Source organism: Pseudopipra pipra, chromosome 4 (genome assembly GCF_036250125.1).
Source record: "Pseudopipra pipra isolate bDixPip1 chromosome 4, bDixPip1.hap1, whole genome shotgun sequence".
NCBI lineage: Eukaryota > Metazoa > Chordata > Aves > Passeriformes > Pipridae > Pseudopipra > Pseudopipra pipra.
Window position 1 is genome coordinate 39,023,763 of NC_087552.1, and position 55,549 is coordinate 39,079,311.

General features: G+C 36.7%; 2 protein-coding genes and 1 long non-coding RNA gene across 11 annotated transcripts; 2 read left to right on the forward strand and 1 right to left on the reverse strand.

Moving 5' to 3' along the window:
* Positions 1-12,180: 12,180 nt before the first annotated feature.
* Positions 12,181-23,431, forward strand: LOC135413192 (uncharacterized). The gene is made up of 2 exons (XR_010430124.1): positions 12,181-13,209; positions 15,672-23,431. It is a non-coding gene; the product is annotated as an uncharacterized LOC135413192 (long non-coding RNA).
* Positions 23,432-25,601: 2,170 nt separating this feature from the next.
* On the reverse strand, positions 25,602-40,477 carry FBXO8 (F-box protein 8). 3 transcript variants are annotated; one of them, XM_064652510.1, is made up of 6 exons: positions 40,307-40,477; positions 38,219-38,552; positions 35,933-36,059; positions 28,636-28,754; positions 27,030-27,226; positions 25,602-26,232 (listed from the first exon to the last, which is right to left on the reverse strand). In XM_064652510.1, exons 2-6 carry the CDS (start codon positions 38,542-38,544, stop codon positions 26,045-26,047), a joined length of 957 nt encoding a protein of 318 aa, XP_064508580.1. In that variant the 5' UTR covers positions 38,545-38,552; positions 40,307-40,477; the 3' UTR covers positions 25,602-26,044. The 3 variants fall into 3 exon arrangements, with proteins under 3 accessions (XP_064508580.1, XP_064508582.1, XP_064508581.1); XM_064652512.1 differs by having other exon boundaries at positions 38,219-38,555; positions 40,307-40,458; XM_064652511.1 differs by lacking the exon at positions 40,307-40,477 and adding an exon at positions 39,874-40,080.
* A 54-nt stretch (positions 40,478-40,531) lies between these two features.
* On the forward strand, positions 40,532-55,176 carry CEP44 (centrosomal protein 44). Of its 7 annotated transcripts, none has more exons than XM_064652503.1 (12): positions 40,533-40,675; positions 41,540-41,641; positions 43,644-43,787; positions 44,391-44,538; positions 45,536-45,682; positions 46,566-46,673; positions 48,123-48,254; positions 48,642-48,851; positions 51,723-51,792; positions 53,752-53,879; positions 54,138-54,175; positions 54,974-55,176. In XM_064652503.1, the coding sequence occupies exons 3-12, from the start codon at positions 43,699-43,701 to the stop codon at positions 55,080-55,082; spliced, it is 1,179 nt and encodes a 392-aa protein (XP_064508573.1). In that variant the 5' UTR covers positions 40,533-40,675; positions 41,540-41,641; positions 43,644-43,698; the 3' UTR covers positions 55,083-55,176. The 7 variants fall into 7 exon arrangements, with proteins under 7 accessions (XP_064508576.1, XP_064508573.1, XP_064508574.1 ...); XM_064652504.1 differs by having other exon boundaries at positions 41,543-41,641; XM_064652509.1 differs by lacking the exon at positions 41,540-41,641.
* The last annotated feature ends 373 nt before the right edge of the window (positions 55,177-55,549 follow it).

Genomic DNA, 55,549 nt, shown 5'->3' on the forward strand with positions numbered 1-55,549 from the left:
TTCTGGACAGATGTATTAACCAGGCTTCGAGCTGGAGCCACTGGATATTATTTTAGTCATAAGACTAGAGGAACTGAATCATTTTCAAAGAGTTGGCTGGCTGACACTGCTTTAGTGATGCCTGTTCCAATGATTCTTTGGCAACAACTTCCAATGCTGCACTTATGACACAGTAAACAAAAACTACATTAAAGGTTTGTTTTTTAATCATAGAGAAGCTGAACATTTCCACTGAGCTTTTTTTGCTATTTATCAAGAAGCACTGAAGGTTATTGTAAAGCTCCCATCCTTGTTTCTCTTACCAAAGAAGGGGAGCCATTTAGCAAAACCGTTTTAGATTTGGTGATAGTAAGAATACTTCAAAACGCAAGGTTTTTATCAATTAGTTGTCTTCTTATCTCTAAACCTGCTGTGTCATGTTCGTTAAATCACTGACTTTGTGAGGTGAGTAACAATGGGGTTTCTTTTATTGGACTGATGGGAGTAGGATGAGGGAGGCTTTCATTGTCAGCCTCAAGTTAAGAGATGGTGAGATTTCTCCTGTTCTGGTAAGTAATAACATTATTTTGCAAGATCCTGGAGTATTATATTGATAGATGAAGAAAGAAATTGGAAGGAAAAGAAATCTGTTCTAAATGCAGTCTTTGATGAGAAAAAAAAAGTAACTGACAAATAAAAAAAGGCATAATATGTGCATATATCAATATTTAATATGTTCTAAATGTGATTTGAGACACTTCAGCCAGATTTGTCACCTGATAATCAAGTATTAAAAGGCCTTTGAGTATTGGAGAAAAATTGTTTTATCAATTTTTAAGCCACTTGATTTTTGCATTTTGCAAATGCGCATTGCCAAGATGCAACTAATTTGCAAATGCACATTGTCAAGGGGTTTTCTGGAGGCGGGGGTGTTCTGTGTTTTTCGTAGTTCTAAACTGACTTCATTACTGCTTCTTTCCCAAGGACACAACATAGAACAAGAGCAACTCTTCATAATGAAGCGGGAAAGAGTCTGTTGTTTTGATTTCCCCGTGCAGTGATGGATTATGAATGTAAACTGTTATGTAAGGTCATTTTGAACATTGCCCTGAAGGCAGTATGTCAAAGAAAGCACAGCAAACAAGTCAAAGATTCTCTTTCTTGGAATTGCAATGGATTTAAATGAAGAAGGCTCTTTTCTGCCCTCAGATTCTAAGGGCACAATATGTGACTGGGAAAACACAGATCTATACCTAGAGCCCGAGAAGCTGCCTTAAGAAGAAGTTTTATTTTTAGGTCTCCTACTTGCTCCTTTGACTGCAGTAAATGGCAGACTCTCTGTGTTTTCAGGTTCACCTTTTGTAAAGCACAGGTGATAAATGACAGCTAGCATAGTACTAAATGTGTGAGGCTTGTGCTTTGTTTGGTTTGGGGCTGCTATGAATAAATGAATAGTAAAAAAACATGACAGAAAGTGTGTGCTATGGCAAAATGTAAAAGAGAGATCAAAACTCTCCCTTCAGATTTGTGCAGGGGTAAATTAACCCTGTCCCTGGTGATTCATGGTGTCTTTTAGTGGTGTGTGCATGCTGGAGTGCCTTATAATTTGTATACCCTGACAATTACTAAGGATCAAGTTGGCCTGCATGTTTGTCTTACTCCCAACTCCTGTTGGCTAAAGAGAGGCTTGTCTGCAAACTTCCTTCCCATATACCTCAGCTGCCAACACTCCAGAGTCAGCTTGCTAAGCTGACTGAAAACGTATTTGTTCTCTTTCTTCATCAGAGCAGTACAATGTTTCAGAAAAGCATAATGTTTCTCCCTGAAAAAATACAAAAGAGGGAAAGATACAGTAACTAGGCTCCTGTACAAATGTATGTTTTATAGTTGCTTTGTTTTCTTAATATTTTAATAAGCCATAACTTGTTGCTAGTGCAACATCAAATATTGCAAATTTCTATGGATTTTCTAGCTTGATAGAAACTTAACAGCAGACAAACAGATGCTTCTTTAACATGTAACCACTGAAGGAAGACTCGAGGGATACCTACATACTTCCATTTCATTGTCAGTTCAGTCATGAATTCGGTCATTGCTCTGATTTGGGTCTCTGAAGAATCTTTTTTGTCCTGAGACTTGAAAGAAAGCAAATATTTTTTTCCTTTTCAGGGTCATAAAAGGTAATCAGAAAAGCATACACTTAATTTTCTAAGTAAGTCTTCATGCTCTACATCTTTGTGTATGTATGTGCATCTGTCTAGGTGTGTGCATAAATGATTCAGATGATAATCTGAAAGCCATTCAGTGGAAGACTAACAGAAAAAAATTAAAGCCTTAAGTGGCACTTAAACTTTGTTCAAAATTCCCAATGTGTCTGGATCTGCCTGAGACAAAGTCTGAAAAGGTCTTCAAGACCTGTTTTTTTCAATAAGCCAAACCCAAAACACCTTAAGCCAATAGGAGACTCTCCCTTTGCTTTTGTCTGATTTGGAATGGGCCCAATGGATCCAGCAGGTTGATGTAATGAGAAGCTAAGTGATTGTATATGCAATAAATAAAATCATACTGTCTTACATGTCTAAATTATGCTAATTTAAATCCCCAGAATGCATCTGAGTGTTCAACAGTTATTAATTCCTTTTCTACCATAATGAGCTTAAATTGTGAGCTGAGGTCCCTGGAAGATTTATGCAAGTTTCTTCTTTTCCTTAATTGGAAGAATTTGGCTTTTTTTTTTTTTTAAGAGTAAAAATAAAACAAATCTTTCTGATTTAGTCATGATTTGCTTTCTTGTAGTTACATCCAAGATGTTAACACTAAAGTGTACAGCCTAGACACTGAAGTCTCATGAGGCAAATATGGTAATGGTTTATAGATTACAATAGTTATTACCCCATTTACTCTGGGAACAAGCTATGAGATCCAAAAAATGAACAGCATAATGAATAAATATACTGTAACCTAGACCAAAAGTTGTTTTCTAAAGATGAAAAGTGGAAGGTCACGGGACTTCAGGCTGGCACTATTTTAATAATTCATGATGACAATTGTGTCAGTTTGCTATAATCCTTAGACTATACTATGCATAATCGTACAAATTGCTGTAAATGGAAATAAACAATGGTGCTCAGGGGGACTGGCTCACGCAGAGTGAAATAACCCACTGACACTGCAAGAGAAGATCATAACTTTTTTTCCTTCAGTTAAATGCTTTAAAGTGTGTGTATACTACTAAGTCTATGAAAAAAAAATTGAAATGTATTCTCCATTGGATATATGGGTGCACACACAGAAATGGGATGGATAAATGCCTTCAAGCATTAGGACCAGAAATACATGATTGTTGTGATTTTGAATGGTAAATGGTCCACTGGCATAATTCTAGGAGCTGAGAACCAACAGCATATTTAGAGAGTGTTTACCAAGAAGTGACATTTCACTGCTTCTTTGATATTTGGAAGTCAGCAGAAGGGAGAAAATGCTACCTTGAGAGAAATTAAATCCTGCTTATCTGCAAGTTGGTGACATCTTTATTCCTTCAATCACAGCAACTTTTGAATCCTGGTTGGCTTATGATTTTAGTTTAAAAAATGTAATAAATACAACATTCAATACCACCCTTAAAAACCAAAGCATTTTCATCCTGTGCACAACACGCAGCTGAAGCCAAGTGTCACCTCTGCTCGCCCCGCTGTGTGCTCTAGCTGTAACACACGTTAGTCTGGCTCTGGGCTGCTGCGTTGCTTTTGAGGGATTAGACTAAGTGTGTGATTTAGAGGCTGATTTGCTTTGCCCTGCTATCTTACAAACTAAAACACTTTTTTTGGTGTACTGGCAAAACTCCTGATACAGGTATGTTGTGGATACAAAGGAAAGCAGACTGTGAATGAAGATGTTTTGTTTTCAAAACAAAGAAAAAATATGAATCTTGGTGCTAGTGGTTTAGGGATGAGGATGTTTACAGGGTAATTTGAGTGGGGACTAAAACAAAAGGAATGTTTTTATCTTTTTTGATTAATAGATGTTTGTACAGCACCATGAAGATGAGAGGCATGTTAAGTGTTATTAATTAATATTATTTCAATATATTTATAAAATATTTATAATATTTATGTATTTATGACAACAAAAACATTTCAATATCAAAGTGAATTATCCCAGAAAAAATGCCAAGCTTTTGATCTACTTATACATAAGGTCACTGCAAACCTTTTCCTTTCAACCTAGAGTTACATTCAAAAGCAGAAAGATATACAGCTGATGTTTCAAACTGAACGACACTACGATAAACTAGGGTTTCTCTAGAAGATAAAATACATCATAAATCGGCGTAACACTTACCTCATTTTAAATATTACTGTCTCCTTTTATCAGGTAACACTATATAACCTCCCTTTACCTCCTTTCTTCCCGTATTTTATTTGGTATATTAATTCTGAACAATGATCACAACCAGAATTTTTTTTTAATTAAAATCAAATATATGGCTTTGGAGGCTTAGGTTATCTGATAAAAATATTTTAATTAAAAAGATACCAATTCTTTTGGCTCCCTGATGAATTGATAATAATTGAAATGTACAGTGTTAATTTTAATCTGCAGCCAGTTGTTCAAAGAAATAATTCTTACCCTTCTTCAAAGTCAAAAATAAATAAGTGAAAAGAAATCCTTTAAGGGGAAGAGGAAACTCTTGGTCTTTTTATTACAGATTGTCAAAAAATTACCAATCATTGGATAGAGCTTATTACATTTACTTATAAAGTTATTTTATTTTATTTAGTTATTTAGTTATTTATTTTATTTTTCTAAGGGTAAAGACATAGTTATCTGACTACAGTTACCGAGTTGTTTCCACTTTCATTGCACTCTACCTCTAGAGGAGCTTCATATGTCTTGCAAATATACTTTCTTTACAAAATGATGATTCCATCATGATCAACTGGGAAAGATACTTCACTGAAGTGAAGATTCACCCCTGAGCCTTGCCCCAAGGAGTATGCATGTAGCAAGGACAAACTTCAAACTGAGAAAACTATCTGTATGTCAGGAACGCGGGTATTGTGTAGCAGCTCTGCAATATCCGATTAGAGAAATGTGGTTTGACGATAGGAAATAGCATTCCAACACTTAAAGAAAAAATCAAGGTCATATAAAAACCAAGACAGAGAAAGGAAATGTCGATTTTAAAATATTTTTATTTATTTATTTATACTGTAAACTGCTATCAGAACAACTTTTTTCAGGTATTTTTGGGAACTTCTGGGTCAAAATTCTATATGAAAATTGATTCTGGTACAAGCTTTTTAAGGTGGATCAGAAGTTTAGAAGTGGTTAATTACTATTTTAAGTGGACATACAGTGCAACACGAATCCGAAAGTTGGGACTTAAGCAAAAATATAGATCTTGATTGGCAGCTACTATATAAGAGTTTCTATATAAGAAAAGTTGGAAAGGACGGATAAATGTGCATAAGTAACTAAAGTTTTTTCTTTCCTTTTGAGATTGTTGAACTTAATTAGATACTAATTCCGGGTGGGATGTTTCCTGGAATTCTTTCATTTACAATGATTGATTTTTAAGATCTAATCCATTTTTATAAATCACTGTATGAGCATGACTCCATTCAGAACAGTGATTTAATTCTGTTGTGACTGTTCTGACCTTAGATATTAAGCTAATATGGGATAGTCAGTAAAAGCTATTATGGAATGTTCTTTTAAATAAACAAATCAATTTAAATTTTTACGGAAATTTCAAGTGTCTTTATTTTCTAAGGCTGCTGCTGATTACTCAAAATCAACTAACCACAATCAAAGTCAACTGAATCCAAATAAGCTATCATGTTTAGTTTAGGTTTCTAATGTATCAACTTAGGTTGATCTACACATTAAAATGAAACAATAATAATAAAAGCATTGGAAACAGAGAGAATCTGTGTATGCCACTGAATACCACAGAAGAATGAAAACTGTTATGGGGCTACCCACAGAAATAATAGCATCAACTATTCACAGTAGCAGACCAAGTACACTGAAAGTGTGTGTGCAAGTATCAGGATATGTGGGGTTACTTTCTCCATTTATTGTGCCTTCTGCCTAATCAAGCACCTTATTTAGGCAGTTTAATAAGTATTGCAATTTTCAGAAGTGCGGGACACTTTCCACTAATATTAGTGGGAGTTGTTGACCAGACTTCATTAGGGGGGCTAAATAAGATCCTGAGGGTCCAATCGTGGGCATATATCTCTAACGATTTTGTTCTGCAGCTTTAACTTTTAAAATTTAGTCATCTCTGTGTAGTTGATTACTGTCATTCTTTCCAGGTCTTGCAAATATCCCTGGAATCAAGCTTATTCATGTGAGTTCAGTAGATAGCAGTTAAATATTTTCTCATGTATCAGTTTTCACTTTGCACATGTTTTGCCGTGATCCTGTAGTAGGGAAAGGAGGAAGATTTTTTTTATGCATTCTATGGCTTATTTATATGGTATTTCTGCAAAAGTTTCATATGTTTTAATAAGATTTGTAATTTTTTAATATTTACTGAACATGTAAGACTAGTGTATGAGAGAGGATGAAACTCGAGTTGATAAATCAATGAAATCAGAAAAGAGAATTTTAAAAACAGGTAACTAACTGATTTTAATTCCTTGACATTAAACTAAAAACTCTAGGTTTCTGAAGTGGTTGTGTTGTTTTCTCATCATTTAATGTTACAGCTTGACACTTTTGCCTTCCTTACATATACCTAATTACCATTAGGTAACCATAATAATGGAATTAAGGAGGCATTCTGCATAGATCTTTTAAATCAACACTAATCCTTGGTGAATGGTATTCTTTCTTTGGGGTAAAATGCATTTGCTATCAGCTCTTCAAAAAGCATATTCAGTTGGTGCTTTTTAGTCCTTTTTAGCTCTGTAGTAGGAACAAATAAATGCAAATCAGTGTAGAAAGCTTGCCTCCGCTAGGTCAAAAGCATGATTTAGAAACAGGTTTGTGGCAACCAGATATCAAATGGCTTTTACTTGTTTTTTATCTCATGTCTATACTGTTTGCTCCATAAGACAACAGTAACAGACAATATGAAGAAATTTGGGCAGCTTAAATATTATGTCAGCCTGTGCTTTTCTTGAGTAGCTTAAAACAACACATTTTTTCTCTCCTCTGTTTGGTTTTTTTTTTTTTTTTTCCTTTTTAAAGAATCAATCTTTTATTATCTTCCTTCACAGAAGGGTAACATTTGTTTCTTTATTTTTGTATATGAATTTACTACAACAGATAACAGGATATTGCAGTCTTTGTGATGATTTAGAAGCAAGGGGGGGTTCTTTCTTTTTCCTTTTTTTTATGTGCTGTTTCTTTACCTCCTTTGCTTTTGGTTTTGCTCATGTTGGATTGACCTGCACATGTGCCGTAGACAGTCTTCTGGCTTGCATGCATGCACGCACATGTGGTGCATATACCAATAGGACCCACCATGAGAGTCTGCATGTATTCCTGCAATTATAACTGCTCTCTTTTGAAAAGAGGGCTTATTGACACGTGTCACTACAAACAAACAAAAAAACCACCAACCTCAAATTCAGCATATCCTGAGAGAGGAATGCTCAAAAGCAATGCTAATATCTGGGAGAGAGGTCTGGTTTTGTGACTGCTTTTCACTTCCTGTTTCTCTACAGGAGAAATCCTAGTACTGTGTGGGATAGTCTTTCAGCTTTGAAAAACACAGTGATCGCACCCTGAATACGTGCTTACTGCATATTTTGATGATGAATCAATGCGTGTTGTTAAGACCTTTTTTGGTTTTCTGATATAGAAGCAGAAATAATCATATGGATCAGAGAAAAACAGTATTTATAAAAATTTACATATTCACCAGTTAAAATGGCAGTGGAATAGTCTGCTAAATGTGTACATTGGACTGTTTATTCTTAATTTCTGTACATCCTTTTATTGTATTGGAAAAATGTCTTAAAAAATTTCAGAGGAAAATCATACAAATTCTTTCGAGATAACATTGATCTTATGTAGGTTATATGTAGAAAAAAATGAAAACTCATTAAGTTATGCCTGAGTAAATATTTTGTTCAGAAATTAGTTGAACTAATGAAATAGTCTTTTTCTTAAGCAGGAAAAAAAAGAAGAACTCTTAAATACTACAAATACTACAAATATAGAAAGCTTTGCATTCTATAAGTCTCTATCTTTCTTTATATAATTTTACTCCCTCATCAAAAAACAAAAAAAAAGATCCACTTCTACTGTGCTTTACTCCTAAAGGTAAGAATTTTTTTTAAAAAAGAAGTATAGCATCAATTTACTGTTAAATGTATTACAGAAGCAAAATGTTGAAATGGTGCAATGGTATGTTGGAAACATTTAATTTTGATAGGCATGATGTATAGCTAGGGAAGTAAATGTACTCAAATAATTATGTTGTCTTTGAAAGACTAGGTAATTTAAAAGTAGATTATCCAATGAGACTGAAGTAGCAGTTTTCAAATTTTCAGGAAGTAATTAAACAAGCAGAGGGTCTCTCTTTTTTACTGGCCGTTTCTGGATTACATAGGGATTATGAAGAGAGACAAGAAAAATGACAGAGCAGGCTAAATAGCACATCAAACTTCCCTTGAAGAAAGCTTTTTTTTTTCCCCCCTTTGTGGCTTTCTGATTCACAAATAAGCTAGGTAATGTTTTGTGATATTTTTGGTGCAGGTATCTGAGAAAACATGCCCTTTAGAAAAGCAGGAGACACCATAGGCAACTTATTTTTTTAATACCTCTCAATGAAATACGTATTACCTCAAAAGACTACTTCCCTGTTTAGAGTTTAGGATTTTTTTTTCCCCTTTTTGTTGTTGTTGTTGGTGGTGGTTTGATTTGGTTTACTATAAGGTTTTTGTTTAGACCTCAGCTCCTCTGGTTGGCTGCCACCTGGCACTCTGCCTTTTCTTTCCAAAAGTAGGGCCATGATTGCTTCTCCAGGTGCTATTGATGCTGCCTGAGACTTCAGACAGCTCCACACCCCTCGCAGAGCACCTCAGTCTTTGTCTAATGAGCCCCACTTCATAATGCTCTGGTTTTTTCAATTTGCACACTGCAACATGAAATAGCTACCTCTGGGTTTCTCAGCAATAATATGTCAGGTAATGAGCTTCGGTCTCAGTTTCCCTGGTTAAGATATTTCAGTGTCTGCCCTTTGGAGCAGAAAGAAAGAGTCTGGAGTGGGGATGCAGTTAGATGACCAAAAAACACCCACGGGACAGTGGAAACAGGGAGGGCAGGGCTGTGTCTTTTTGTTTTGTAAATTCTTATGTAGCCATCTTAGGAATCAGCCCTCTAGTATCTAGGTAATAAGTGCTGTATCAAATCAAGAGGTTTTCTGACTTCAGGAAGATGAGAAAAATGAGTGTCCAGCCATTAAAATGGCTTTCATGCTTATTCTCAAATTTTCGTCTGTCTTTCTCTATGTATTTCAGTAGAACAAATGCAAGAGGAGAAATCACAACAGTAGCATCCCAGAAGGTGAGAAAGTAGATCATATCACTGCAGCAGGTTTCTTGGAGAAATAAGCAGTAAACACCGCTCCTGACCTTGCATGAGACTTTGGGAAACCTCCCGTAGTGCCCTGTGTCCAGATTCACCAACACAAAGCAGTAAGGGACCACCTGGGACCACTTGAGGCCAATCTGACTGGCTCTCAGAAAAATGGGAGAGAAATCTAAGTATTTTGCATAGCCAAACTGACACTACAATTGCCTACAAGTAGTCACTTCTCTCTTGACTTTTTCCTGAGGCATGAAATTTCTCCTGTGAGCATTCTGCTGACCTTGCCCTTTTCAGTTGCCTAAAGAGTTAATTCTCACCCACACCAATCAGTGTTTCAGCCACTGTTTCCCCTAGTGCTAGGGCTAGTGTGGAAACTTTCCATATTGACAACAGAGTCATAATGCAAGATTTCTCTCTAAGACATAAGGATTTATATGTGTTTACCTTCCCCGTTCACTGCTTTAAACTGCAGGATGTAGACTCCTGATTAATGTTGCATTACTGAACAACTGCTGCTGTGCTCCCTTAGGAGGACTGAAAGTCACTGTTGGGATCTCTCAGAGTCTACAGTTGCCTGTGCAGCAAATAATCTGATAACATTTCCATAACTAAACTTTATAAGTTAACTGTAAATTAAATTTACACTTTCATTTTAAAAGTGAGAATTTGAGAAATTGAGTAAGAATAATATTTTTTCAATTTTTTTTAACAGTCACCTTAAATATTTTTGGCTCCACACCTCATGAATCATTACATTTTTATTTAAATTACCTTTTTTATTATTATTTTATCAGCTTTGTATTTCTACGTGAAAACCGCATTTTCAGAACACTGTATCTGGAGCTGGAAAATGGAGATAGTAGGAAATTATGACAGTAGATGAATGTGATAGTTATTTTCCTTAAGACTCTACAGTCACAGATGCAATGGCCTGGAGTAATCTGAGAGGCCATTGCTTTTCTGCAGTTGCTCTGTCTGATTAGCAGGGTATGCATGACACTAAATAGTGTTGATGACACTAAACAGGGCCTTTTCAATCTCTCCATTCCTGGTAAAACCAGATATGCACCTGCACATCAAGAATATTGCACACCAGTTTTAAGACACTTCTGACTGCATCCATAATGTACAGGACAGGTATTAGAAAAAGTACTGGTATTTGTTAGATATGTGCATATATGTGCACATTAATTGAGTTTTAGGACAGATCTGTTATAACAGACTGCTTTCTTTTCTTAACTGAAACAGTTGAATGGAAATGATTGTACTCTCTTTGGAGCTATCAGACAGATGGTTTTTGGGGAAATGATGCCGAAATCAGTGTCCAGTGAGAGGCTGACTTGTGGAGAGGCTGAATTGTTGCAAATGAGTTTGGGACCAGTGGGGAAAGTATCCTCTTGATATCCTGGAGAGGGGTACCTGAAAGGTCACATTTTAAAAAAGAATTGGTTGGGGGTTGTTCTGCATATAGTAGTAACACTGAAAACTGCATACTGTAGATCATCAGTACACTTTCATGTGGAGAGCACTATAAGACATTAAATTGAAGTTGTTAATCGCAGTTGTTATTAATTACTGTGGGTGAACAAAGAATAAGGTTGATTTGCAGTCTGAAAGCGTGTGTCCAGAGTGTCCTTCGGTACTATGCACCTTCTCAAGTAAAAAAGACCTAAATTCTTCAAACAAGTGCAGTGTAAGTTTACAGTTCCAAGATGCATTATCCTCTACATCTGAGGAATTATTGGGCACGATTATAAATGTAGGGAGAAAAGCTTGTGGGCATATATGAGACACCAAAAAGCCTTCTCTTGAGATTCATTTTCAGTTCATTCTCATATTAGGTCAGAATCACAAAGTATCAGATTTGTCCCCAAATAATTAAATATAACTTATTTTGGAGACCCCATTTGATCCTTTGGCTTCTAGGCACAGAAACGTGTACGAATACCCTTGCAAAGTCACTTAGTTTAAAAAAAAAAATCCAAAACGCAAAACCCCCTCAAACCATTTTTTTAGCCCGCTAAAAAGCTGTGTTCCTTCGTTAGTCCCGTTGCATTCCTGGAGCAGCACAGACTATTTGCAGATGGGAGGGGGCGTCGAAAAGTGTTATTTCTTTTAATTGTGTTTTATTTACACCTTTCCAGCCTTGTTGCCCGTTTGCCACTGGTGCTGCAGGAGCGGCCCGCTCCCAAGCCTCCTCACCGCCAGAGGTAATCCCTAACTTCACTCCCCGCAGCGGGGGCAGCTCTCCGTGCCGCTCAGCCTGTCGCCCCTGTTACTGGGCTTCTTTTTTTTTTTTTTTTTTCCCCAGAGGAGACGGCCGGGTAAAGGTAAATCTCCCGTCGCCAGCAGGGGCAAGAGGAGCCCCTGAGCTCCCCCCGTGTTCTGGCTTTCCTCTCCGTGAAGCCCTGTGTACACAAAGGGCTCGCTTCTGCCTTTCAATTAGGTAACCGAGATTTATTTACTTTTACTCTTTCTCCCATCCCTACATGTATTTAGTGTCTGTAACTCCTGTCAGCTTCAGGATTGGGTGTTCTTTTAAATTTTTTCCCCTCCTCCCGATTAAGTTATTTATTTGCATTTCCCCGGAGGCAGATTTAAATCAAACGTCCGTGTGAGGGAGGACTCCATCCAGCCTGAAACCTACAACCAGGAGACAGACGGGGCCGGCCGCAGTGTGCGGGCGACGGGCAGCTGAGCACTCCGGCTGAGCGCCTCATCTCGCCTCACTGGGCTGGGGCTCCCGCGGCTCTGGAGGTTCCCAAGGAGCCCCAGCTGGGTGGGAGGCTTCTTCTCAGCGTGTCTGAGGGGGTCGCTGAGATCAACCTCAATGCATACCCTCAGGGAAAAAAACAACAACCAAAAAACCCCAACACCACAGAACACAAAAAACCCACTAGGGTGTTGCTGGAGAAGGAGGGTTTCCCCGTGCTTAAGGACTAAACTGGCAGGGACAGCGCTTGGCACTGGCGGGTCCTGCGGAGCTTTCCCGAGGCGCCTTATATGGCGGGGGAGGGGGACGCCCCGGGCACGGCTGCGAGCGCCGATCCCAAACCCAGGGGAGCGTGTGCGTGGGGGGTCGCTTTGTGTTACACACGCTTGTGTCATTCTAGGGAACAGAGGGAGAGGCCGCCGGAGGAGACGGGGGATCTCCCAGGATAGACAGTCCCGCCAGAAGGAAGAGCGATAGCATCCTTTCCGGCCACAACAGGTAAATCGTATTTGGCCACTACAGGTTGAAGTTGTGTTGTTGTTGTTGGTTTGAGTTTTTGTTTGGATTTATGGTTTGGTTTGGGGTGGGTTTTTTTGTGTCTTTGTGGGAGGTTTTAGTACAATTTTTTTTTCATTCTCCCTCTTTTTCCCTCCTCTCGGCGTTTTCTGAATGGCATGGACCTGACCAAGGGGAGGCGGCTATTGGCAGCTCGGGGAGCGCCGCCGCCCTGTCCCCAAGCCAGCTGTCTGTCCCACAACGGGGGGACGGAGATAACCCGGAGACGCGGAGTGCGCGTCCCGCCCGCTGCCCCTCCCTCGTCCCTCGCGCAGCTCTGCCGCAGCCCCGCGGAACTCTGCGGGCCCTTCGCTGCCGGCCACCGCGGGAAATGCCACGGGAGAAGACACTTCCCCTCTGAAGATCTGTGCGCGACTTCCATGAAGAAATGGAAGGGAGTAAAGCCGAGGGTTTGTCTATTTGGCATTAAAAAACGGGGGGGGGAAAAAACCCGCGCGGTTCGGTCACCTGCTCCGCGCCCGGACCGCATGAGAGCTGAGCCCGGCCCGTCCCTGGGGCGCGGTGGCGCGGCCCCGAGCGAGGCCTGCGGGAGCTTTTATTGCTCATAAAGGGTACTGGGGGAACGGCCAGTAATGCGATCAGGAAGGGAGGTATTAGGCAGAACAGCGCTCAGGCACTAAAAGCGCCCAAAAGCGTGCTCTCAAAGGACACTTCGGGCCGAGCAGCAGTAAAGGTTTTATTGGTAACTGAGAAGCGCCTCGCAGCCGCAGGTTTGCCATTAATGACCGCTTCGGTGGGTAAGAATTACACTGCCGGGCTGATGGCGAGACCCAGCGGGTAAAGGGCACTACGCGGTAATAGCAAGTATTTACTAAAGGAGTTACTGCCAAATGAATGCCGGGATTCAGGCTTCGACTTGCCGGATAAACTTTTTAGTAACTATGAAAGGAGGCCAATAACATTTATAGAGGAAAGAAAAATATTTGAAGTCAGAAACTTCTCTAGTAGCTGAAAATTAACTTCCGACAACAAGCTGGATTCCCCTCCTCGTTAAATCTAAGAAACTCTGTCCTTAAATTTCACCCTAAAAGATCTACTATTTTAAAAATAACAGCACCCCGCAAGGCAATTTTCCAGCTGTAGAAGAACCTTTAAAACCAAACCAAGTGCTGCCTGTGGGCAGACGTGTATGCTTAGAGCAGTGAGAGCCGAGCATCCACAATATTTTTGTTAGGATTTTCAGGTATGCAGGGAGCACACAAATGTTATATTTTCTTTTTGATCTGCTTGTTGTCAAGTAATTAGTAAAAGGAATTACCCGCTCTGGCGCTGTGCCTTCGGGTAGCAAAGGCATCAGAACTTTAAACTTCGCATTTTCTGAAAGTCTCGGGCTAGACTGCCTCCTCCCTCAGCACCAGTCCTTTCAGGGGGGGTTAAAATTTTAATTCAGTTCGTTGTGATTATGAAGGAGTGGGTTATGTCGCTGTCTCTGCCCATTTGAAGTTAATAGACTGATTCCAGTGACTTTGCTTCTCCGGGCAAAGGCGGGGGGGAACTTTGTGGAGAAGAGTCTGCTCTGTCCCCCCCGCTGCCTCCCGGCCAGCTCTGCGGCAAGGCTAGCACGCATCGTGACACAGGTAGATAAATCAGATGGGGCGATAATCAGCGCAGCCTCCACTGTCTTTGGGAAGGCTCTCTCCTTTTGTCTTCGAAAATCTGCCACGCGAATTTCCCCAGTGGACTCCTGTATTTTAATACGCTATGTAATGTTAACTCTACCTTAAAAAAAAAAACAAACAACGAAAACAAAAAAACAAACCCAAAACAAACAAACAAAAACAACAAAAACCAAAGGGAGAGAAGACGGCAAAGGCACTTGCAATTAACTAATCCTTTTACCTTTTCTCAAACACGGATTTAAGCTCTAAATTTTATCCGTGCAAACGAAAACAGTAAATATTGAGGTACAGGTTCATAAAGATACCTAAATGAACACATAGCTTTAGTGTGTGCATATGTATATAAGCAGTTTTGTCATTTGTTCAGTGCACTTTCATTGAAAAAGAAGAGAGGCTGATGAAATGATTATCCTTTCATCAGATTAAAGTCCGTCTGTTATTTTTAAATCTTTAAATCCTTTCGTCAGGACTATGGCTTTATTCGAAATGATGAAATAGAGGATTTTTGCTTGTAATAGGAAAAAAAAACAAATAAAGAAACAAACTACCCCATCCCCAAAAGATTTTCTCCACCTTCCCACCTCCAAAACAACAACAAAACACCAGAGCATCCGAGAATTTTTTAGTTTTATTTTGCTTGTATATTCAACGCAGAGACTTAACAATTACAGGCTAGAAAACCCATTTGAAAACAGTAGGGCCACGTTACGACAAAGGTCTGGCCAGCATTAATTTAGTGTTTGGAAAACAGCTGACAGCTGGGAAGGTTTCCCCCTTTCCTTCCTTTCCTTTAAAAATAAACCCCTTCAAATCCCAGACCCCATCTCGGTTTCTCTGGGTAGAGTCCCTTCTCTCTCTTTCCAGTTGCATGAAGGGGTGAATTGAAAAATCATTTAATTATTTTCATTCTAATCGCCTTAATCCCCCTTATACTAGGAGCAAATGATGATAATGGGATCCATATGGAAAAGACCCCCGGGAGAGGGGGATTAGGGCAGAATATTCTCCCGGCCCTGCACCCCGGCAGGTGGAGACCGGCGGGGCGGGGCTCGCCTCGGCACGGCACGGCACGGCACGGCACGGCACAGCTCGGCTCGGCTCGGCTCGGCTCGGCTCGGCTCGGCTCGGCTCGACTCCGGCGGGGTTGGGGGTTTTAACATGCAAAAAAATATTGGAGTAAGCCTTCTCAATCTGTGGGTAGCTTGTTTTTTATTATTTCATTTTTGCTCCAGGTGACACAGCTGTAAAGTGACTCGGTTTTCACCCTGGGGAGACAGGGAACTCTCCTGAAACAGGGGAAGAAAAAACAAGACACCGCTCCTGCCCCCCTCCCGCGATCCCCCCGCCTCTTCGGAGCCTGAGCAACGACAAACTGATTAATCTTCCCAGGTCGCCCTCGCAATCCCCGAGGGCCGCCATCCGCTTAGCCGCCATCCGCGGTCCGCGAACGTGCAAATCCCCCGACTGCGGGGGCTCCGCTGCAGCCCAGGGAGGAGGAGGAAGGGCAGGTCGCCGGCGGCACTATTTAGAACCACCGCCGCAACACTACTCCCATTTGAGGCTGCAGGAACAGAGCCAAGAGGGAGATCACCGGGCGCTTGGTTTTCTTTGGGTGTTTTCAGATCTGTACAAACACTGGGCCTGCCGGTTTTTATAAACAACTTTTGGGACGCAGTCAATCAATCATACTGGCAAGCAAACAGACCAGGAGCCTAGGATATATACAAGGCATAAACACATACATATAAACTTTGTCTTCTTTGGAGTAGTTAGTTTTTTTTTTTCTATAAGCCTTTCTAAGAGAAACCCTTTCTATAAAGATTCTGACAAAGTCAGGAAATCACAGTGAAAAAGTAGGAGGTATTGTTAGGCAGTTATGTTACATTGTATGCTTTAATACCAGCAAGGAAAATATTGGAAAAGAGAAAGAAAAAAGCATCTAACCAACTTGAAAACTTAAAAAAAATATTATGCTTACAGTCAGAGAGACAATTTCAAGAGTACGTGGCCAAAAAACATGAAACGTGGTAATTTTAAAATACAATGCAATAGATACATCTGGAAAAGACATGAGTTTACCAGATTTGCTAGTCAGCAAAGTATTCTTTATGTTGCAGTCATTTCTAGCCTTACTTTTTAATTTGAAACATATTTGTATCCAGGGATAGGTTCTTGGGAATGCACTGTGTTGTTTTGGTTTGGTTTTTTAAATGATCTTTTGATAATAAGAGCCCTGCCCAGCATGGAGTTTGTGCCCTCTCTTTCTGAGTCTTTCGCTTGCAAAAGGATACGAGCGAACGAGGAGTCCATAGCACAAAGAATGCAATAGATCTGAACATCCCAGTAATGCAGAAAGAACAGTTAGGGTAGGAAAAGCTGATCAAGTGTCAGGACTTAGAAGATCTTATTCTGTGCTGGTGTAAATTAGGAGACTAACAGATATAGAAGACTAGTTGGTGCTGCAGAAACAGTGTGTTGTTCTTAATCTCCCCTGCCATGATCTGAAACTGTGGCCCTTTCTGGATAGTGAGATTGAGGAAAGCCTAGGGAATGATGCTCAGAGAGGAGAAGCTGTGCTCTGGCAGAGAGCATCAAGAGAAGCTTTTCCCAACTGGTGAAACCTTCCAAACAAGCTTTTATAATTGAGGACCAGTGTTGGATTTGCTTAGGAAAGACTTTGTGACTGCATCGCTTCTATGGAACCATCAAAAAGAATAATTTTCTCTTTTTGAACTTATTGCATTTGTTGTGCAAGTTTTCCTACCAAGAATAAACTTGGTATTTGGTAATTTCACTCCATGTTTGTCATCTGTTAAAACAAATCCTATAAGGAGCCTAAGCCAAATACTACTCATGTCAGGAAAGTGGGTTTTGGTGCTGTCCTTCCAAGCTGACTGGGTCTTAGAGACATAAAGAGTAGGGAAGTTGTTTCATTGGCTTCTCAGAAAGATGTGTATGGTCAGCAGAATAGGGACTGGGCTTACATCTAAGATCCCCTTTTTAACGACCTGTGTTTAAAACGGATTGGATTACTTGCTTGCTTAAAGGCAGTTCCATTTTCATATAACAATTTATACTTATCATCATGTAAGTGAAAGCTTTAGCAATCAAAGCTTTATTCTTGCGGACCCGAGGTATTATTTTCCACAGAAATGTATTATGGAGTCCTTTCACAGAAACTTGTCTTGATTTGTGATGTATAAGACTGACACAGTGAGTGATAAATGTATTAAATGACAATTTCCAGTTAAAATAGTACATGAAATACATAGTCATTAAAATAGTATCTGAAGACTCTGCAAATACCTAATAATTTTGATGTAAGTGATTTTAATGTTATGGAAAAACTGAAAGCTCACGTACATTTTTATCCTCGAAGATTCAGTCTTTCCCCCTCTTCCCCCAAGAGAAATTATTATTAAGACTGATATAAGCAAGCTTTTCTGGAAAGAAAGAAAATGAAAAAGGAGGAAAGGGGAGAGAATTATACAATACACATACCTAACAGTATAAACAACTCCACCCCTCATCCTCCAACCTGGCTTTCTTCAGCCTTTTGAGCATTTTTTCTAAAATTTGTGATATGGCAAGTGACAAATGTCTTTCCGGAAGATCTGACAATGCTACTGACTCACCAAAGACTGTTTGCGAGAAGTGCTGGCCAGAGCAGACAGGTTACTATTCATCAGCCTCTTAAAACACAAATTCTTCTTTGCTGCAATATGGGTACATCTATACACTGAAAACTGGCTATGAAGGGAGTGAAACCAAATGGACACTTCAATCATTGCTTGAGAAGATTAGATTTTACTAAAACTGAGATGCCTTTTCTTTTAGATCAATATTCTGCCATACCTATACAGGTGGGACTCTGCTTTTTGTTTTACAGATCTTCTATGCATCACGGGCATTGAATTTTACAATTTCTCTTTTTTCTGAGGTTAAATGCTTTCTGGCACTACTTGTATTAAGTATGACTTACACTACTTGTAGTAAGCATAAACACTCCAAAGAGTCAACCTGCTTTTTCTTCTCTTCTTTATTGAGAATAGATTATCCCAAAAGATTTGAGAATACTGCTATGTTTCAATTGATAACACAGTGACGTTTATCAGCTTAAACAGTGTGTTGAGACAATGGATCTGTGAGAAGGTGAGGCATTAAAGATAATTCTAAGCTTTTGCTTCTTCCAAATCTCAATAACATCCTGACTCTACTCCTTTGAGTTACTGATTTGCTTTTGAAAGCAGTGGGACAACAATTTTACTAGGGTGTAACTTGTTAGCTGTCTTGTAAGGATAATGCAGATAAGCTTCTCCAAGTACTATCTCATATTCTGTGTAAAATTCTTCTTAGTTCAAGTATGTAGCGAACAACTTCTAAAATAGACTAAAGATCATCAATCAACATTCATTAAATTAATTTGAGGATGATTTTGGAATGGATTGACATAAAACTATGATTGGCAACATGGGTTTCCTTTTCTGTTCCTTTTGTATAATAGAACAACTGTCTGTTCTTAGAAAATATTGATACTGAGAATACATTTTAACTGCTAATTTCTCTTTTTTCCGTTATTTAACCTCTGTTAAGAAATTAGAGAGAACATTTTATAATTTAAAAATAACAAAACTACATGCAGTCTATTTACTAATTTGGTGGAAGAGGAGTAGACTGCAATGGAAGACTGCTCAGCCTCCCTGTGGACAGCTGTGGAGAGGTGAAGAAGTGTTGGGCAGGGCAGGAAGGCTGTTATGTTACTGCAGGAAAGAGGGAGGATGAGGTCTGAACAAGTCTGGGACCAGGTATCCTCTTACAAAAACCACTAATCTCACCTCTTTAAAACGTCTGTCTTCATCTGCATTAAAACCAACAACATTTTAGTTTTAATGAAAAATCTTATCAAAGAACATTTCTTCCCTTGGCTCTTTCCGTTTTACTAACTTGAATCTTTAGACTCAGATCATAAATCTTGATTTATGTTCGACAATTTATGATTTTAAATGAAATCTATTTTATATAGGAAATCAGAACATCAGTCTATGTACCATTTAAAAATCCAAATTAGGCTTGTAAGTGCTGTGATTTTCAGTATACCTCATGCAGCACTATGTACACTGTGAACACTTAATAGCAAGAAAGGGAAATCATATACTAATGTATTTACTTTTAAAAAGTTGAAAAAGAATTAAACAAAAGCTGATTACTAATCATGTGACTTCCATATTTTATTACATATCTAAACCTTATATATAGGGAAAAAAGATTCAGGCATTTTTATTATATTTTTGCAGTGATAAATGAACGTTGAGTATTTATTCTAAATTTCTCTGCTATGCCAAGGGAAAAACCAAACCAAACCAAAAAAAGTCCAGCTTTTGCTAGTACAAAATTAGAAATGGCACTGTCAGACTTGACAGCATGGAGCAGTAGCAAATACATTTATTGATATAAATTCCTAAGTGGAATATAGAAACAAGAATTACACTTAATGTAAAAAAATACATCATCTTGATTTTGACTAAGAAGCACACTGAGAGATGCACTTCTCCAGCACTGCTAATGCAGTTCTGTGATTTTCTTGCTTATTTTTTTACGCAGGTGATTCATGCTGCCTGAAGGCAAGTAAACTTCAGAAGTTCCCCAGTTATAAAAATATATTTCAATTCAATTGTGTTGCATGTAATGAAGACAATTAGTCTGAATTCTGGATAGGAAGACAGGGAAACTGCAGTTGTGAAAATAGTTTTTTTAACACACAAGAAATAGCTAAGATAAAAGTCATGCAAAGAATAAGTGTGCCATTGTGGCTTATGAGGAATATGTTCTGCCTAGTGTAGTAGAGCAGTACTAAGTCTTTTTCACCATCTACATCACTATGAAACCTCACAGGATTTTTGGCCCGCTGAGTTAATTGATAGAACTGGTGTATAAAGGGGTCCACAGGAGTGAATGCAAGGTCAGTTTGTTGATACAGCGTTATGTGACTGCAGAAGGACTTTTGCAGCACAGGCAGGAATGTGTTTCCTTGGAAGGGGAAGGCTGCTTTTGAAATTAAAATAGTCTTTTCAGTTTTTGTGTATTTCATGTGTTAAGGAGAACATAATGCTCAAGCTGTAGACCAACAGAACAAATTTCCACAAGGAAAGCAAAAAAGGCAAATTGTCAATAATTTTCAATATCTACCTTACATTTCAAAATAATTACTCATTTTCTTATGTTATGGTCCTGTATGAAAAGTACTGTGAACTTTTCAGATTCTGGCACACATGGGAACACAGATGCATTTGCCTTGAGTCCAACAGAGCATTCCTAGCAACCTATTGGCGTGTAGTGCTCAAAGGATGAGATCCTCCTAATGAAATGTAGATGGTCTTTCTCCATAAAAACTTAGCTAAACAAGTTTTGATATATATTTTTCACTGTTAAAGAATTTCTCCTCTGCATGGATTATAGTATTTTCCATAAGGTTAATAATAAAGGCTGTGTTTGCTCTGAAAACTTCAGTTTACACTGATATTCACTGTCAGAAACAGACTATTGAAGTAATGAATGAGGTTCACTTCCTCAGAATGTGTAAATGTCCCAACTTACAGTTAAACTTTCAACAGCTGAAAGACAATACCATTGACATGTATCTGGCACTAGTTACTCAGGTTTATTTTTTCCTGGAAAGCAGTTTAGGGCGACAGAGTGGCGTCCGGGTTTCCCAGGTTGTTGTGCTGACAAACTGCAGTGGTGGTAAAGGCAGGGAGTCTGACAAAATCTCATTAATCATTTTAAATTAAATCCAACATTCCTCTCCAACACTGCCAAGAAGAAAGCTAACTTTAACAAATGAATACTCTCTCTGAAAAGAACTGTTATCCTGACCATGTTGCTTTCACGTAAATAAGCTTGATTTTTTTTTAGGTACACATACTCTATTAATAAGCAGCATTTTTAAGCTTAAAAAATAATGCATTTGCTGCATTATTAGGAATCTGAAAAATACTTTTTGCTCATTTTCTGTATTAGATACTATGAGTGAACCACATAGCTAAAAATTAGTGCCTCTTCCTTCTTTCAATGAATTGCAGTTTTTTGCTTTTGTAAAATTGTAAATACAGAAAGTTCCTTTTTAATTTAAGTAAATTTCACATATGAAACAGAAATATTCTGTGTAAAGATTTTCTAATCCATCTTTTCTCTAAGCCTATTTATATGAATAAGAAAGGAAAACTGCAAATCTACTAACATTATGCCAGCAAAAACAGAGGTGATGAAGGAGCAATGTGATCTCTTTAAAGTTTCTTACATACACATTTCTGAAACCAATCCTAGATATTTGGGTATGATTTAATTATGCATATTGTATTGCAAGTCTGAACTTTAACATCTGATAAATAATATCAGAATATCATCTAAAACTTTATCCTATTAAAATCATTATTACATGTAGATTATAAAAGTTTGGATATTATTTCTCTTTAAGGCAAAATGAAACCATAACGTGCCTATGGGAGACACAGGAAATACTTTAAGTCTGTTCTTTTTCCATTTTAATAGTGCTTTTGAGCTTTGTTACTCAAAAGGGCAGATCTTACAATGGCAGAGAACAAGTCATCAGCCTTAATGTTTATGAGATCTGATACAACCATGAAGTACTTGAAAAAAATCCCCATCCAATAGAAGTCAAGTAAACTCGACTTTTCTAAATACTTATTATTGTTATTTTGACATTTTAACATGATCAAGTAGGTATACCTCAATTTTGTTTAAGTACTTAAAATAATTTAATACTTGTTTTCCAAAAACAGAAATATAAACAAATAGTGAACAATGACAATGACAGAAAACAAAATTATTACCACTTCAAAAAAGAGCAATTCCTGTTGGCAATTTTTATCTAAAGAACATTAATAAACTGCAGAATACTGGAGAGGAAACAGTAACATTTATTTGCCCAGCTAGTCAGTTTATTTTCCTAAAGCTGTATTTTTGAACTGTTTATAGTTTTTCTTTTTCCAATGTGGAGGGTGAAAGGGAAAGGTTGAACAGAACAAATCGAAACTTTTTTCCTGAATGCGATATTCTTGCTCACTTCAAAATTGACAGACATATCTCTAACTTACATTTGTTTGGGCTTTTGTATGTTGAAGTTTAAATTTAATTTAAATTTTAAAAAGTCAAAGCTGTATAAACGTGTTGTTTAGAGTTTGAATGGAAAGTATTCTAGACCCAAATAGAGTCTGAGAAAATGTATAATATCAGATACTGCCTATAACTATCATATGAATATGCAATATATGCCATATTCCTTCACTAAATACAATGAGAGTCTGAGAATTTAATACATGCAACAATGAGCTCTATTTGTGTGACACTTTACATGGACACAGGTAGACACACTTCCCCTACATGAACACAGAACAGTTGTCCTTCTGTCACATAACTTCTGTATATACTGAAGTTAGCAAAATTTCAGAAATGGTTATTCAGAACGATTTCAGTGTCTTTTAGGACCAGAATAGCCAGTGTTTGCAGGGCAATGGGCTGCAGGCTCATTTCTTCCTTCGGTGCTGTGTACAGTCTGTACACTTAGCATTAAGGCAACACCACATGGCCAAAGTTCAAAGGACATGCAGTGGTGGAATCACAATAGCTTGGGAATCTTTGCAGTTATAGGTTGATCGTGCTCATGTAATCAGGCTTGGAATCCTCTACCTAAGTCTTCTGAAGTGCTTGATCAAGTAGCTATTTCCACATCAAATCATTTAGTGACACCTGGATCAATTAAGTATCTATCATTATTTTCTTTTGCAATGTGCATTGAAGAAGACACTGCCCAAAACTCAGTTTTGTAAAGGGTTTTTGGAGGATGACTAAGAGAATTTTTCTCACTTTGTAAGAGTACTATTACACCTGCTTATGACTATTTTTAACTTTTAAGACAGAAAATTGCCTAATTTCACATAAGGTCCAGATTATTAAAATGCAAAAAATTACTTCTGAGCCACTCTGGAAAAAGAGTCGAACTGGAAAGAAAAAAAAAAAGGACAGAAGAAATATCTATATTCATTCTTCGTTTCTTGGTTGCCTCTGAGGGAATTCACACTTCGCATGTTGTGTTTGCTACTTCCTGTTCAGCTCTGAGCTAGAAACATAATGTACAACATGAGTTGGGCACTAATCATCTAACACTGTTTGAAATCCTATTGGGAAGATCAGATGTGGTTATCTGATGCCATTACGGTTTTGTTTCCTTTTCCCTTGGACTTGTCCTATGGAAATTTTAATCATATCATCCTGTTTCTAATTTATCTTCTTGGCTGCTACACTGGCCTTGAAGCTTTCTAAACCTTGCTAATAGACGCATTCATCTACTCCAGAAAAAAAACATGTTCTATCTACCTGGAGGCTTTGTTTTGTATCAGGGTAAATGGAAATTGAGAGAAATGCAGACTAACAATTCATGCTCTCTTATCAGTGCAAAATCAAAACCAGTATCATTAATGCCAACTTAAATACAAGTCAGAAGAGAATGAAGCCTTCCTCTGCATTTATGGTTTGAGAAGAAAACATTTCCTAATAAGAATAGTTCTAACTTCAAAATTCACTGCATTCTTCTTATTACATGTATAACTTCTGAGGAGTGTTTTCTAGAAAACTGTATTCTGCAGTGTCCACTTCAGATCACTTTAAGGAGCCCAGGAGCCCAGACACACACTCTTTATTTGTGTTTAAGATTAATTGACTGATCACTGCAGAACACATCCTTGGACTTCTTGAAATACATGAAACAAAACAGGGTGAAGAGTATTTATCCTGAGAGAGGCAAGTGATACTGTAAACCTGTCTGGAAGACAGCTGCTATACTGCTGGCTCCTGGCTTTGTGTGTGTATGCTACATAAATACAAATGGCATTTACACTTGATTAAAGGGAATATAATAAAAAAGTACAACTTTTTCTGTGTGCATTTTTATATGTGGACCAGAGCTATAAACAAAATGTACTAAACACTTGAAATAGCAGCAATAGCTACATTTTTTCTTCCTGTCATTTAGGCAGCCCTTATGTGGACTGTCATTGCCATGATTATTCTCACTTCTAAATAAAATATAACACTCCCTATGTACCAAATGGAAAGCAGCAGCGTAGGCAAAGTGTGTGCCTATGAGGAGTATGCATTCAGTTCCTGGCTCTGCCATGGGCTTTCTACATAGAAGATCAGATTAATCTGATTAATTAATGAACTAAGAATGCCTTCCCACCTCACCTCATGGTGTGGTAGGGAAAAAGAATAAATGTACTTCTTGCCATGATGAATCCAGATGCTACTGATAGCTGAATATTATGTAAATAAACCTAATGAAGAACAGCTCTTATTTTAACTATGTTATGTCAATTTAAGAAAAGCACTGCTCTATGAGTTGTCTGAACAAACACCAGGCAAAACCTCATTCAATTCCTGCACATGCATAGCAGTTGCACTGCTAATATTCTACATATTTCAGACACAACCTGATCTAAGTAATTTTTGAAGTATTTCCATAAATCTAGAACTGTTTAAAAAGCTAGGTATATGACTGATTTCAAAAGTAACTCAGTATCTGACTCTGAAACGGCTCTTGAATTCTGCACAGTCACTGCTCTAATCTTGCACAGTCAGTTTTTAACAGCTTTAGCAATGAGTCATCTGGTATGTATTTGCCCAGGCATTTCCATCATTGACACTTCTAGACTGAGGGAACCAGCTGAAAGCAGCAACACGTTAGTAGCCCCCACTACTTTTCCTGTTTGGATTTTTCCTTGCTTACTGTGCTGAATAAGTGATTGTAGTTGCCCTGTTTCCCAAAAACTAGTGTCTGCAAAATAGGTTATATATGTAAATTATGTAAAACTCTCTGTACACTGCATTATTTCCCTTGGCAATCCCTGTATGACATCAGGGTTCATCTAAAATAGAGCCTGTAATCTTTAAAACTGAGTGAATAGCAGATTGGCAATATGCTAATTCAAGTTAGTAAATATAGTATAAAATACCAGCCTAGATATTTTACAAGTGTTGTCATCTCCTAGAATAAACTTTATTGTAGTACTCAGACTAATGTTTCTCTAAGTTATGCATCTGAGGTAGTCAGCATTGTAAAAAAAAATGCAAACAAAAGTACAACACTATTTTAAGAGATAAGAGGAGAAATTTTAGTTAAAATATTTCACAATAAAATAATTATGCTTATAAATCTCTTCAGTTAAATATATACACATTACACAGTATCCTAAAAAGAATGAAGTTTCAAGCAGATCTAACGCACAAATTCACCACTTTGTCAGCTTAGACTGTAATGTCAGTTTAACATTCGTAAATGGCTGTGTCAGACTAATGGTATTGTTTTGTGCAAAACTGAAAAAATTATGAAAACCAAGTCCTTCCATTCCCATAGTAAATAGATAGAAAAGGTAGTTTACACATACACACACTTACACACACAAACTTTGATTGCATACAGAGGTTAGAATGACCAGCACTAAAATAACCCCCATCTCTACAAAATAATTAATGTCTTGAATTGACGTAATATTTGAAAATTACAAATTTTAAGTGCTAGCAAATTGTGCTTTTAGGCAGCCACATGGCCAATAAGGTAGATGTTGTCATAAAGGTGCCCTACAAAATCTTCACTAATATTCTGTGCAGCTCGTCGCGTATTTCGGATGAATTCCCTCTTTGACATTTTGTTCTTCACGTGAGGGCTTGTTAGATCAATTGAAAGTAGAATCAAAGAGTAACACAGTACATAAACTGCATCTAGACAAGAGAGAATAAATAAAAAAGAGTTTAAAGAAGAAATTGTGATCATTAAAAATATTGTTTCCTCTCTAAGAACCTTATGGTCTTCATCATCTGGGCTCATAATTTTGTTTACATATATGTATGTATATATATACATATATAACAAAGGGGTATCCCAGTGAAATGAAATTGAATACAGAAACTTTCAAAGTAATAATGTCAGCAGGTTGCCAAATGAGAATTCACAAATCTCTTAATATTTCTACATAATCCAAAACTCACGAAGGGCTTTATTCATGTTCATTTAAACAGCTTCTTGAAGATTTTGTGAACTAAAGCCAATATCCTGCAAAAGTTTATCTTTAAAAAAGTAAGCAGTTCCACTGCTGAAAACTGCTTCCCCCCAACAAATTAGAAATGCTTGTTAACTTCAATGAGGCCCAAAATTCCCTTTCATTTCTGTGAGACTATCCACAAGGTAAAATGCTAAGTGTGTAAGAGTTTGCAAGAGGAAATTCAGAGACAGTAAAAAACTCAATTAAAAAGCTGAAGCACAGACAAAAGTGAAGGAAAGATAACATGGAAATAAACTCTATTAATCAGCTAAAAAAAGAATCTGTATATTTGGGTTTTATTGGGTTTTTTTGTTTTGTTTTTTTTTTAAACCCAACTGGAATTATGACTGTATACTGAACCATGTTTGTACTTTCAGAAATATGTGTTTAGGTGCTGATTTTAAAGCTATCAGAAACAGTAGTATCATCCAGAAACAAAAAGACTGATCCACAAAATCAAAGCTCATTTTTGCTTACCAGGACTAAGGCCAAGTTCTCTCATCAAATCAGGATTACAAGCACAGAATCTGTGAGAGAATTTCGTTATGAGAGTTTCAAGGTACTCCCCACGCTCCTCAGGAGCATGAATGTGTCTGAAGAACTCTCTCAGTGCATTTGGCAAGAACTGATTTCTGAAGTTGTGCAGCGTCACAAGGTCATCCAAAACATCTCGCCTGGTAGAATGAAAACTCACATTACTAGAGAAGTTTCTATTAATATGGAAATATGAAAATGTAGGTTTTAAAAAAAAACCTGAAAGCTTTAGAACAGTAGGATCTTTGTTTTCTGCTGAAAGGCAAAATGATCACTAACAGCACAAAGATAATATCTACACATGTTTTTCACTTATATAGTAGCCAAATACTATAAAAATATACATTAATCAGAATTGAAAGTTTCTTTATATGTATATTCAATCAGTCTACATGGAGGCTTTGCTTCCTTTAAACTGTGACAAAGCCATTAAAAAAGACAGTAAAGGGAATAAATTCACGTGTCACACATTTGGGTGCCTAAGTAGAAGCTGCTATAGGAGTGTCTTGTTAAAATCAGACTTCAGCTAGACCTTTCAGTACTAAGATGGGAGTTTCAACATTAGAAAACTGGTTTTTATTTTTAGTGTCTGAATACACTGTTTATGAAGGGAAGATGAATGGCAGTAGTTGCTAATATTAACTTGCAATCTCATCCACTAAATGGTTTTGTGTATTTTCTATTGACTAAAAGATTGATAATCTGAAGTTTTACAGCACAGGACTGTCAGTGGTGACAACACTACAGAATAACTCCTTTTATTCCTTTAGTAGTACAAGTTCAAGAGGATGACAAGCAGGAGGGGATTCCTGCTAGGAAGAACAGAAGGACAGCAGCATTTCTACTTAGATGCCTTTATTATTCTCCTTCTCTTTCAACTTCTGTTGAAAGTGCTGGTGCTCCTCTTTCCTCATACCGTCCCACTCCAACCTGATGGCATAAGAAAGCACTGTAGAGACAGAAGAGCACACTACAGCAGGGAGACTGTTCCTTACTGCAGCTCATGATGCCTCTAAGAGGATGCACCACTGCATCTTAGGAGGTGTTTGTGACTTGCAGTTGAGAAATATCAGACAATCAAATAATGGTTAGGTGATTCAAAATTAGTTAAAAATCTATCAACCCTTGGTAAAGTGATAACTAATTTTTCTGATTAATATCCATACTAGATAGGGAAAAAAAACCCCTCAAGTCAAAAAAAGTAGCAAAATATCTATAAAATCTGAATGTTAAACAGTGCAAAGACTATCCTGCACAGTTTAAATGCTACCATAACTTCAAAACAATTTATGCCCAGAACTGCAAAAATGCAGGAAAATCCCAGGATGTGAGACTAATTGTTATAGGTAGTATTTTTGAGGGTTCTTATAACGTGTTACAGTCACATAAATACTTAAACTGAATAACTGTTCAGATTTAGCAGCATCATTTAGTTGCATTTTCTTGCCTTTTTACACCTTTAAAATTGCATCACTACAAACAAAATATTGTTGAATGGTGCTATACGTTGAAAATTCATAGAAAATGTTTTAAGAGAAATTCAAATTACCTTTCATCAAGGTAGATTCTCAGCTTCTTCCAATTTAGTGTTCTCGTGCAAAAGATAAACTTAGCTATTTCTTTTGGTGAATCGTCTAATATGCCTTTGGACATAAAGTAGTTGACTCCCTGAGATAAAATACATGCACATATAAATTTGTTTAATCTTCATAATGTATTTGGGAACAAGTATTGTAATTCACAATGTAGGAATGTCATCCTACTAATTAGTTGGGTTGTTTTTCAGAATGATCCCTCCTCCTCTAAATCACATTTCAACATGCACAATACACTCTAAAATTATAAATCAAATGCAGAGAAACAATTTATTGTTATGGTTGAGATTTTACATTCAGTCTTAGTAGGAAATTTTAAATTATGAACCCTATAATGAGAATGATGGTTATTTAATAATTTCTTTACAGTGTAGATGAGTATTTTTATTTTCATACTTTGTTGTAGTATTTAAAATGCTGCAGGGACCATAACGTTAATTTCATAACTTTTGTAAATAAGAAAATCTTAGCCATAATGTGTTTAGTCTTTAATATCTTTCATTAAAACAGTAATGTTCTCACATGTATACGATGTATCACATTCAAATAGATGCATTAAATGCATTTGTTTAAATGTGTAATAATGCAAATAAACACAAGCACGCTGATTTCAAAGCATAGGTAAATATCAACATATATAAATATGCATACACATAAATAAGAACACTATGCCTAACATAAAAATAGTTTAAAAACACAGAATTGTATATATTTCATATTCATATTATGATTTCCACAATTTTACACTTTTACAAGCACACATTTCTTGCAGAATAAACATGCCAAATTTAATTTTAAAGTATTTCAGTGATATTCAGGATTCTTTCTGGTCATTGAAATATCCCAAAGCATAAAAATATTTCCCTTATGATCTCAGAAACCAAAACCCAATTAATGGATTTAAAAAACATTCACATTTTTCAATAACAAAAATCTAAACCTGAGAATAACTAACCAACTTGTTCCAATTCAGTTTGGTAGGGGCTGAGAGCGGTTCTGAGCATTTGTTACAAGACTTAAGTACAATATATCTTGACTGTAGAATAACATTGAAATGCAGAACATGTAGGACAGTGCATTTCTGCACAGAACAGTGTACCAAGGGCACAACCTAAATCACCTTTAAAATACTTCTGAAATATTTTTTCATAAATCCGCTGATATCAGGCTTCCAAATACTTTGCAAGTTTGCCCTTTTAGTTTACATTACGTCTATAAAGACGTAGGGGCAACCTGTCATTCAGTGTGTAAGCTAAACCTCCCAGTACTCTTCAATTTTGTGTCAAAAAGAACCTGAGTGCAGGTTTGGAGCATTTTAAGAAGCAGATTAGTAAAGCAAAGCCTCAGTTGCATCAAGCAAAAAAAAAAAGTAGTTAGAAAATATGTTTAAGAACAAAAGTGAAAAGCCAAGAAACACCTGTAATATTAACTAGCTATTTTTACCAGTCCATAATTTTTGCTTATATATTTATAGAAAATATCTGTTAATTGGTATATATTTATTTCATTTAAAAAATGGTTTATAAAAATAAATCTTGCAATGTTAGGACCCAATTTTAAAAGAATCTGTATTTAGGACTGTAATGAAGCATGTATTGCACTATAAATTCACATTTCAGTCCAAATTAGATCATATTTTTGTCCATAACATGGATGGACAACATAACGTTAAGTATTCTTTTGAATTAGAGCTAAATAAGAAACTAAAAATGGGAGATTAAAATGAACAACTGTGTATTAATTCCTCAAGAATTTTGGCAATTTATGTAAGAGGAGCAGCAGAACATCTTTACATATATCCCGACTTAATGAGATTTACACTTTTGCTTCAGTAACAGGTATTTGCTTAAGGTAGTACCAACTGAAGCCTGGCGAGGGAGTCTGAGTAGCATTCCTGCCACAATGAACAAAAACTTCTGCAACACTTCCAGGAAATACCTGGCATGTCATAGATGAGGCAGAATGAAAATAACACCTTCTTTAAGACAGACAATGGGTTGGTTTCTCTGTGACAGTAAACGCTGTATCCTCTTTCTCGTGCACTAGATTGCAACTCAACATCCAATCTTCACCTGATAGGCTGCGAGGTGTTTGCACAGCATTTTTATTCCCTGTCTCTAGTTCCCTCTTTCTCCCCCCACCATACTTAATTCTTGATAATATCTTTCTCTGTGAATGCAGTCTCATTCATTTTCCTCAACTCCTTCACAAGTAAACAGAGTATAAACGATATTTACCACATGCCATCATTTTTAGTTGCTTTTTATTTCATTCTAAGCTATCAAAAACACTTTGCAACAGCAGAGACCTGATTTCTCTGTTAAGTTCTTAAATTTTGTCTCCCAGCAAATGAAGTTCATTTACAAGATTTACAGCATGTCATTGAATCTGCTTTTTGTAGCACTGTAAATACTGCCTGGAAACTCTCTCAGAAACCACACTTCAAATAGATCTCTTTTGGTAGCTAGGGTGGTCACTTGTGGCATACAGACTAGCTGAAATAAGTAGTTCTACACACTATTAAAACCTACGCTAAGATTATTTATCAGTCAGCTGGCGATTCCCTTAGGAAACATTTGACTGCAGTCAGGTAGGCAGATCTGTGCCACTCTCTGCCGGGTCTGAAGAGGCCTTTTTAACACTTCGGAGACCTTGAGGGATGAGCACATACAGTATGTTCTTTTAATTCTGATTCAGAGCACTATAATGTTCCTAGCATTAGAGAATTAGGAGAGATGCCTCAAGGATACCTTGCCTCTGTGGCAAGAATATTATCACTGAATTTCAGACAGCTCTGGATAAAATATCAACGTATGGAAGCGTTGATTTAAATTACATATGCAAATAACAATCATAATTATAGACTAATAGTAACAACAAAAGCCATTTGTTGTATTTCAGTATGTTATTTTTTACAGTTGCTCCTTTTTTTCCATGCACACAATGCTTGTTTTCCCAACCTATTCTACTACAGCACTGACGCTCCTTGTTTGCTTTTCTGCCTGTTTCCAAGAGCCTTTGCATTCATTTATATCCATATAGGATACCTAAAATGGAAAACTTTTAATTTTCAGTATTGGTTTCATTTCTGCATTTATTTTCTTCGCTGCTAGGAGTACTTTCAGAACACTTCGGTACAGCAGTCAACACTAAAACTTTTGTAGTTGCTTTTGACACCTCTGTTTACATATGCATACAAAACAAACCAGACATATTCTAAGTTAATGGCATAGAAATTTTGGAATCAGTGTTTTTCTACATATATAAATAATTTCTCTTTTTCATATTCAAATGGAATTGTTTGCGAAGTCGGAGTCGGGAAACAATGAAGCTTTTTATCTAATGCCTACTTAAAGGTAGTGCAGGAAAATATATGACAAATACATTTGTCAATAAAGACAAATTTCACTTAGTATTTCAAATTTCACATAAATGGCTTTACACATGCTGTATTTGTTTAGCTTAAGAGTTTTTAAAGGTGACTAAGGAAAACACTAGTAGATTCTTTACATAAACATTTTTAGATGATTTATATTACTGCAAGTCATAAGTTTTTACATTTTGGTAGGATTACAGAAGTATCAACGAAGTGCTCATTTCTTTCTAGTCTGTACTGTATTTAAAAAAGGTGATTTTGATCCCCAACAAAATTAAAAGAAAAGCTGAGAAAATATATGAATTGAAGTTTAAATAATAGCTTAATTATTTAGTTAAATTCTTTGGAGATAGTGACTGTCATTTTATTCTGTATATAGATTACCTAGCATAGTAGGGTGACAATTTCTTATTGGGGATTCTAGGTAACAGTAACATTATTAGTAAATAATAATTAGACATGTATGGTATTATTGCTCCCATTTTTCTTGGGAAATGCAGTATCTTTATATAGTTCATGGTGCATCTTCTGGAAAATATGCACAGTACAGATGAGATATTTTCTACTAGAAATTTTTAAGATTCTTTTACTAAGTAATGAATCAAGTAATTTGGTGACAAACGTGGACACAATATATAACATACATTTCAGTGTCACTTTCACTGTATGTCTTTAAAATACAGTTTCAGTGATACAAACTTATGATGGCAGAAATTGCAAGTAGAACACAGAAATATTTTCCACATTACACAGAATCTATAACTAATAATTTACAAGATTAAACCTCTCTGACTTTAATGTAGAGTTTTCAAAAGGTTTGAGCTGTATGTTCCTTTCCAACTTTTTTGATAAATCACACAAAAGAACTTCTTCCCCCTATAGCATACACATAATTCTGGTAGTCTTCAGACAGATAAATCAATGCATCTAAAAATTGGCTTGCTTAGTAAATGACAATGAAATAGGATAAGTTTCAAAAAAAACTGCTTAGAAATATACAGCATTGTAAACATTCCACCATCTACACACTATAATTAAAGTCTGGTAAGGTAGCTATATACAAGTGGCAAATCATTTAAAATGAGGAAAAGGTCAGAAAAAACTGACCTCCCTGACAAAAACTAAGGGCAGCTGATAGTGAAGAAGACAACCAAAAGAGTGGAAAGCCAGGCTTAGCATAAGCACTGTCTTACTGAACTTTATTATTATGCTATATAAAGGAAATCACAACCTCATTAAAGACTGACAGGATGAAAAAAAAATAGATCTTTCCTGACCAAAAGACTTTATTTTGTACCTTCAGTTTCAATTTTAACTACATAGCATAGCTCCACATACTAAACTTAACAATATATTTTGTAGGGAGTTAGAAACTGGATACAAAACAGTGGGAAATAACTTCTGGTTGCTTACAAATTCTGAGTCATAAGCACATGAGATGAAATGAGCACTGCATGAGAAAGATTTCACATACACCATACACTCCCCTTAAAATAAAATACAGCAGAGACCATATAGGCAGGTTAAACAACGTAATATTCATACTCATGTGTTAATACTGACACTAAATTCCCCCCTCTCCAAAGAAACAACAAAAAACCAGGTTCCAAAATCTTGGCTACAATGGTGGTGCCATATGAAAAAAAAACAACAAAACCAATCAACCAATCAACCAACCAAACAAAAAAAACCCCAACCCAAACATGCACTGGAGGGGTTTTTTATGTGTAATGTGATTAGGCACATCCTTTCAGCTGAATGTGAGCACTTGCTATGAATTATGCAAGCTCATGCACACAATCAACACATTAAATTACAGCAGATATCACAACACCATGCACACAACAATGGCTAACCAGAGAATCCTACCACAAAGTGTGTAGATGCTCTTCCCTACCCCGTGAGCCACCGCTAGCTCTGGAGCTGTTGCTGTGGAGCCTGGTTACCCACTTTCATGACATGGGCGGTGTCCTTTGGAGAATCTTGCTCCTGTGGCTGTAAGTATTCCTATTTTTATAGTAATTTGATCAGGTCTGTTATCAAATGTAAAGCAGAGTTTGGCAGGAAATTCGGAGACACAATTTGTAATAGTGGAACCTCATATCATATAGTCCAGTCACAGTGTCCTTATAATAATAATTCTGCCAATATCACAGTTGTAAACGATAAAAGCAATTGTTGAAACTCAGGCCCTGAATGGTTCCTACCAGGCTATGGTGCTCCACAGGGAGAGAGGAACAGCGCCCTTAGGAGATAACCTGAGGTTCTCATCTCTCATTGAAGCAGACTGTTTGTACTACTATTGCACAATAAAACCATAATGAACCCATAAGAAGCAAGAGGAGCATAATAAAGTTAATACCTAACTTAGGTATACTATAAGTTAGCTCTAATCTGCAGATCTTAATTTCCTTTAAAAATAATGGATTTTTTATTAAGTGCCTTTGTGAAGGCTCCAAATGCTTTAAACATATGAAGATTACTTTATATAGGGTTGAAATATAACAGCACATTATAAACTCACATAGTTAAGTGAAAAATTATGTTAAACTGAAATACAAAGAAAAATTTGGATGGACAAAGTTGCTACCAATTAAAACTTGATATATTATTGAAAATATTTAAGTCACCTAAATACTGCATTTCATTTGAAAACCTTTATATTTTTTACTAAATTTATGAAAATTCTGCTGAAAATCAATATTAATCACTCAAGTGGCAAGGTGCTGATATCTCAACACTGTGTATCAGAATTCAAGGCAGAGTTCTATGAGAGAAATTATGAAATACTCCAATTTTTGATAAAAGTAGTGGTCTCTTGATCAAGCAGAATATGAGATAAAGCAAGAACTTAAGCAAAATCACATTATTGTAATGATTTATACCACTGCTTTATTTATTTCACCCTGTGGTAACAAGTTCATGTTTTCTGTATCATATCTGCAGAGTGCAATTTGCTTCTAGAAGTATATCTTTTCATATCTCTTAGTCCTTTTCCTACTTTGGATTTATTCAATTACCACTTCCTTGCGTATGCATAAGTATATGCAGGAAGTTAATGCTACTTTTGTTCAGTATTGCATTGTGTACCCTCCTTTCCTACAAAACATTAAGCAGGAGTCTGGCTTTGTCACTTGGGCTCTAATTGCATATCTTCCAGGCAAAAGTTGTCTACTTTCATACTCTTTTCTTCTTTGAAAGGTGATGGACTGAAAGAAGAAACTGACTGTTCCAGTTAGTTACATGAATTAATAAATGCAAACCTTTCAATTTGACATGGGGTATTTTTTTTGAAGATAAATTTATATTTTTCTATACTATAAAGATTATGCAATACAAACATCCACAGAAATCAAATCAAACTGAACTTCAGAATAGTTCAGCAGTATATCTTTCCCATAATACTTCAAGATTTGCCGCTTCATAGTGGAAATTATCGCTTACAAAAAAGTCGCTTACAACAAAACATAATTGTCATAGAAGTAGTCAGACTTATAACCTCATTCTACTTTACCTGAAGTGGAACCAAACTCATACTCTGTAGAAGCATTTTAGTATTTTAATTTATGGAAGTGTATTATTATCCTTTAAAAATTCACCGCTGTCTCTTCAGTTAGGATATGTGCCTCATGGTTATGGATTTCTGGCATCCATAGGTCAGACTGGTGTACAGAGTACTTAAGAGGCAAATCATGTAAATGGTGTGCACAGCTACAATACTCAAAAAAAGACCAGAATAGGGCTGTAGCTTAGTATTAACCACCCCTACAGTAAAACAAACACTTATTAAAACTTGTTTTTTATATAGCTATAGTTATAAAACAACAATCACAATTATTTTAACTGTGTATTACTGTCATCAACAGTTCACTTACCTCATCAGGGTTGGCATTAAAGGTGAGACTTCCCTCATCTAGCTGCATATACAATTTTCTAAAAGAAAATCCTAGAGGCGGATTCTTATTGTATATAGAACAGTGACCCCAAGTGGATTTGCACAACCTACGAAAACAGAATTAGTCTATTATAAAAATTCTTTTCTGAATTTCATATATTTTACAGAAGCAAAATGTAATCAACACTGCAAAGCTAAATACTCAAACTATAGGAAAAGTTAGAAATAGGTTATTAATTCTTTCAGTTATTAATTCTTTTGCATGTATGTTGCCACAATCTTCAATTATATGATCATTGTTTTCTTCTCACAGAGGTTCTGGTGTATTTGAGTGCAAACTTGAAACATATCCCAGTAGGTGGCATCATAAGGAAATCTACACAGTGGAGACCTCTGGCCCTGGCAGTATCTGAACGAGAACTGTGAGTTGTTCTCCTGCAGTATTATGACAAATAAAACACTGTGTTTCTTTTCTTGTGCAGTGAATGGGACACCACATCTGCACAAAATGATGCCATTAACTCACCACTTTCCCCACCTTTTCCACCAGAATCATCTTTTTCATGTCTTGGACAGTCCTAATTACTAGATCTAGCCCCATCCCTCCGTATCTTCTATAACTTCTCAGCTTCTTTCCCTTCCATCCCAGCTTGACTCTGTATCTCAGTTTCATTGGTTTCTGCCCTTCATCTCAGTCTCCTTGATGACACCTTCTGAAACCCCCTTTAACTTTCATTTTCTATGCTCTCTAGATTCCTTATTGAACTGGTAGTTTTGCTTCAACACACCTGCTTTGTAACTAATTAGGCACAATGTTTAGGACCAGCAAGGAGGACACGGCACAGACTTTGTTTTCAGTTCAGACCTGGGACTTATTTGGACTGAGTCTGGAACTGCAGCCACAGGACTTGCCAAAGCTTAAATGCATCCAATACATGTGGAATGCTGAAGATCTGTAGATGTCTACAGAGATTACGCAAATTGAGATTCTTATTAATCTGCTAAATCAGGACACATTTTCATTACCAAAGGGTATACTTTGAATGGGACCATTATTTGGAAAGATTTCACTAGAAATGATCGAACTATTTTCCAGAATGAACTTTGAGGAAAATACATTGGAGTTTTTTTTGCCCCTGTATGTTAAGAATATATACTGCATACAACAAAGAAGCTCTAGTATCTTCAAGCTTTAGCCTAGGGAATTTATTTGTACTTAGGGTGGGTTTGGTACCAAGAAGTGAGCACAGTACCATGTGTACTGATAAACTTAGAAGGTTACTGGTATCCTTCACTGGAATTTCTATTTCCTGTCAATACAACAATCCCCAACAGCAGAACAATTGTGACTAAGAAATTATATTGCATTATCCTACTGCTGGGTTCATAAAGCAGGATAGGAAGGGAAGCTGCTTAATCCAAACACAGAGGGGCAAGGAAATACACAAGGAAAGGAAGAGATGTAGAGCACAATGAAAGCAAAAGAAACAACCTGAACAAACCCCTAACTATTACAGATATAGTACCGTTGGTTAAGGGGTAAGAAAATGTGAAAGAAGTTACAAGTTTTGCTAACCATCTACTCTGAAGATAAGTATGACTTCATGAGTCTTTCCTAGTGTTGTAAAACTTAAAATATCAAAGAAAATATTGTTAATTACATTTTGATATTACGGTATTTTCTATGAAAGAATGTTCCTAGACATACATCTCTGCACATGTTTTACATAAATGTGTTTAAATCTAGACTGCAGACATTTCACTTGAGAAAAACCAGCCTTTTTTTTTCCCACCTCCATAACTGTCTTCCAAAAAAACATACACCTAAGTTGCTCTAAGACAAATATAGTAGATGAGTTATCCTGTCTTTTCATTTGGAAGTTTGTCTGAATAGCATTCCTCGCTCAAGATAGACACTGGTTTGAAGTTCAGAGAAATAATACAAACATTTGAGATGTGCTTTGAGCTAATACCAAAGTGAAAACAAGTCCTGTTTTTTTTCCCCATAATATGCCAAACAATAGGTGTGTAATAATACACTTGTGCCAAATACACTTGTGTACATAGTAATCTCCAAAAACACCCAATAGTAATTAGAAATCCAGAATAACACATTTTTAAACTATATATGCTTCCTCTATGTCAAAACTCATTTAACTTAGGAATCCTTCGCTAAGGTCAGAGTGCCAAAAAGCACTTACTGAGACAAATTTAAAATCTAATTATTTTTATAATGTCCAGGTCACACTTTTTTGTTCATGCTTACCCTTGCCAGAGGAGCTCATCATTAGCAAGATCCTGCCAGACACATGAAGCTAGACAGAGGTCAGTTGCATTCAGGTATGACAAAATGGTAAAACTAAGCTCTGGTGGCAGCATTTCCAGGTTAATGAATCCTTCTTGTTCTTTAGATTTTCTTGTCTTCAACAGGTGGTAGATGTCAATGCCTCCTTGGGCTTGTTTGCGATGGCTTGTATTGGAAACATTAGCAGCTACCCTCCTACCATGCTCTCTGGTAAGATAGCCTGGTCCACTGTATCCTTGCTGTTGCAATTGCTGGTTCCTAGCAACTCTCCAGAGTCCCTGACCCATCTGCGAGCCTGCTGGACATAAAATCCAAATTAGATGTTGACGGCTATTAATAAACATTTGTAAGACAGACTCAGCACACACTGCAAAATAAAATTGTAGGACTGATCTGAATAGATAAAAAGTGAGTTTTGTCAAAATTATGGTGACCATGTCACCTGTCTTCATAAAGCAACTGAAAAAATACTGAAAACAAAACCCATAAAACAGCCTAGATTTTTTCAAAAATTTCCATGCTTGAAGAGTTACAAAATTAACAATAAGCATCTGCGAAGAGTACCAGATATTATCTATATCCTATGCAAGTTAGGAAGCCTCAAGCTTCAGAACATTTGGAATCTTTAGACTTCCTTTAAAATTTAATAAAAATATCCCATTTAGCGTCAATGAAGCACTATAAAATACAAAGAAAAACAAAAATGCCCTGAGTATTGGGTAGCACACAAGATGAGGTTGTGACTGACACTGAAACAAAGTTTCATGACTTCAAGGATAATGCAGTAAGGATTTTGGGTGCTTAGAAACAAGAGAATGAGTATCTTTTCAAGCTTTCTTGCCTAGTGTCCTAACACAAATCCTTCAGAATAATGTACTCACATACTTAAAAAGAGGACATCACTGCAGAAATAGTATAAAACCCCTTTTTGTAATGTAAAAAAAGACTAAAAAATACATTCGCTACTTTAAGGACCAACTGAAAAAATTTTAGAGAAGAAACAAAGTGAGACACAATTTAAACCATTCTAGAACCAGCTGCTGGAAATCCACAAGGCTCCAATATCCGTGTAGCTATTCAGCAGCTTATATGCTAGTTGTTAGAACACATATAATCTTCCTCATTATGTAATTACTTTCAGCTTTGTAGTAATTCAGGAAAAACTTTCAAAAACTTTCAGAACTCACTCGTAACACAAGATGAGCAATCCCATTGTTATAATAAAGTCTTTTAAGTAATGGTATCCAGAAATACATTTTTAAATTATTTTGAACATACATTTTCAATCTCCAGATTCAACAGGCCACTCATATGTATGTTTTCAAACTTCCAATGATGTAACTTTATCTAGGAATTCAAACCTTGATAGCTTGGCTGCAAAAACTATCACAGTAAAAATAACCAAGCTTGTTTCTAAATTGCTGATCTTTTCCGGCTCTGTCTGGTATCTATCAAAGGCTGATTTAAATTCTAATTGCGTCTTTTTCATGTTACTTTGCTACTACATAATAAATTCTTTAGCAGTGTTGACAAGCACGATAGGATACTAAAAGCAATCTTGATTAATGATGCACTAGCACCGGCTTCTACTTCGTTAAATAAAAACCAACACGCACTCTTGATCTAAATGCTCTCTGCTTTATGGCAACCGAGCCCTGTGGCTGCCGTTTTGCAGCCACAATCATCCCCACAGGAGAACGTCCCTTCCTTCGTAACCGAGGCCCGTAACCGTGCGAGTCCTGAAGGGCTTCAAACTGACTCCGGGCAACCAGGCTGGCGGGCAGAGGCACAGCCCGTCCCGCAGGCCCAAAGCCGCCCTGCGTCTCCGGGAGCTCCGCGGCCGCGCTGCTCGCCGCCGCCGCGGGCCGCTCCCCTCCCCACACAGGGGCTCCGGGAGCCGGGCCGGGCAGGGGAGGGCGGGCAGGGAGAGGCCTCTCCGCTCCCGGCGAGGCCGCGCCAGGGCCCCATTGGGCCGCCCCCAAGGCCCCGCTCCCCATTGGCCAGGCCGCCCGCCCGCCCGCCCGCCCCCCGGGGCACCGCGGGCCGTACCTGAGCCAGCCCGGGTCCCACCGCCGCCGCGACGAGCCCGGCCCGCGTCCGTGCGAGAGCCGCGCCGGGCGGGAAGGGGCTGCGCGGCCCCGGGGAGAGGCGGGGGCAGCCGGAGGGGCGCAGGGAGGGAGCCTGGGCTGGGAGGGAGCCTCGGCAGGAGGACGCGGCCGCCGCCCCGTGTCCCCACTGGGCCGCTCTGACGGCTGCTGTTGTTGCTGGAAGTGACGTCACCGCGCGGGGCGCGGGAAGCGGAAGTGGCCGTTGGGCTCGCGGCGGCAGATTCAGAGTGTGCCCGGCTCGGCTCCCGGGGGAACAGCGGCGCTCCCGGCGGGAACTGCGGGGTTCCCGCGGGGGGTGCGCCTGGCGCGGGTGAGCGTCAGGATCCCTCCCGGGGAAGGGGTTTGTCCCAGCCGTGCGGGCCGGCTCTGAGCGCAGGGTTCTGCCTCTCCCTGGGGCCGGCGAGCCCCAGGCGGGGAAGGCCCGGCCTCCGGCCTGTCCAAGAGTGAGGGAGGGCGGATGTGGAGCCGGCCCCAGTCCCACTCTGGCGAGTTCGCCTCAGCGCACTGCGCCGTGTCCTGGCGGGGACACGCGTTTTTCCCGCTGGAGTTGCGGTGGCGCCCAAGGCAGCCAGCCAATGACACGCAATTCCTTGTGGGGTTCGCTCCTGTGCGAGTTGCCTGTGTGCTCCAAGTGCGACGGTGGTATCTGGCACGATAGCGAAATCCACTGTTTGTCGGTGACGTTTTTGCGTCTCTGCGTAATGGTGCTATTTTCCCTCAGTTCCCCACCCCATGCAAGAGGACTGGCTAGATAAAATTAGAAGAAATCAGAAACCTATTTTGTTAGGCATTTCAAAGACAATGCTTACAGTGTTGAGATACTTGGTAACCTGCATGGGGTAGCTATTTTGGGGTTTTTTTTGGTTTTGGTGGTTTTTTTTTTGTTTTGTTTTGTTTTACATTGATTCTTTGAATACCACGTGCAGTTTTCAAGAATTGTTGTTTGATCCACTTGCAGTTCTGTGTTATCATATGTTAAAACTTTGTTGTACCGATTTTATTCTGGACAGCCAATGTTATGTAGATGTTCCGTCATGAGTTTTTACAGGCATAAGCTATGTGCCACTTTTTACTGTGTTGTAAGATTTTCTGCCAACTTCACTGTTATTTTTATGACCTCAAGCTATTTTGTTTTGTAGTAGTAATAGCAGGTTTTTTTGCTTTATTGTAACAGTAGTTGCTGGTTTTACATCCAGAGGTCCAGTGTAAAAAGGATTGTAAATACTTTTGGGAAATGGCCTCTATGATTAGACAAATTCCTGTGAGAGTATCTTCTGTGAGTATTTGCATTGCAGGTTAGAGCTCCATTTTTATATCAGACTCTTTGAGACTTGTCTTAATATGTAGTTAAACTGGCAAAACCATAGGATGGATCACTTTGTAAGGTAATGCAGGAAGAATAGCTGCCTCAGTTTCCAAACAAATTGGTTAAATTGTCCCAAACATTCAACAGCAAGTGTTGTGTACTTACATTTAGCACAACCAATAACTGAGAACCTAATGATTAAATTGAAAGAACCCCATAATTAAATAGGAAGAAAATACTTTAAGAAGGGCAGAACACATGCAAAGAGCTTGTTCTAGAGGATTGCTGATTGAACACCATAGAAGCACAAGAAGGAAAACACCCTCAACAAACCCAGACCATTAATACAAGCCTTAACTGTCTCTTGAGACCATTGCTTCGTTTATGGGTTGTCTGTCAATGCCCCTTCACTGCTTGGACTGGTAGGCTTCAAAGTACTTGTTATCTGGCAAGAAAAGAAATTCAGTGGAGACAGTGGCAAGCAATTATCTCCCTGGTTCTAGCAGGAAGTTGAACAGTGATTTTCTATTCTAAGGCTTAATAACTGAAGTCATTACTTTTTAACTGAGGCTTTTGTGGCAAGTACTATAGAGGATTAAGCCAGTCACGAGCAGATCTTGAGGATGTGAGGAAGAATGTTCTTTGAGAGGTATCAGCTTTCAAATTTCAAATTTTAGGCTTTTTTTAATCTCCTCTAAACGATTCAAAAAACACTGACTTTGATAGTTTGCTGATAGGCTTTCTCAAGTTCTGTCAGTCTGTCCGTGTTGTTAAGATGCAAGCATTTGTTTTCAGTTGTGACTTAAGAGCTGGGCTATGATCCAGTCTGTGCTCTTAAAGTTTTGTATTGGAGAAGACCTAATATTGGTTACATATAAACAAATGGTTGCAAAGTACAGTACTTTTAGGCTGTCTCTAAATATAAATTTATTTTCAAGGATAATTATTAGTACTGATACTTGAAGGTACTGCTTCAGGTGTTTCATTTTACTATATGCCAGCCAGGCAGAATTGCCAGTACTTTTAGATCTCTTATGACAATTTTTAATTTCTTTTTTTTTTTCTTGTTTTCTCCCCAGTCTTCTCTTCTTTCATTTGACAATTTATTAATCAGTTCTGTTTCGTACATACTAAAAGTGGGTGCTTCCTGTATTTAATTATGCCTTTAATAGATCTAAAAACTGATTTGGATGTTGGTGGTTTCATGCTTTGCTGATTCTCTTTTTTATTTTTTTTTCAGTCTTCAGTTTCCTTGTGGGATAGTTCTCCAGGAAGAGAGCTTTTTGTAGTTTGCACCAAGTCCTTAGATTCTAAAGTCTCTTTCTTCTGCAAAGCAAAGCTTACAATAAATTAAAAGTGGATTCTCAAGTTGTATGTTACAATGTAGAAGTTAAACAAGGACTTTTTGGTTATCATCCCAATAAACTATTTTACCTAAACATCTAACCACTCTGTTACCCCCTCCCTCTTAACAATTTTAAGTGTATTTAACAAATTGTCTAAATAGAGAAATATTATCTGTGATGAGTTGCTAGTCCTGTCTTCTGATGTCTACAAGGCCAAACATTGCTCTTTTGGCCAGTGAGCTTAGGGCCAGGTGAAGAAAAGAAGCATTCTAAACTGAAGAATGCAGAAGCTTTTCACTACTTGTGGAACTTCTACTCCTTTGAAACAGCCAAGAAACTTGTTTTCATTCAGTTTTAGTGGATTTAGCCTACACAAAATACTTAATTCTTATGTTTTCAGATATCTTTAAAACTCTTTGGTAGTTGATCACATTGAGGATTACTGCTTGATCCTCTTTCGAATGAAAGAAGATAATGCCTGGTATTAATTGGTATCGAGCTGTAGTTCTGTGCTGTATTGTAATGCTTTGGAAATAGTAGTGTTTAGAAAGGGGAGCAAAACTCTTTGAATTTCAGTGGTAATTCTATTGCATTTTGTAATTTTTGTGTGTATTATTTTTTTAAAGGGGATGTACTTTTTTACATTTATTCCATACTGAAAGAAGAATAGCATTCAGAATAATGGCAACAGGAGACCTAAATGGAAGTTTAAGAAAAATGGAACAAGGACTTCGCTTGTTAAGTTATCCCAGAGATGTGGATTATACAGTGTAAGTGGCAGTGTGAAAATTTGAGCTAATACACGATGACAGCAAGATGTGTAAACAAGCTGTGTATAAATATTAGCATTACACATAGTGATGAGTAAGCAGAGCATATGTCTGCGGGAAGCTGGGGTTTGGTGAATGAGAAGTGGAATACAAAAGGGTGCAATTTTCATCCTCTGAGCAATCCTTAGAATAATCCTGAAGTATATCACTGTTTTGCTCTTCTGCTGTTCTCTTTTCGTCAGTTAATCTCTCACCTTTGTAATTTCTTTGTAAGTACTTGCAAAACTTCATTCAGGAAGTTTCATCCTGTAAAGATTAAAAAAAGGTGTTGAATGTTGAGCTGAAAATGCTGGTGGGCTTTAGACCTGTCAATGTTTAAATTATATGAAGATCACAAGAACTTTTTTTTTTTTTGAGCATTGTACAGATAACAGTAAAAACTGCTGAATGAGATATGCCTGAACAAAAAAACCTTAAAATGAAAGAGAGACTTGGATATCACTTGCTGGCTATATTAATGCCTTTCAAGTTAAGTGTTTGAATTCATGTAATGAAAGGCTTTTGTTATCTTCTGCTGTGTAAAATACTTTTGTTTCTTAATAGGTTAGTAAAGGGTGATCCAGCTGCATTTTTACCTATCATCAACTATTGTTTTACTTCTTTTTCAACCTGCATAGCAGAGCTTTTGGTAAAGTGTGATGTGGAACTGACAGCAAAGAGTGACTTGCGTTTTATTGAAGCTGTTTATAAGGTATCTGTCTTCGTGTTCTTTGCAGAAGAAATGCAGTTTTGAGTATAGCCTCACAAAAATTAAACATCTACTATGAGTTTTATTAGAAAGTGAAAATTTTTGGCAACAAACGTGAACTGTAGCTCTCTTAGGAGTTAAAATGAGTAATAAGTCACTGTGTGGCAAGGGTTTAGGTTTTCATGAAAATAAGGATGGGTGATGTTAGCCAACGGTCTCTCTATTTTGAGATAGTTGCAGAAACAGTAATATGGTTTTTTGTTTTAAAGAATACCAAATTATTTATTACCTAACAAGGTTTATAGAAGTGACCTTGGAAGAAATCATACCACCAAAAAAACCCCCACATAAAACTTAAAAAACTGTAATGAAAGCACAATTAAGAAATATGGCTATTTTAAAACGCTATGCCATTTTAATCTATGAACTCGAATACTTAACACTTTGTAAGTTGGAATCAAGTTCTTAACTGATTGAAAATAACTTTAAACTATCCTTAAAATATCCATAAGCATGTTTTTAGAAAAGGTGGCTTGATGTATTAACAAATGGTGACTAATTCAGACTAGTTTTCCATCTGAGGAGGACAGAGACTGCTTTACAGAAAGGTTCTGGGGCAGCTTTACGTAGCCCTCTCACGCATTTGCTCAGATTGAAACAACTTTTTGTTGCACAGTCACTTTGGAAAGTCTTTGTTTTAAATTTTTTAGTATTAATTACTACAGTCATTTATTTCATGAATCTTAAGACTGTGGGTTAAACTTTAGAAGAGTGATTCAAATTAAATGTTTCTAGAAGAGGAGGTATGTTTAAAGCCTAGTTAAAAGAAACAGCTACATATGCATTTATATATGTATAAATAATCGAATGAGAAAAGGTTTAACTGCTGAAGTACAGAATGAAAGAAAAGATTGTAGTAAAACAAGAATATGACCATGCCAGTTCTACAGAAAATTGTGTGGTGATTTTGAAAGTGAAGTAAACTCCTGTTTTGTTGCAGCTTCTTCGAGATCAGTTTCAGTATAAACCAATTTTAACAAAAGAGCAATTTCTTCAGTTTGGCTTTGCGGAAAGAAAAATGCAAATTGTTTGTGACATTATCAACTGTGTGGTGAAAAAACATAAGGAATTGAGTAACTCTAATAAGGTACTGATTAAAAGGTTACTTTTATTATAAGTTTCTTTTGACATGCTTGATGTTGCAGGTAGAAGCCGAAGACCAGTTTATTTAAGATGCAGCATCGCTGATGGACAAAACAGTGGATAATTAGTATGAATTTCCATTGTTAGATGCTTGAATGCTATCATTCAAGACATGAAGCTGCCAATTCTTTGAAGTATAAATGGAAAAAATATTAGAATGAAGATATATCTAGTACTTGGTGTCTTTACAGTGATATATTTTCTTTTGCACTTCTTGACATCATGAACATGTGAATCATTAAACTTTGCACATGGATATAAAGGCAAAGCAAGACCATCTGATATATTGAAGCTCTGTAATAGTTTAAACATGACACTTATATTCGTTTCTCAAATCTGAGTATTTTCATCAATGATACTTGTTTACATTGTTAAGGCATTATTTTTATCAGTGTATGTTGTGTATCAGTCTGTGCTTTAATGTAAAGAATTTTCAGTCTTCCTATTTTACAGGATTTTGTTTCCTTTGAGTTTATAACAGTCTTCAGGGCTTCTGTATACTTAATTTGCTACTTTTGGGAACGTAACTACAATTTTTTCTATTTGTTCGCATTTCAACTCTGGTGCAAGTTGTCTTTTCTATTTTACAACCCTCTTTGATGCAACTTTGCATAGGCATTAATGAGTGTATAAATATGGCATGCACTTGTGCATCTGTGTTCTCTGTAAATTTGGATAATTTTTTTTAGACATTATTGTACTACAGAGGTTTAAATGTGTTTGTGTGTGTGCGCCATGAAATATCTCTGACTATTAGTGATGGTAAAAAGTGGGGTGTGTAATCCTGGAAAATTTTCCTATCTTATTTTCTTCTGTTCACTTTGGAGGTTAAATCCCAAACAAGGAAAAAACTCAGACCTTTTAAATATGATATATGGTCAAATTGTGGTAAAGGCCTTGCTGATCCTAGTGGCAGCGCTCCGAATTCCAAACAGGTATGAAAATAACTTTTATGTTTTATGTCTAAAGGTTAATCTCATTTGTAGCATTTCACACTCTTGATGGAATTTGTGCTTTTATTTAGATTTTAACACTTAATCAAACCAGTTTTGAGGTGGCCTGGTGTTTGTTTGTTTGTGTTTCCCCAAAGTGTGGTTGACTGAAATAATGGCTGAAATACAGAGGATGTTGCCTCTTTAACTGAGTAGCTGATCTCAAAGTCTTGGTGGTAATAATCTAGTGCTGTTGTTTGTCATTTGAATTGTATCAAATGGAGGGACAGCAATGAAAAAAAGGTAAAATCAGAAAAAGAAGCTACATTAGGTTTGGAGAATGAAGTGTACTTGGCCTAATGCATGTGTTGTCAACTCAGCTTCATACCACTTTTTGCTTTTTGTTTGAATCTATTCAGCAAAGATTTCTTAATGTCTCCTGGCTTTGGTTTTACAAGAGTAAAATGATTATGATTTGAGTAAAAATGATTCTGCATTATGCTACTCTTGACATGTGGAGGTGGCAGCTTTCGTCATATTTTCTGCTAAAGGGGTGCAAAATAAAGTTTTACAAAACTTTTAGGACTATGACTACCCAAAGCTGGTGATTTCTATTTAGAAGGAAAATACTGCTTTTATCAGTGTGGAAAACTTCACAAAGAAAGTATTTGAAATGGCTTGTCTTCTCTTCTGGTTGTTTAATGGTAGAAATGAGTGGGGATATATAGTGCATATTAAGAATTCCCTTGAGGAGGAGCATTTCAGCTTCACTAAAACATCTAGGAATCTGTATGTGTTAAGATGCTGCACAAAACTAGTACTTGTGCATTCTTAATGATTAAGAATTTTATTTTGTTTTGTGGCAGGATCAAAGGACTTAATCCACCTAGAAGGAATTGCAAAATTTTTCTCTTACTTTGTTTTCTCTAAGGGAAGCCTTCAAAGGAAACTAAATTTGTAGCTAGTAGGGCTATTTTGGTGACAGTTGTCAAGAAAGAGAATTCTGAGCTTCCTAGTTAAACTTTTGTTTGTTCTGAATCTTTTAGTCATGGTTTTGATGTTGGAACTGTCTATGAATCTCACTAGATGTATTAACATACCTCCCAATCCACACTTAGAAATCTAACAACCCTTACATTATGAAAGGAGATTGCGTTTCATTCATTACTGTTTGTGGAAGGGAAACAAGGTACACAGTATATATGATAAAGTGTGTGCATATTTGTTTTACAGTTCTTTCAAGTCTGTATGATGTTTTTTAAATCAAACTGCCTGCTCTTGCTTTCTGTATTTTGTAACCAGTTGGGATAAGATTGCCATATTTAAATAAATATTAAAATGATAGATCTTATGTGTCATTAGTTGGCTAATAAATTGAAATGTTCTTGTAACGAATAACGCCAGCAGTCTGTTGGGGTTTTTTCTTTGTTTGTTTTTTAACATACTCAAAAGAAGCCTCTAGTAGAGCGACACTCAGGAAATGAAGTTAGTGGTGACATTCATCCACTACCCCTTCCAGCACAGAGGGGTAACGAGGAGGAGTTGTGCCTAGATCATGATATTGTGGAAGTTAAATGTGAACAAGTAAGAACTTTTATTTTAAGATGCTCTCTGCATGTATTCTTAATTTTTTTTACGGGGTTTTTCTGAAGGGATAAAGGTTTTTACGTTATAGCTGGATGTTCTTTAAGTATAACTAATAGTTCTACAATAAATATATTGAAAAAATTGGAAAAAAGAAGTCATTTAAATTGAACTGACTTTTCAAGAGACAGTTCTATCAACAGTTTCTTTTAAAAGCTGAGTTCCATGGATAGGCATATTATGACAATTCTTAAAGGAAAATATTTTTCTCGTGTAACAGGATGCAGTTACTGAACTTGAGGAAGATTGCACTTAATTTGATTGATTAAATGATGAATTATATATGTTTTGAAATTAGAAATTAGATGTTCTTATCCATACTTTCAGGTCATAGAAGGTAATTCTGAGATTGAGTTTTTAAAGAGTCAGCTTGCTGATTGCCAGGAAAAGCTTCATAAGCTAGATTGGATAGAAGATAAACTACAAGTTTTAGAAGAGAAACTGCAAGGAAAGGTGATAATAGATGAGAAGGACTGGAATAACTTGTTGAATCGAGTTTTGCTTCTTGAAACAGAACTGTTGTTACAATCCAAAAAGGTATGTTAACTTCTATTTTAATGCTATAACAAAAATTGCCCAGACTCAGCATTGTTGGTCTGTTTCTGCTCTTTCTGCCTCCTGTATGTGCCTTTTACTGGTTTTAAAGACATAATTTGAATGGAAGTGCTGTTTATGGAGTTGGTGGTGATTTTTTTTTTAATTGTTAAGTTCTATTGTGCTATCATGGTCTATGAACAAAGATATCCATTGGGAATTGGTTTTTTGCAGGAATAGCTAAGCCCATTTTCATTAGTTATGCTTCGGTGTGTTTTTATTTACTAGTGGAGTTATAGAAGGAAGTTTTTGAAGACTTTTGAATATGAAGTCTTCATTTTATACAACTGACATTGACAAAAATAGATGGCATGTGCAATGGAAAATGTGGGGTTAATTAATTCTTATTTTAGTCTTTTTTTTTAATTTGTGGCTCCTTGAAATTTCTAGCCTAATTGATGGTTTTTTTCTCCTGTTTACACCCTCTTCCCCCACTTCCTATTTCTTGTCCATGATGTTTGTTGCAGTTTTAAATGTGTGAAAGTGCTACAGTTGTGATGTAGCTACATTTGGCATAGCAAATCAAATCTTTTGTTGCATTAAGACTGGATTATTTTTCATGCTGTTGAAAGGTCCTTGTGTGCACATTATATAATTTCATTTAAATACACATGTAAGTATTTTGAGATGCAGTGAGCCATAGCATAAATTTTTTGATCACATGCTTAAATTCAAAGTGGATTTGCATATGCATCTCATGTGTATCCTTCACATACTGTCAGATGCTGTCCAGAAGTCGAAAAGTCTTGTGGAAAATAGTTGGATTTTTCTCCACAGATGTAAAAATGCTGAATTTATTTGTAACCGGGAGCTTTGTGTGTGTTGCTGAACCCGCAAATTTGAAAATGTTGCTAATATTTGTATACAAGACATTTTTTACTGTGTGCCTTGAAAGTGTGCTAGTTATGCAAAGTCTTGAAATGGGTAAGTGTTCAGACTATCACAAGATTATTGCTAAAGGCTGTGGCTCAAATAGAAAGGATCAATGTTCTCAGTCACATTTTTAAACAGCTTCATGTCAGCAATGGCTCAGGTGATTTACCATCTGAAATCAGTTTCTTATGGATATTGGAATTTAATTATCAGTAGACATATGCCCAAATAACACCACCAATGACAGTGTTTTCTTTTGCTAGCAGTCTCAGGAGGCCTTCAGGTGAACAGCCATAGACGATTTTGGTCCTGTTTCAAATACATTCTTTTCAAGAGATTGTTGTAGCAGCCCAGGAGAGTTTGTGTTTCAGACTAGACTTGTTCTTTTTTTTCTGCAAATTTGGTTTATTATTACTTAAGTGACATGTTTATTGCAGTTGTTCCCATGGTTGGAATAGTGTTTGGAAAATAGTCTCAAAAATATCACTGAAAAATTTTTGAGTGAGGTAATTATATTTCTATACTACATGTTACTGAAAGAATTCACCCTCAGGAACAAATCCAAATGTAGTTACTGTGTGACATTGTTGCTGGTCTTTTTTCAAAGCAAAATAAGCTAATTCTATATATATATGTAAGACCACATACATATATACATATATATACACATGTATGTGTATATGTATATATATATATGTATGTATGTGTATATGTATATATATATATGTATGTATGTATGTATATTTATATAGTCTTCAAAACCCTGTTTCCCAGTAGGCTTTTGAAAACTGCCAAGAAATAATCCTTTGGGTCACAGAATTGCTCCTTCCTTGTTTGATGAAATTGCATCCAAATTGTGCTTCACATACACAGAAACAATTCAGAATTACTTTTTTAGTCTTACTCTTGCACTTTTTGGGGAATTTTTGGAATCTAGCCAACACAGCAGAAACACTCTAAGATCTGTCTCTTGCTGTTGCAAAAGTAGCAGCAGCTGTGCATTTAGCTCTGGGAAAGTGTGAAAGATATCAAATCCATTTCAATGAAAGGAATTAAACGTAGACAGTTTAATTTTTTTTGTATTTTTTAAGAGATATCTATTTTTGTATTTTTTAAGAGATATCCATTATTACAGGTTTTTCCAGCATCTTCCCCCACCATATGTACTATTTCTCACTCATTTACTTATTTGGGTATAATATTCCCCTGTTAACTGATATAGACTTCAGTATATAAAATGATATGTTTTAAAGGCTGAGATGTCAAATCATAATGATAACTCATTGGCAAAAAATAGTCTAGATGTTGTTTGAGTGTTGTGGTTTTTAACTTTGAAATTAGAAAAGTGCACTCAAAAGCATTTAATGTTTCCTTGCTTATGAACAACCTTTTTAAATTATATTGACTTAAACTGAGAACCTTTCTTAAAAGAGCACTCTCTCATTTAGGAGTATGGGAAACTAGCTTAGGATAGACTTCTGAGTTCTAAGCATTTAAGTGGAAAGAGGTTCATTTAATCTACAGGCTATTTTTTTAGTACTGAGGACTGCATTTCTGAATATCAACCAGCAGTGGAAGGTACACTTGCTTTGTTAAGCTAATGGCAACCAATGTCAAGATAAAATGATTAGCGTGCTAAGAACTAAGGTTATTTGTTCTACTCATACCTAAGTTATATGAACTATGTTTTAGCCTGTTTTTGACCTGTTTACAAACAGCAATATTGATATTAAAAAAACCTTCATGAAATAGACTACTTTTTAAATGAAGTGTATGTATGGAAATGTTGGATTTTTTTAATCCTGTAAAGACATTTGTGCAGTGCCAACTTGACTGGATGGTGCAAATGCATATGTAGTTAGTACTTAAATATAATTTTCTTCAGTCAAAATATGATTTAAACAGGGTGTATGGCTAAAATGCAGTAAACTTGTATTTCAGAGAGACTTACCTACAGAATCCAGCAATGTAAGCTGGACATGTACTTCTAGTAGCATTCCAGTTTCTCCTGGTGAGTATTAATGATTTTCCTTTTAATTAACATAAATATGCTAAACTCTTCTTGCTGACCTTGACTAAAATACTGCTTTTAAGTAGATAATTGCAATTTAGTGACCTCTGAATTTAAATCCGTACTGCAGATTAGAATTTAACGTCCTCATCACTTCCTGTCTGTAATTGGTTCTTCAGAAGATTTATCTACTCTAGCTTAGTAATTAATAGTTACAAATAGCTACTCAAAATATTAAAGATATAAATTTAATTGAGATGCTATTGCTAAGGTAGTGAAAGACAATGTTATCTGGACTTTAAAGCAGTTACTGTGTTTTGAAAATACACTATTCATAAGCACAGAAGGAATTATTTTTGCTATCACTGGTTTTATGATGCTGTTTTCTAGTTTTATAATGGGACTCAAGATAAATCAGAGCCTTTTTATTCATAATCTGTGTTCTTTTTCAAACCACTGCTGAATGTTGTCTATATTTCATCCCTTTGAACCAGTTAGCAGCCATCTAACCGGCATTTTTGCTAAGCTTTCTCATTTTGAAGAGGAAGACAAAATCTTTTTCTTCCATTTTCAACTTAATTTTGATAACATACAAGAAGTAAATGAAAAAACCTTAAGTGGGAAAGAAATTAAAAACATTGCCCAGGCCATAAATAATTTTTCTGTCTTCCTCAATGATAGCTCTTTATCCCTTAGCTTGCATCATTCACTTCATTGATTTGACCTTTTTCCCCTGTGGCAGCTGTTATTCCTGCCACCAATGTTAAGGAGGAAATGCTGTTTTCCATTTTTTCTAGTGTTGGGCTGTTGCATTGTAATTAAAAAGGAATCTCAGAATTTTCCATGGAAATTAGGAAGACAGTTTCTTGGTTATGTCAAGGTTTGTTTTTATTTTGTAGTCTCAGAAATGGGACCCTCCTTTTACAGGAAAGCTTGCAACATGTATACTTCGTTTTGTTAGTTTAGTGTTTTGTTAGTGACGCTTGAGGACTTCATATCAGTAAACAAACAGATGGTCTTTAAAAGAGAATTTTCATATTTTCAAACTTCTTGAGTTCTTCTGATTTTGTTACTCCTGTTTTTCTAAAATTCAAGAAATTTTGGGCATACAAGTTATGGGGCCAATCTTAACTATTTTATCTGAGATGTACAGTGCAGGAATGCCTTCGTGCTCTTTTTGGTTGTAGTGCTCTTCAGAAATCACAGCTGTACAGAAGAAACAATTTTTAATTTTAATTGCTTAAAATTAGTTGATATGATTTTTAGACACAGTAGTGTAGCTAAGCATGTTCCAAAGGTATGATGCATTGATGGTGACCTTACTAAAAATAAGGACATGGGAACACTTTTTCCTAGATACTAAGTTCTCTTCCCTCACGAATTTTAGTAATCTGAAATTGCAAAGAATAACACAGCCTTCCCAGTATAACAGAAAAAAAAAGTCTATTTCTGCTGAATGGTTGCTGCAGTTGTCCCAAGGGGAGGAAAGCCAGAAAACGGCAAGAGCTTGATACAAATTTTAAGCTAAGTAAGAAGGTGATAATTTTCTATAATGTTTCTTCTACTTATAAGACAGGTTACTTAGCACAAATTAAAGATGTGTTTGAACAGGCAGTTTACAATAAAAATAATGTAAACTATATGGAATTACTATTAAAAGTTGACACTGTAATCAGATGTTCATAAGTTTTGATTTTGCTGGAATCAGGATGAAGTAATCTTCCTAGTAATCTTTTTGGAATTTGCTTTGTGTATATTATACATAGTAATACTGCATTTATCTTGTTTTAAAAAGATTAGAAACCTATTTTGGACTCTTATAGTAGCTTTTCCTTTTCCCGCTCTAAACAATGCATTCTCTTCTGTTATTACATACTGTAAATCAAGTTTTTTGATAGCTGACCTTGCAAAAGGGAGCAAAAAGGCAAAGGTGACACAAAACTGAGTATTTCTCTATAGATACAGAGAGGAATGAGGAGATGCCAGAGAGTCATCTTCAGTCCTCTGGATGCAGTTCACTGTTATCCACAAACCCATCTCCCAAAGCCATGACCATTAATTCTCATGATCTGACAGACATTTCAAAGGTAAGTAAAACTGGGGAATGCTCGGTTGATTTCCTTTCTGAGGTCAAGAGAACAAGTAAGCATTGGTTTTAGTTGTATATACTACTAGTGAAAAACAAGGAAACTAAGCAAAACTACATCTAGGTCTGTCTCATAAAAATACTTTTGATATGTAAACAGTGCTTAAAGTCACATTTTCTCTGAATCTTTAAGTTGAAAGTCCATCTGAAGAATGTCAGCTTTGAAGAGTTCACTAACTTTGTTGCTTTTAAATTGTAGGAGACAATAAGACAAAGAATGGAAAAGATAAGTAAAATGTAAGTAATAGGAAAGGGCAGCAGGAATTTATTTCCCAGGAGGGATTTGTACTGGACTAAGGCGTATAGAGAATGTACATGTGTGTTCCAAACCTCAAAGGTCTCTACATCAGGTGTGGCATTTCCTTATGACTCCACTGGATAATAAATCCACTTACAGTTCTGTATTTGTGGGATGAGTCACTGTTTTGGTTTCTAAAAAGCAATAGAAAGCATTCTTAATAGTATTAAATAGAGATTGAAGAGTGTTTAGAATTTGGTTGACAAAAATTAGGAATAGTATTTATCTTCTGATAAGAATTCCCTGGTACTTGCCGCTTTTCTCCTGAAAAATAACTACATATCTTAACTCTGCTTTTTATTATTTAAGGAAAAGTAAAACCAATCTCAGCTTAAGAATTATGATAACTTATTAAGATGTATTTGATTCTGATCCTGAGATCTGTAATAAAATTGTTTGGTAAGAAATATTTTTATTATACTTGAAGAGAAATGCATTTTTGTATAATGTTTCTTTAGCAAGAAATTTCTGTAAGTGGCTGGCCTGTAAAAATGTCTAGCCTTTTCTGTGATTTTGATTGTGTTGTTTGGGTTGCCTTTTTCTTTATGTGTATGTAAGGTTTATGATATGTGGTAGGCATTTAAAATATAAACCAATTGCAGAGGAAATGGGAGGATGAGAGAAAACTTTTGGTTTCGTGCTGCTTATTAGTATTTTGGATAATTAAAAAGTTAAAGGCAAGACAGTAATTTCTTACCTGATTATAATAAGCATATGTAAACAAAATTTATTTTCAGAATTGAAGAAACCTTCAAATTGTTGAAAACGTCAAGCCCACCTCTGAGAATACCTGAAAGCACAGGTCGTGAGATCTGGTCTCTGCAGACTTATGGATACCAGGAGTAATATGTATGTTTATACAGCATTAAATTTTTAAAATATCGAATTTGTAATGATCACTAGTGCTTTTATTTCTTTGAATAAATATTTTTCTGATGTATCTGTGTATTGATTTCCCTTCCCCTGACCCCAATTTTTTGTTTTAAAAACTGCTCAAATAGCTTCTCCCACCCTCCCTGCACTTCTGTAAATTGAAGTCATTACAGCAGTGTATTCTTGTGTTGACATTTGTTAGCAGTGTGCTAAGTAATATGTTTTTTAAAGTGCAAGCTTGAGGACCGTGGTTTACATCCTGTTGGAAACATTCCAGCTGGAACTTGCACGTTACACCCAAGAGGCATTCTTACATACCATCTTACCATCTGTACTATTGAATAAATCTTAATAAAAAACTTATATACACAGTTTCAAATAGGTACCTTTTCTGCTGGGTATTTTTTTTTAAATACAAGTTTTCATGCTGAGCTGGAGAG

Bases quoted from the DNA above. Each gene is read 5' to 3' on its own strand.
- FBXO8 (XM_064652510.1), bottom strand. From the start codon at position 38,544: ATGGGTCAGGGACTCTGGAGAGTTGCTAGGAACCAGCAATTGCAACAG. The intron at 36,060-38,218 runs GTAAGCATGAAC...CTGTTTTCGTAG, and splicing joins GATGAGCTCCTCTGGCAAGG to GTTGTGCAAATCCACTTGGG. The intron at 26,233-27,029 runs GTAAGCAAAAAT...TCTCTTGTCTAG, and splicing joins AGAACTTGGCCTTAGTCCTG to ATGCAGTTTATGTACTGTGT.
- CEP44 (XM_064652503.1), top strand. From the start codon at position 43,699: ATGGCAACAGGAGACCTAAATGGAAGTTTAAGAAAAATGGAACAAGGA. The intron at 44,539-45,535 runs GTATCTGTCTTC...GTTTTGTTGCAG, and splicing joins TTATTGAAGCTGTTTATAAG to CTTCTTCGAGATCAGTTTCA. The intron at 54,176-54,973 runs GTAAGTAATAGG...ATTTATTTTCAG, and splicing joins ATGGAAAAGATAAGTAAAAT to AATTGAAGAAACCTTCAAAT.